At 57.7% G+C, this 60948-nt stretch overlaps 6 protein-coding genes across 6 annotated transcripts in view; 3 read left to right on the top strand and 3 right to left on the bottom strand.

The window, feature by feature from the left end:
• The first annotated feature begins 735 nt into the window (after nt 1-735).
• APOC1 (apolipoprotein C1) lies at nt 736-3501 on the top strand. Its single transcript, XM_067555327.1, has 4 exons — nt 736-822; nt 1525-1600; nt 2324-2474; nt 3281-3501. Exons 1-4 carry the CDS (start codon nt 739-741, stop codon nt 3354-3356), a joined length of 387 nt encoding a protein of 128 aa, XP_067411428.1. The 5' UTR covers nt 736-738; the 3' UTR covers nt 3357-3501.
• An 11524-nt stretch (nt 3502-15025) lies between these two features.
• Nucleotides 15026-20649, top strand: APOC2 (apolipoprotein C2). The gene is made up of 5 exons (XM_067555311.1): nt 15026-15052; nt 16415-16464; nt 17316-17381; nt 18459-18609; nt 20429-20649. The coding sequence occupies exons 3-5, from the start codon at nt 17321-17323 to the stop codon at nt 20517-20519; spliced, it is 303 nt and encodes a 100-aa protein (XP_067411412.1). The 5' UTR covers nt 15026-15052; nt 16415-16464; nt 17316-17320; the 3' UTR covers nt 20520-20649.
• A 1885-nt stretch (nt 20650-22534) lies between these two features.
• Nucleotides 22535-28141, top strand: LOC137157883 (trypsin II-P29-like). Its single transcript, XM_067555310.1, has 4 exons — nt 22535-25197; nt 25829-26082; nt 26267-26403; nt 27867-28141. The coding sequence occupies exons 2-4, from the start codon at nt 25938-25940 to the stop codon at nt 28014-28016; spliced, it is 432 nt and encodes a 143-aa protein (XP_067411411.1). The 5' UTR covers nt 22535-25197; nt 25829-25937; the 3' UTR covers nt 28017-28141.
• A 12145-nt stretch (nt 28142-40286) lies between these two features.
• LOC137157895 (serine protease 1-like) lies at nt 40287-43791 on the bottom strand. Its single transcript, XM_067555325.1, has 5 exons — nt 43758-43791; nt 41794-41950; nt 41410-41669; nt 40598-40734; nt 40287-40436 (listed from the first exon to the last, which is right to left on the bottom strand). Exons 1-5 carry the CDS (start codon nt 43789-43791, stop codon nt 40287-40289), a joined length of 738 nt encoding a protein of 245 aa, XP_067411426.1.
• A 4054-nt stretch (nt 43792-47845) lies between these two features.
• Nucleotides 47846-52237, bottom strand: LOC137157894 (C-X-C chemokine receptor type 3-2-like). The gene is made up of 2 exons (XM_067555324.1): nt 52160-52237; nt 47846-48907 (listed from the first exon to the last, which is right to left on the bottom strand). The coding sequence occupies exons 1-2, from the start codon at nt 52235-52237 to the stop codon at nt 47846-47848; spliced, it is 1140 nt and encodes a 379-aa protein (XP_067411425.1).
• A 4545-nt stretch (nt 52238-56782) lies between these two features.
• LOC137157893 (C-X-C chemokine receptor type 3-like) overlaps nt 56783-60948 on the bottom strand; it is a 6410-nt gene continuing 2244 nt past the window's right edge. The window contains exon 2 of the mRNA XM_067555323.1: nt 56783-57892. Coding sequence (XP_067411424.1) covers nt 56783-57892 — 1110 coding nt within the window. The remainder of the gene's footprint in view (nt 57893-60948) is intronic.

The raw sequence follows: 60948 nt of genomic DNA, 5'->3' as shown, positions 1-60948 counted from the left end.
GGTTCTTTGGGGGTCTGGCTCGTGTAATTGGCCTCTGTGGGGCTGGCGATCCCGGGGGCTGACACACTACCTGGCCCCAGTGTAAAGCCCCCTCCCAGCTAAATGAGTACTCCTTTCTGCGCGTACGTGCGGCACTGCCTGCCTCTGGGTAAAGGGGGCCCAATTCCTGGGCACTCGTCAGCTGGCACCCTGGGCGTGACCCCCTCCCTACTGCACCTGGGGGTAGCTGGGGTCTGCTCCCCGAACCAGGAGCTGGATGGGCACCCGGGCCTTTCTCTGCCCCAGGCTGATTGGTTGTTTGATCCAAGCCCCCATCCCACAGTCCCATCACCCCCGCTTCACCCCACCCCTGCCCTGCCTTTCCCTTCACCCCATCCTTTGCGTCCCATGTAGCTGAGCCCCTGCCACCCAAACCCAACCCTGGAACGAACATGCCATTCGCTGCCAGGCTACTGCTCAGGGGACTGGTGTGTCGCCCCCCGGATCCCTCTGGCAGAGACTGTCTGTGCAGCGCCTGGCACAATGGAGCCGGCCCTTGGTGGGGCCCTAGGTGGCCCCTGATTTGTAACACCCCCTGCCCCAGCCCAGCTGCGCCCTGCTGGGATTCCATTTCCTCGTGGCACAGACTAATAATTACAAGGCCTGGGAAGAGCCTGGATGGGAGGGGAGGGGCGGGGCGGGACGGGACGGGACAGGACGGGACCGGTCAGGTTACCCCCCACCAGGTGGAGGGGGCGGATGACGGAGGCAGGAGGCTTTATAGGGAGCCGGAGCAGCTGGCAGGCTGCAGCCCAGAGCAGAGATTGTTTCAATCCAGCTGTAGTGAGTTGGGCGGGGTGGGACTGCGGGGGATTTGGGGCTCAGTGGGGCTGGGCTGAGGTGTGCAGGCAGGGGGCTGGAGGGGGGCAAAGAGGAGAATGAGGGCTTTTGGACAGGACTGGGGGGGCTGGTGGGAAGAGGCAGGGGACCTGGAGGGGCGGGGAGGGGGCTCGCTGGGGGGCAGAAGGGGGCGATTTGAGCAGGATGCAGTTTGGGGCTGTACCTCCCTGAGTGAGCTCAGCCCTGCACCCACTTCCCTCTGGCATTAACGTGCCCCCCTGGAGGACGGGGGGGAGAGGGGTTTGTGGGGTGGGTGGGGGTGTCTGGTAGGGCATAGTAATGTGGGGGTGAGAGTAGGGAGAGGCAGTGGGGTCCATGTGGGGTTTGGGAGGTGTCTTGGGGGGGCACTGCAGGATCGGGAGAGGATGTGGGGCCCCGGGGGGGGCAGCGGGGTCCGTGTGGGGGTGTCCAGGGGGGGCACTGCAGGATCGGGGGAGGACGTGGGGCCCCAGGGGGGGCAGCGGGGTCCGTGTGGGGGTGTCCAGGGGGGGCACTGCAGGATCGGGGGAGGATGTGGGGTCTGTGTGGAGTCCAGGGGGTGTCTCAGCAGGGGGGGTGCCAGAGGTACTGGCTGGGTCCCTTCCCAGCTGGGGGGGTGCCTTTGGGCCCAGTCTCGGGTTCACCTCCTCCCCCTCCCCCGCACAGGGCCCCGCTGCCCCAGGGACCATGCGGCCCGCCGTGCCCCTCGCTCTGATCCTGCTGGCGCTGGCTGTCCTGGCAGGTAAGCTCCGACCCGGGACCCAGAGCTGGGGGAGGGGCAGGGTCAGGGGCAGGTGTGAGTGTGGGGGGGCAGGGGGGGTTGTGGGAGTCAGTGTGAGTGTGCGAGGGGAGGAGGAGGGCAGGGGAAGGGTATAGGTGTGAAAGGGGTAGGGGTGGTGGGGACAGGAGGGGGCAGGGGAGGGGTGGGGGAGGGTGTGTGAGAAGCGGGGTGGGGGGAGGGGGAGGGGGAGGGGCAGGGGGGGGGAGGTATGAGGGGGCAGGGGAGGACATCAGACCAGTCTGTCTCGTCCCTGCCTTGCCCCTCGCGGGCAGGCCTACTCTCGTGCAGCGCCCGGCGCCAAGGGACCACGGGAGGGACTAGAAATAACGAAGTGGCTCAGGGCCACGCGTGTTACGCCCGCAGCGTGCCGTGTGCCTGCAGGCGTGTGCAGTGTGTGGGAGGAGGTGTTTGTGCGTCTGCCTGGACGACGTGCCGGGTACGCATGAGGGTGCAATTCGACACGTGTGTGCGTAAAGACCACAAAAAGGAGCAGCGGGGGAGGGAGGGTCGATTTTCTCCATTTTACAGCTGGGGAAACTGAGGCCCGGTGAGACTCAGGGCTGGCTGAGGTTCGCGTGAAGACGTCTGTCAGTCAGTTGACGCCAGGCCACTGCTGCGGCTTTGGGGGCGGGGGGGGAGTCACGTCAGGGCGGCTGTCACTGGCCGGCGCCGTCTGCCTTTCAGACTCTGCTACTGCTGAAGTGACAGAGCCGACCCTGAGCCAGAAGTTTGAGTCTTTCCAGCACAAGCTGCAGGCCTTCGCCGACGGCATCGCCGAGAAAACCAAAGCCGCCTTCCACGACCTGCACCACAGCGAGTTCAGCGAAAAGACCCGGTGAGTGGCAGGGCCCTGCAGAAACCAGCGCCCCTGCCCCGGTGTCGGGGCCGGCTCACAGCGGTGGGGCCTGTGCCCTGTTGGGCTGGGAGACTAAAGTGGGGCACCAGGGCGGTGCAGGCAGGGCTGGGACAGGAGCGGGGCAGGTGCTGCTGGAGATGCCCTGGCCAGCTGTGCTGTGCGATGCCCCCTGCGCCGTTTCACAGGGCAGAGGAAATTATGAACAAGGTTGACATTTAAATGAGCATTGCTGAGCGTTACCGCCTCCCTGAGCCCCCCAGGCTCCCTGCAGCCTCCGGCAGGTGGCTGCACTGCTCACACTGGGACAGCTCCCCCCGCTCAGATGTGTGCAGCACCTAGCACCGGCCGGGGGGGCCCTGCGCTCAGTCGCTGCTGACAGCTGCACAGCCCAGCCTGTGGCATGATCCCATGGGAAGCACTGCAGGCTCCTGCTGGATGGAGGGTGCAGCCAAGAAACTCTCCTGATGTATGTCATGGTTGGGACTGAGCCAGCTCGCTGCCTCCCAGCTGCACAGGGCGGGAAACGCCCGTTCCTCAGCCATGTGTCAGAGCCCTCGAACTAACTGCAGTGGCCGGCCGGCTGCTGAGATTTCCCAGCGCGGCTGCTGGCCTCGGCCAGGCTGTGTCCCCAGAGGGGTGCTGGCTTGATGGCAGTGTTCGGCAGAGCAGGGCAGCTATGCGTGCACTGTTCACGAGGGCAAAGCCCAGAGCCCCTGTGCACCGGTGAGGCGGCGCAGGCTCTAACCCACGGGCTGAGGGTGCCTCTGCCTCCCCTTGTCTCACAGGAACTGGTTCTCCGAGCAGTTCCAGAAGCTGAAGGAGAAGCTCAATGAGAAGATTTCCAGGGAGAGAGCTGACTGAGCGGATTTTTTCTGCGTTGCTCACGGGCAGTTCCGGAGCTGCTGGTCCCCTGGCCGAGATCCTGCTGGGGAGGGGAAGCCAGGCTGGCCCCCAACGTCCTGTTTTCTCTCTTTTTTGTAGCCATGAATAAATGCTCATTGCCTTAGTGCTGGCTTTGTATCCGGGGGCGCTGCTCATTGCGCTTTAGGGGGGGCTTCAAAACTCTCAGCCTCACTTTGCTTTTTTCCATCCTGTTTTTCTCAGTGCCCCTTGCCTCCCCCTGCACCCACGCATGCCCCCTGGATCGCCTACATCATTCCCTGCTACACACCATTCCCACAGACTCTCACATCCGCTCCCCGGCCCTGAGCTGCCCGGCACTGAGTCCCAGGTGTGCAGTCAGGCTCTCCTGACAGCCCAGCCCCTGGGCTCCATTTCCTCCCATTTGTCACCTTGCGGGGCCTGGGCCCAGGCTTCCCACTGCCGCACACAGCAGAGGCTTTGCACCTTTCCTGCGTGTCTGTCACTGTTGCAATCTTGCATCTCCTGTGCTCCATAAACAGTGCTGGGCGGTGTAGCCTAGGTACCTGCACGTGGGTGGCGACACTTCTCCAGACTCCTCCAGACCGATTTGCCTCACTTATTCAAAAGAATAGTGTTGGGCAACTCGATCCAGGCCTCTGCACACGTTCACAGAGTTAGAGAGTAGCAGGGACAAACGGGATCTTTTACCCAGCAGAGAACGGCAGGACAAGAACTAGCCGCTGGGTGTCAAAGCCGGGTGCAAATGTTACTGGTGAAGGTGAGTACCGCAGAGACTCACAGGCTGGGAGGGACCGTGCCGGCCATCTAGTCCTGGCCCCTGAGTTCTGGGCAGGACCACGCATTATCCAGCCCGGCCCCGACTGTCTAACCAGCTCTTACAAATCGCCAATGACAGAGATTCCACAACCCCCCCAAGCACTTTACTCCAGTGCTGAACTGCCTTAGTTGACTAGCCTGATGAACCTTTGGCACACACTCCCCTGGGAAGTGGTGGATTCCCCATCAGCTTCAGACTGGGGCCTGGCTGGAAGATGCTTTAGTCAGTGCAAGCGACTGGGCTGAGTGCAGGGAACTGGGGTTTGTGTCTCTGGCCGGTGTTACGCAGCAAGGCAGCCTCCGTGAGCTAATGGGCCCTGCTGGGCTGCGTGGTTATTACTCTAGACAGCGGGTTATGGCTGGGCAGCCTGGCATTAGGTGGAAGTGGCTGGGGTGAGGGGAGAGTGTGTGTGTGGAGTGTGGGGGGGAGAGTGTGTGTGTGGAGGGGGAGAGTGTGCGTGTGCAGTGTGTGGAGGGGAGAGTGTGCGTGTGTGGAGGGGAGAGTGTGTGTGGGGGGGAGAGTGTGTGTGTGCAGTGTGGGGGGGAGTGTGTGTGTGTGGAGGGGAGAGTGTGTGTGTTTGAACCTCCCACATTGACATATTTCCCTTTAATACATAATGACTGACACAAAGCCAGAGCCTGGACACGAGGGGCCCTTTAGAGTCACCGCCAAAGACAGACCAGGATCCAGTGGCTGAGTGTTATGGTGAAACCATTTTGAACTGGAACTGAAGCCGAGCTTTGTAGCAGGCGGAGGAATTAGCCACTGGAACACCTTCCCTGGGGTGTCCCTTTACATCAAGATGGGCTGGGGCGGGGAGCCCTGGTCTACACGACAAGCTGAGGAGTGCCGTAGTTAAACTGAGCTAGCGCCCAGTGTAGAGGGTGCTGTGTCGACGGGGGCTTCTCCCGTCCCCGGGGATGGAGCACCTATGCCAATAGGAGCAGCTCTGCACTCCCGTTGGCATAGGTAGCATGGAAAATGCTAAGCGCTGCAGCGGTGCGGCTGCATGCCCTAAGTGTAGACAAGCCCCTAGAGATCCAGACCCAAATGCTGGTCTCCAGTCCCCTGCTGCATGCATTGACTGCAGGGAAGTGAGCTTGGGTTTGCCACAGCCTCAGGGAGGGTTCCCGCAGGCCCGTCTTACAAGGGACGTCCCCTAATCTTCATCTCTGTGCAAGGAGAGCAGGAGTTGCTGGGTGTTGCAGAAAGCAGCAAGAAACGCCCCAGCGAAGGGAGGTGAGTCCTGCTTAGTACTATTCTTAATAACGCTGCTGATGATAGTATTGGGAGGAGGGGCTGGGGAGGGTACTCAGAAAACAGCCCCTTACCACTCAAGAAAGGGTCATTGTGGATGGTTCTTTGAAAACATCCACTCGGTGAGCAGCAGCCATCAGAAAAGCTAGCAGGGCGCTGGGAACCATTAGGAAAGGGATAGAAAATGAGACCGAAAATATCGTATTGCCTCTGTAAATCCATGGGACGCCCCATCTGGAATCGTGCCTGCAGATCTGGTCGCCCCAGCTCAAACCAGATAGACTGGAACTGGAAAAGGTACAGAAAAGGCAACAGAACTGATGAGGGGCCTGGACCAGCTTCCGTATGAGGAGAGATTAGTAAAACGGGGCCTTTTCAACTTAGAAAAGAGACGAGTAGGGGGCTATGCCCGAGGGCTATAAAACCATGCCTGGTGAGAAAGTGAATAAGGAAGTTGTTAGAAATAACCAAACAGGTTGTCCCGGGCGCGGATTGGGGAGATGGAATCTTTATTGCCTGCTCCTTCCACCTCCAGGCCAGGGGGTTACTTTACAATCCTTTTATCCATAACGGTCTGTAACTGTAGCCATTTCCAGCAACTCCTCATAGACCCTTCCTTGGTTACACTGACACCTATAAAATGAATATTAACAACTACACGATGCATACAATTATACCCGCCCTGTGTGTTGTGTACAGGATTATTGCACAGAGCGCAGGCACATCACCTTGAAACCTACTAACATTCTTTGAAGTATACAATCTGCAGGGGAGGGAAAGAAGATAATGCTGTATTCCCACCAGAGGCCTTGAGCAGGAGGGGGAATAGTTATTTGTTAGCCTCATTCCTTGTGCAGGTGCCCAGGAAGGGAGGAGAAGAAGAGAGAGAACAGACGCTAGCTAAAATTCACACCAAGTAACAGAAACAAGGTTTGCCCTGCCATGACCCCGTTCCCTGTAGCTTAGGCCTGACCACTTGTCCAGCTTTGACTCTTTACTCTCCTACAGAAGTGTTATGTACTCCTCATAACACAAGAACTAGAGGTCACCCAATGAAATTAATAGGCAGCAAGTTTAAAACAAAAGGAAATAATTCTTCTCACAACGTACAAGCAACCTGTGGAACTCCTTGCCAGAGGCTGTTGTGAAGGCCAAGACTACAACAGGGTTCAAAAAAGAACTAGGTAAATTCCTGGAGGACAGGTCCATCCGTGGCTATCAACCAGGCTGAGCAGGGATGGCTGTTTGCCGGAAGCTGGGCATGGCTGACGGGACGGATCACTTGATGCCGTGGCTGTTCATTCCCTCTGAAGCACCTGACATTGGCCACTGTGGGCAGACAGGACGCAGGGCTGGATGGACCATTGCTCTGACCCAGTCTGGCTGTTCTTAATTTCTTACGGAAATACAATGTTGGCCCCTCGAAGCACGGGTTCCTGGGGCTGGCCAGACCATGCAGGTCTGAAGAGTGATCACGGCTCCTTTCTGAGGGTCGGCCCCTCCGTGCTGTAAATCACTGTTGCTGCTTTATGCCCTTGCCCCCTTGACACCAGCTGAAGAGCTGCCGTGTGACCCATGTGCATGTATTTAAATGGCGCCAGGAAAGCTGGCTGATAAGCTACCAGGAGCAAATATTGCACAGCTCTGAGCAAAGTGACCTTGGGAGCAGGAGCTGGGTCCCGCAGCCTGCCTCCTCATCCTTTGGACACTTAAATACACAACCCTTTGGACCCCCCGAGGTCGCCAGCCTGTCAGAGCAGCTGACCGAGGAGCTGCTGCGTGGAGTGCCTGGTCCTGTGCCGGTAGCTTTATTTTGGTTCCAGGTAGGAGGTTTACTGCGGTAGTTACATCAGTCCAACCCCTCGTGTGGATGCATCTGCCACAATAGAAAGGTGCCTTGCCTTGGCTTCTTCCACTTCCCAAAGGGAAACAGCTGTCCCAGTATAAAGCCCCTTTATGCTGACAGAGCTGCCTGCTCCCTGCTTTCAGCTACAGGCAGCGTTAAAAGGGTAGAGCTGCTGTGTGCAGACAAACTGGTTGTCAGCTCTTTGGGCCAGAGACGTCTGGCTTTGTACGGCAACGGGCTCCTGGCCCGACTGGCACGCCTGGGTGCGCGTTGCTGGCGGTGCAAAGACCTAGCAGTAAGTGGGCGTTGCTGTGCGGCTGCAGGAGGGTGCTGTGGGAGTGAGATTCGTGGGAGAGGGCACGCGTGTGCAGCATGGGAAGACGTGTGTGTGATGGGGTGAGAGCCCCGTGCATGCTGGTGGGCGGAACAGCGGAAAAGAGGGAGCCCAACCTAGGCACAATACTAATTCATAACTAATGAACCCCGAGCTGTGCTCTAGCACTTCTCCTCCGTAGGGCTCAGTGTGCTCAGGTGCTGCTCCTCACTGCTGAGGCTGTGCCACTGGCTCCAGTGGGCTGCTGACCCCCGAGAAAATGGCCCTGGCGCTGTTCTGAGGAGATGGAAGGAGGGCAGAAGAAGGAGCATTACGGAGGACCCAGAAGAGAGGCGGGGCACGGCTTGTCACCCTCTCTACACAATAACGCCAGCTCTGCACGTGGCCAGCGCACGCGGGGGAGCAGAGCCCCAGCTTTACACAGGTGCAGAGCAGGTCCCAAGAGCACCCCCTGTTCTCAGCAGGGTGGGTCGATGGGGGGAGTCCTTGTCATTCTCCAAAGCCCCCCTCCTGGGAAGAGAGCTGCTAATGATGCGGGGCAGCCAGAGAGGAAGGTAGAAAGATAGATGATGGGTGTGTATATGTATAGATAGATAGATAGATGGGGCGAGTGGGGACAGATCATTGGATGGATGGATGCATGATGGGAATGTGTAGGGATAGATAAGCAGATCGATGGCCGGATGATGAGGGTATGTGCGGATAGCTAAAAGGATTGAGGGATGGATGGGTGGACATATGGATGATGGGGATGTGTGGGGATAGATAAGCAGATCAATGAATGAATCAATGAATGGAGGCATGGATGGATGGATGGATGAATGGTGGGTGTGTGTGGGGATAGACAAGCAGATCAATGGATGGATGGAGAAATGGATGGATGATGAGGGTGTGTGGGGATAGATAGGCAGATGGATAGACGGATGAATGGACATATTATGGGGGGGCATGTGGGGACCAATAAGTGGCTCGACGGATGGCTGGATGATGGCGGTGATGATGGGATAGATAAATGTATCGATGGACAGATGGATGGATGTTGGGGTGTGTGGGGATAGATTAGTGGATCAATGGACGGATGGACAAATGGATGGATGATGGCGGTGTATGGGATAGATAAATGTATCGATGAACGGATGGATGGATATTGGTGGTGTGTGGGGATAGATTAGCGGACTGATGGACAGACGGATGGATGGATGTTGGGGGGTCTGTGGGGATAGATTAGTGGATCGATGGACAGACGGATGGATGGATGATTGGGGTGTGTGGGGATAGACAAGCGGATCAATGGATGTAATTGTATCAATGGACAGATGGATGGATGTTGGGGGCGGTGTGGGGATATATTAGCGGATCGATGGACAGACGGAGGGATGGATATTGAGGGTGTGTGGGGATAGATTAGCAGACCGATGGACAGACGGATGGATGGATGTTGGGGGGTGTGTGGGGATAGATTACTGGATCGATGGACAGACGGATGGATGGTGTTGAGGATGTGTGGGGACAGATTAGCAGATTAATGGATGGATATTGAGGGTGTGTGGGGATAGATTAGCGGACTGATGGACAGACGGATGGATGGATGTTGGGGGGTGTGTGGGGATAGATTAGCGGCTCAATGGACAGACGGAAGGCCCTCTGCCTTCCAATGACACCCGTCCCCCACCCCACTAAATACTGAAACTGATCCTCCCCCCGTGTGCGTGTTGCATGAGTTTTATTATCCCAGGGTTGGACGCTGGGGAGGACCTGGCTGGTGACAGGACACCACCTCTTCTGTAGCTCCCTCTGGCTCCGCGGGCTGTCAGCTCTTGCCTGGACTTTCCTGTCGGGCTGGGTCTGCCCAGGCTCTGCCTACAAGGCTCAGGGAGTTTCTGCACTTTAATCAGGGGTGTCATTACCATGCCTGCACTGGCTTCCCTAGAGCAGCTGGCCCAGCTAAGACGAGCCCCGAAGAAGCAGCCACGTGAGCAGAGACACGAGGCTGACCCCAGGGTCCCGGCTGTGCAGCCCATGCTGAGCCCGTGTCTGCGGCGTGACGAGGCGTGTAGCTATGCTAGTGCTCCTGCGGGCATGCCTTGCTGTGCTGCAGTCACACCACACGCTGCGGATCCAGCCAGCCAGCCGCAGAGACAGACAGACACAGACCCTGTACAGAGGAGAACAAAAGGTGTAAATTAGCGCCCACATGTGGCCAGCTGCTGCAGACGGGTCACATTTCATCTGGCCGTGTTTGCTAGTGAAGATGACGCACACAGCAGCAAGCCCTCCCCCTCGGCCCCGCCCCACCTGTCCCAGCTACACACGGGCTGCCGCCATCTTTAAATACCTCCCTCAGCCCAGACTGACACAGCGAGCGGGAAATGGGGGCTCTCTCACGTGTGTGTGGTGCACAGCAGACACCCACCCTGCCTCCTACACACCCGGGTCCCACTGAGCAGATCACCAGGGCCGAGGGGCATCGGCAGCGCTGCGAGCCGTGCCCTGCTGTTCCTGGCATCGCAGTGCAGCAAGCTCAGGGTACAGGACTCGGAGCCAGGGCTGAGCCTGTCCCTGCCCCTCCCGTGTGCCCCCTTCCCTCCTGTCTGCTGCGCTGGCATTAGCATCTGTTTCTGCCAGGGCTGTGCCCCACCCGCGGGCAGAAGCAGGTGATGCAGGGCGACGCCTGGAGCATCTCGAACATCCTCCACAAGCCGTGCAGGGATACGGGGCTCATCATGTCGAGAGGTTGCTGACGCCATCGCCTCCAGGGAGAGCTGGGGGACATTTGGTGGGTGCCCCACCTGCCCAGCCACACGCCTGCTTGGGGGAGGGACCAGGGCTCGGCCTGTGTGACAGGCAAGGCAAGGGCAAAGCAGCGTGTGTGTGTGTGAAAATGAAACCACCCACTCCCAGTAACCCCTGTAATATAGCCAAGAGACACGTTCAGTGTGTTTCCTTTGGAGACTCACTACCCCAGCCACAGAGTCTCTCCTCCACAGAGTGACGTTCCCTCTGCAATCTGGACGGGTGTATAGCTGTGTCACCCCAATCCGGGACACCGTCTTGCACTTGCCTCTGCTGTGTGAACCCCCGCTCCGGGGTCAGCCCACGCACAGCCTGAGCGGTCCCTGACTGAGGGAATGAGCGCTTCTGGCCAGCCCCTCATGGGATTATACAACAGAATGACCCCCCCGCCCGTTCCCAGATGCAACCCTAGGAACTGCTGTATAGGCGTGCGTGCTGGGTGTGCCTGGGGTGTCAAACATCCGGCCCACAAACCTTTTTATCCGGCCCGCGAACCTTTTTGATGGCCCGCGGCGCCAGCTTGCTGTGTTTCAAGCTGATGCTGGAGGGTAGCTCTGCCGCCGAAAGAGTGGAAGGCGCACGATTTCTCGGAGGACAGCAAGACACAGCGAGCTGCTGCTGAAAAAGAAGGAGCTGCGAGATATTGTGGCGGATGGGAACACTGCCGAAATACCGTTCCTCGCGACATTTCGCGGCGGAGGGTAGGACGTGGCGAGAATTCCACCGACGGGTAATTCAAATGTGGCCCGCCGGTGGAATTGAGTTTGCCACCCCTGATAAAGATCATGAAAATTCCCCGGGTGCACACCCGAATGAAATGTGCTGTGCACGCCTATGAAGTGCTGTTTGACAGAGTTCAGTGCTGCCCACTGGACGCTGCAGGCTTATGTCTGTCAATTTATCAGACATTGCTCCGCACCAGCTCTGCCACGCTAAGTGAGGTCTCTGCACACCCCAAACCACACGCACTGCTTTACATAAAACAAACCAGGATGCTTATTAAGTACAGAAAGCTTTTAAGTGATTATAAACCAAAGGACTAGAAATCAGATTTGATCCAGAAGAAATAAAAGCAAATTGCATTCTAAACTAAGTTTAACACGTCAATAACTCTGCAGTCTCAGACCATGCTCACCACAGGCTGGCGACCCCTCCTCAGCCAGGCCCTTCCCCTGTGGACTGTCTTTCAACTCCTTGCTTGGTGTTGTCTTGTAGATGGTTTGCAAGAGAGCTCCAGAGAGACCTTCACCATGTTTCTCTGCCCCCGGGGTCAGGCGACTGGCAGTGTCTGTCATGGTTTCCTCCACTTGGGTCAAACGTGCATCACCTTATCCGATGCTCAGGCCAGGCCATTGCTCCTGGAAGAGCTGGGCTGTTTTCTGCACGCCCTAGAGAGCTGTGAACTGCTGCTCTGCCTTTAGTGTTTGCCCAGATCGGCCCCAAGCCTTGGGAGACATGTTTGGGAATATTGCCTAGCAGAGCTTCGTAACCGCACATCTGACAAAAACAACACGCGTCCTGTAGCACTTTAAAGACTAACACATTTAATTTCTGCAGGCGTAAGCTTTCATGGGCTGTAACCCACTTCGTCAGATGCAAGGAACAGAAATCAGATAGCAGGTATAGATATACATAGCCAAGGGTAAGGAACAACAATGGGGAAGTAGTTGAGGCCTATTCACAACCACAGTGACAATTATTTCTTGCAATGAGATAACCATTCCAAGTCCCTATTTAGACCCAGCTGGGTCTAGAAATAATTGTCACTGTTCACACATTCTCACCTCCTAAGCAATGGTTGTGACTAGGCCTCAACTACGTCCCCATTGTTGTTTAACCTTGGCTGTGTATATATAAGGTGATGCACGTTTGACCCAAGTGGAGGAAACCATGACAGGCACTGCCTGACCCGGGGGCAGAGAAACATGGTGAAGGTCTCTCTGGAGCTCTCTTGCAAACTGTCTACAAGACAACACCAAGCAAGGAGTTGAAAGACCTGCTATCTGATTTCTATTCCTTGCATCTGACAAAGGGGGTTACAGCCCACGAAAGCTTACGCCTGCAGAAATTAAATTTTTTAGTCTTTAAAGTGCTACAGGACACTCGTTGTTTTTGCTGTACACAGACTAACACGGACTAACCCCTCTGGAACTTTTCACCATGGAAATACATCTGACAGTGCACCAAACATACTACCACAATAACGTTCAGTGTGCCATGCGCACTCCACAAACACCGTGCCTTAAACAATGCGCATTTACACTCTAAGGGTGAAGATGAATGATACACAATTACACCATTAGGGTGTGCAGGGGGGACACCGTGTCACATATGGCAATCTGGGGCTGCTCGGAGAGCAATGTGTTACCAGATTTGCCCTTCACCTTGGGGTACGCTCATTTATTAGGGTTACTTTCCTGGAAGGGGGTGTGTGATTCCAGGGGTGTGATTCTACTAATGCACTGCGTGTGTTACTTGTGTGTTCATAGGGCTACAAGCCCCCTCCCAATGGAGCTATCCTGCAGGACCTAAGGTTTTCAGGGCTGGGTTCCTCCAGCACCTGATTCAAATAAACCCCCCACAGATACACACACACATTTCAGATTAACCGAGTGCGTCTGAGTGGACTGGGCTATCAGCACTGTCAGCCGACCCCTTATGTGTCCCTGCACTCAGCAGGCTGGTGACACAGCACCTTCAGCAGCCACCCTTAGTTGCCCCTTTGCCACGCACCAGAATAGAGCGCACTTCCGAGCAGGCTGGGTCCAAACAGCACTTTTCATCTACTCCCCTCTATCTGCCCCTGGACTCAATCAGGCTGGGTCAAACAGCACTTGAGCTGCACCCTCATTTGCCCCTGGACCCCATAGGCTAGGCAGAGCAGCACTTCCTGGCTGTCCCCTTCATATGCCCCTTTACACCACAATTGTTCTAGCGGTAACCCCCTTGATGAGCAAACCCCATAGGATTTTTGGGCACTCCAGAGATCTTTGGCTTAGGTAAGAAAAGCGTTACTACAGAGCAAGATAGGGGCCAAGAACACAAAGGAGTAAATGCAGTTTGGAGAGAAAGAGAGAGAGAAAGTGGCAACCAGCTTGATTATTACAGTTATTGGATTGCTAGGTGTATAAAACTTATGATACTAATAGTAATACCATCCAAGGAGAGAAACACAATCAAACACTTACAATACTGCACAATCACAGGTGGGGTATTGGAGAAAGCTAGCCCAGGTTTGATTGCAAAAGTAGAAAGTTATACCTGGACTAAGAGAGAGAGAGAGAGAGAAAGAAAAGGGGTGTTGGGGGAAGAAGGTGGGGGGGTTGATTTCACCACTCCATGCAGCTCAGAGGCTCCCAGGAACAGGCTTAGGGTCTGGAGTGCTTTGAGTCTGGCAGAGCCCGCAGCACGATCCGTCAGGAAGAGAAGACAGGTTCCAGTGGAACTGATGCAGAGTTTGGATCCAAGCATCAGAACAGAGGTTTGAACTGTGATAGGGGATTTGTAGACACCAGGTTTGTTTATGGATAAACAATGTCTGGACAAAAGGAGCTGATCCTTCCTGGAAGGGGCGTCCTTCCTTCAGAGAGAGCTCACAATGCAACCAGGATTCAGTGTTTTGCATACCAATAACTAGAATGGTCTGATAACTGCGGAGCTGGGTGTGTACAGGTGTGAGTTCATTTACATCAGGAGCAGAGATCTCCCAACATGCCGTGCGTCCCTGCTTCACCAATCCCAGAGTTCGGTGCGGTCCCCGCTGTACCAATCCCAGAGTTCAGTGCATGTTCCATCTTCGAAGTAGATGAAGCTTCTGTTCTCCATTCATGTGCTAACTGAGATGCCTTGATGGGAGGGTTTCTGTTGTGTCTCCTGCCTTTTCATATTGAAATGCCTTTGGTTTCTGGTTCAAGCATGGGCTGGTTGCGGGGGAGGGGGCGGATAATTCAGGTGAGGCAGAGAGAGAGAGTTGGGGTTTTGCGCCCTGGTTCCCCAAGAACACGGAGCTGCCAGGTAACAAATGGTTACAAAATCCCAAGTGTGAAATACGTGAACATGACTCGTCGGGTTACAAAGAACCCTTGCACTTGCTCCAGAGGCAGCTGACTGGAAATGTAGGGACATACAGCTCATGGCGAGTGTGTGATACGCTGACATTGCTGGGGTCTCTTCTCTTGCAGCTGCCTGGCGGTAATTTCGTTGCCACCATTTGTGAGTTCATGGCCCACTACTACGAGACGTCTGTGAGCTGGATTGACTCAGGCTGAAAGACTAGCTTGAAGAGGGCGTCGGGGAAAACACAGGAGAAGCAGAATCCCTCCCTGGGCCAGTGGGAATAAAAGCATTGGCAGGACCCGCGAGAACAGCTGCTTCTTCACGCTGTGATCTGAGTGTTGTCAGTGTGCAGGGGGGCGGCGGGGGCGGACACAGGAAAACAGGGACTTGGGAATCCCGACTGGATGCAGCAGGAAACCTGCCCGTTATTTTCCAGGGCTCCAGGAGCAGTTTTCCACCCGCAGAGGCTTAGCTGGCAGAGGTGTGGTTTAAAAACAAGAAGCCTTCCCAGCACGTTTGCGGCATTTCAATCAGTTCTCAGAGGACGCGGGAGTCACTGGTGCAGCCAGGTCGGTCCAGAGTGCGAGAGCCAGGCTGGGGGAGGCAGCAGCTTTTATTGGACCAACTTCTGTTGGTGAAAGAGACACGCTTTGGAGCTTGCCCAGAGCGCTTACCTCAGGCCCCGTCTCTCGCAAGGACCTTCAGGGTCACACAGCCAGTCAGCAGCACAGCTGGGAAAGGAACCCAGGAGTCCTGGCTCCCAACCCCCCACTCTAGGCCACTAGACCCCACTCCCCTCCCAGAGCCAGGGATAATCATGGCCCATAACTCGAGCGGCTTTTCAGCCCAGCCGTGCACACAGGCAGCGTCTGCCCGTCCATTCCGTCCGTGCCAGGGACGTGCCTCAGTGGTGAGGGGTCTGCCCCACTCGGCAGGAGGCACCGGGGCCACCCCCACCAGGGCGGGCAGAGACCCAGAATCTGGCCTGGGTAACTCTCGGGCATTTTCTAGACCTTATTGGAGTTACCTGGAGCCTAGGCTGCCCCCTGCACCAGGGTGAATCCCCCCGGCAGCCATGGAGGCCCGGCTGGCGCAGCCCCTGTCTGAGCAGGGCTGGCTGTGGGGAGCTCTGGACTACGCTGCCCCGAGTGCAGAGTGCCCCCCAGGGGAGCGTAGGAACCTCTGGCTGCCACTGAGGAGCTGCGGGGCCTGGGGGTCTCTGACGTTCCACTGAGGGGCCTGGCAGTAGGGTCTGGGGGAGGATAGGCTGGGGGTGGGGACATAGGGGGATGGGTGGGGGAGGACAGGGTGAGGGGTGGGGGAGGTATGGGTGGGGGAAGGACAGACTGAGGGGTGGGGACATAGGGGGATGGGTGGGGGAAGCAGAGAGTTGGGGGGTAGGTCCCACAAGCTGCCTGCTGAGTGGGGGAGGTGTTCCTGCTCCTGGTGTCCATATAACCCAGCCTCAGTCCCTCCCCTGGGGGCACCGGGCTTTGCAGTCACTATCTGGTCGCAGCCCAGCCCTGGCTGTGTTTGCCTGGACTCTGACCTGGGGGCTGAGGTTGTGTCATCGATGGAGTCGCTGGTGGGCAGGGGAAGCGTTTTCCAAGCACGCTATAAATGAGCTGCCCCGAGCCTGGCGCCAGAGCGAGCAGCAGCTTCCAGCCACCGGTGAGTCCATCTGGCTGCCGGGCCCCAGCGTGCGAGGGTGCAGGGAGCGCACCGGGGCAGGCAGGCTGCCCGCTCTGGATCCCTGCACCCTGACCTGGAAGAGCCACGGGGGAGCAGCCGCCCCACGAGGCCGGGACCTTGGGGCCCGAGAAGGGTTTGCTAGGAACACGCACCCCGCGAGCTGTGCCTGGCCTCCCGGGCCTGTGAGCCCACGGTTCTCAGCCTCCTTGAGCAGCTGTGCATGTTTTCTTTGGTTGCAGGTTTCTGTGTCTTGCTCGAGTCTCAGGAGGGGCCACGCTCTCTGCAGCAGGTAGGTCCCTCGTCGCCCCAGGGCGGGAGCTAGATAAATTCAGCGAGCGGGACGGGGGAGCCTTTCCCAGGACAGGTGTGGGGTGGGGACTCTCCCCGTTTGTGCCTTGGCTCTGGCGTAACCAGGAGGACGCATGTGTGTCCCGGTGGATTTCGACTCGGGGGCTGGAGCCTGCGTGTGCACCCGCGGTCTGTGCTGTGCTGTGCTTCACACGGGCGCACAGTGCGTGCCAGGCTCCCAGCCCACGGCAGCAGGGCATCCAGCTGCTCTGCCAGTGTAAGCACAGGGCCGGGCAGGCAGCACAGGGCTCAGCTCCCAGCAAGATGCTGGCACCTGGGTCTCTCCGGGTCACTGCCCGCGGCCTGCAACAGCTTAGTCCCCAGAGGCTGCACTGCTGTGCTTTGGCTCCGTCTCGGCTCCGTGGAGCAGCCTCGGATTAAAGGCAATGGAACGCGATAGGCGGGAGGTGAGCCAGGAAATCCTGATTGCACAGTCTGCCTGGCGGGTGCTTGGCAGGGCGGGGAGATGGCTGGGCCATTCCTGGGGGACGTGAGTATCCAGAGCTGGGATAAGGCGAGGCGTAGCCACCCGCACTCCCAGAGCTAGGTGCTGAGGCCCCCAGGGTGTGCTACTGAGGGAGGCTGGAGGCCGGAGGCTGGGCCGGGCTGGCCGGATGTGACCCGGGTACTGCAGGACGCAGCCCGAGCTGGCTTTGCAGCCTGGCTGGGAGCCGCTCCTGATGTCCAGGGGCGTGCGCTCGGCCCCGGGGCAGTGAGCGAGGGCGGCTCCGCATCCACACACACGCAGTGCAGGGACAGAAAGAGGCACTGAGCCGAGGTTTCCTTTTCCAGCAAACATGGGCCGGATGGAGCTGCTCACGGTCGCAGCCTGCCTCGGCTTGCTGCTGCTCTGCGCCGGTAAGAGACGCTGCTTGCGATGATGTCTAGAGAGGCCCCTGGTTCAGAGCACATGGCTCCTCCGTCTCCATTTCCAGCTATGGGGCGGAGCCAAGCCCAGGGAAACCAGAGGATACAGCCCAATATTTGCCAAAGTGGCTGCTGATTTTGGGGCCTGGTTTTCCAAGCGGCTGAGCCCCTGGAGTTGGGGGGCTGCTCAGCCCTGCACCCCCTCTCCTGCTTTTCATCCACCTGTGTTCCCCAAATGGCTTTTCCACCAGAAGAGGAATTGCCAAGGAAACGTTGGGGTTTGGCCCCAGCCGGAGCGTGTTTTGGTTGCTGGCAGCTGAAAGCCAAACGACTACAACAAAAGCCAATTAACTCTCCGCCGGGCCGGCCCCAGAGTGAGCTGCAGGCCCTCGGGCTGTGGCCGGCGCTCGCTGCATTTCTCAGCTCTTCGCAGGAGCGACCCTGCCTCCAAATAAAAATGGCATGACCCCCTCCGGCTGTGGCGGCAGAGTTAAACCGAGAAGCGGGTCACACGTGTAGAACACAGCTGCTGCTGCTGCTGCTGAGCGTGCCCACTTGGAAGGTTTGGGGAAGGTTATTCTCTGCGCTAGCGCTGAAACACGCTGGCAGCGCAATGCCACACCCTAGACTGGTTAGAAGGTTTCCTTGCCCCAGAACCCCTCAGTTGCCTTTCGAGTGCCCTGCGGCGCTTGCAGCCCAGGCGTTGCTAAACAGCGTCTTAGACTCATTGGCTGCCGCGCACTCAGAGCTCGTGCTCAGCGTGTCACACGCACCAGAAGTGGGGAGAGGGGCGTTCACTGTCCCGCCGCAAACGGGCTGATTTCCCTCTGCATCAGCCCCTGTGCTGCAGGCGTTGCTGCATGAACAGCATCTTGTGCTCCGTGGGCATGCGGTGCACGGAAGGTGCCGGGATATTTGTGCCAGGTGCCTTGCACTTCGAGGGATCATGCGGATCCTGCTTTTCCAGTTTGTCCTCTGGCTTCCCAATCTCAAGTTAGCAGCAGCTGCCTCCTTGGGGGTGGCCCCTTTCTCCCAGAGAGACCTGAGCCCCTTGGTCTGTTCCTGCAGAAGCTGCCAGCTACCGGCTGCAGAAGCGAGAGGCTCAGGACTCGTTCTCCCAAGTCCAGGAGGTTGCCAAGAGTTACTGGGAGCGACTGAACTCGGCGGCCCAGGGCTGGCTGGACAGCATCAAATCCGTGGGAGTGGAGAAGAAAATCAAGTAAGGGGAGGCAGGCTGCACACAGAGATTCCCTTGGCAGGAAGCCTCCGGTGTTCCCAGGCCCCAGAGACTCCCCCAGAGGGAGGGAGGGAGGGGTATGGGAGGTGGTGCTGGTCTCTGGCTCGCCCTGGACTAGACAGAGGGTTTGCTTTGCCGCTGCCACACACAGACCCAGCCCTGCAGTGTCCCGTTGTTACCCAAATAACAAATATTACAGGATCTTATTAGGAGATAAGGCAACAAGCCACATTTATTGTGAACACAGAAACTTCTGTAGATAGTATCCAAGAAAAGAAAAGTAGCAACACTGGAATAACATTAATATTGTGCTCTACTTAGTGAAATAGCATTAATAATAATGTAAACACTAGGAAAACAGTATTAACATTATATCAATACTACAAATTAGAGAGACATGTTTCAATTGATGCTTTCATTCACATTCACACACACTGACAGGCACACACAGATAGAGACAGACAAACATACATAGGGATCTTCTAGATGTCATAGTTACCAGCTTCTTGGTGCTCATGATAGTCACTGGCCAGGTGACTAGAGCATGAGGATGAGGAGCAAGGTTCTGCCGATGCGCATCGGTACTCCTGGCTGGTGTGATGTTGTAGACCCGAACCTCCAGCCTTCATCTTCTTGACCCATTTTATAGGGAAAGGACCCCATGTAAGTCTGTGGGTTTTGCATTGTCATGCTGCAACTGCATTCTTGGTGTGATCCTCAATCACCCACATTGTTGCAAGCCTGATCAGATTTTGTCCTTTGAAATGGGCTGGCTCCAAAGTCATCAGGGTGGGCTCCTCTTCGGCCATTTGATCATCTTTGCTTCTTTCTTCTTCCCTCAAGCGTTTTAGGTGAGGCTGGTGTTTTCTTCATGTCTGTTTCGATATCCCTTACTCAGACCAATTGTTCAATCACTCTTTTTGTCTACACCCAACTCAATTGCTCAGCAATTCACACTTCAATCACTCAGGGCCAACTCCTAGCTGAAGAACTTGCATATTATTTTTAGAGCAAACCTTATTTCATTTTTGACAGTGTCTGTCACAATTAGATAGACACATTACATTGCAGTGTGGCTTTTGTACTTAGAATAGGATTTTTACAAATATATTGGAAGCAGGTAAAATTAACAGATAAACTGGCCAGTGGACATAGTACAGACATTTACAAACCATCTTAACATTATACCAAGTGCAGACAGACTTGAATTAACATTTCAAAGGGTAGAACAGCAAGAGTCAGTTTGAGGTTTTAGCTTTTGATTCAGACTGATGTGCCTTTTGGTAGGAAGAGGGGGGGTGTTTGTGGCTCTGTTCTTACATATATTTCAAAAACAAGATTTTGGCCAACACCGTGTGGGCGCACACAGCTGCAAAGCGCATGCACTGGTTGTGAGCTCACAGCCTGTGCCCGCCTGGGGCAGGCTCTGGGGCAGGGAGGGGACAGCTGAGCTCCCTTGTGCTTCCGGCAGCTTGAAGCTCTCCGGGGCCCAGCTCAGCCTGCTGCGGCTGCTCGCCATGGCCTGGGAAGCAGAGAGGGATGCTGTGCCTCCAGCGTGGCACAGGGCACATGGCACACGACCCTCTGCCCCGCTTGGCAGGGCATTGCCGGGGCTCTCCCCACCTGTCTGAAGCCCGGGCTCTATGCTGCCCAAGGCCCTATGGTGCACAGGAAGCAGGGCCCGTGAGTCAGCGATTCCCAGGGCTCTGGGGCTGGTGCCGGACAGTGCAGCCCATCGCTCAGGGACAGGCTCCGGCCCTGTCATGCGGCTTCTCCTCATCCGCTCCACTTTCCTTCCCAGGGACATCTATGAGAAAACCATGTTGGCTGCGGGCACCTACATGGGAGTCGCGTCGGACCAGTTTTACCATTGGTGGCGTGGGGAACAGTGACGCAGGCTGCCGTCCGCCCCTCGTTCCTGCAGCCACAGCCGGCACGGAGAGCGGGCGGGCTCCCGTGTGCTCCCGTGCGTGCGCGTGCTGACGCTGCTCTGCTTACGGCGTCAATAAAGCTAATCCCCTTGCCTGGCTCCATTCACCGCTGCGCGTGGGGCTCCGTGTCACACACCTTGGGTTGGGGCTCACGTAGGCTCTGGCTGTACCTGCACCTCCCGCCCACTGTCAGAGCGCTTTGCGAAGAGGGACGGGTTGATCTAGCCCACTGGGAGGTAGGTCCGTTTTATTACCCCGACTTCAGGTATTGGCAGGAAACCGAGGCACAGCGAGGGCAAAAACCTGAGAAGTAAGGTGCAGAGAGAGGAACAAAACCCAGAAGTCCTGACTCCCCACCGCATTCTCCACCAAGTTGAAAATAGAAGGCAGGAGTCCTGGCTCCCAGCCCCCCTGTTCTGACTCACTGGCCCCCCTCCCTCCAAGAGCTGGGGCTGGAAGAGAAAAGGCCCGAGTGCAAACTTCGGTTCTAGCTCCACGTTTCTCCCGGTTTGAGGCTAGCTGTCACTGGCCTTGAGCTGGGCCTGGCTGTACATTCAGGGCTCAGTGATCACTACAAACTGCAGATGCACAATAGGGTTGGGTGCCCACACGGGATCACGCGCACACAGAGCAGCCCGTGCTTTGCATCCCCGCCTATTCCCCAGGCTGGCAGAGAGTTGCTGCCCCTGCAGAATCTGGAGCGTTCGCGGGGGATGAACTGGAGGTGTTGATTTCACTGCTAGGACTCACACGTCCAGCCACACACACGTTGAGCTAGACACACAAACATACATATCCACAAAGCCTTGCACACCCAGAACCACACAGCCCCTCACACTGCTCACAAACACAAACACAGCCATATGCATTCACAACCCTCCCGCCCCGCCCAGCATACCTGCCCCGTCTTACACATCCATCTCAATACACACACAGAGCAACACAGGCATATCCAGACCCCGCCCCCGCCCCCACAAACACTTCTTTTGTATGTACGCCCCCCTTGTGAATGAGACGTGATGTTGGGTGATTCACAAAGGGATAAACAGGGGATTATTTAGGATCCCTGAAGGGGAAATGTAGGGTGAATTACAGGGGTAAGTAAAGGGACGATGTAGGGCAAAGATGGTTTGTTGGGGGGATGCATTGGGGCCAGCACGGTGCAGGTAGATTTCTGGTGGGGTGCAGTGGGAGGGGTCACTGGGGTGACACACAGGGGACTAGACAGGTAACGTTGGGTAATGCACCTCTAGTCACCCACCTGACTCTGTGAGTGACAGGTCTAATTATCCCGAGGGACGCATTAGGGTGGCACACAGCAGAGGAGGGAGAGCAGGGGAGGAGATTTAAGGGGAACAAATGGTGACCGGAGGGGAGGCTTTAGGTGTAACACGGGGTCTGGTAGTAAGATTGCGGGGAGCGGGGAGAGGGGGTTTCTGGAGATTTTGCAGCCCATTGAGCAAGAGTCCAGCAGGCCTGGCCCAGCCCAGCCCGGCCTTTATTCTGGGCACCTCCTCCCCAGCCATGGCCAGCAGGGCCTCAGTGGGGCAGGTTCAGCTCCCCACACGCAGGACAGCCGGAGCCACACGGCTGAGCGCCCCAGCTGCCGGGCAGGAGAGGTGCCTGGGCCGGGAGCTGCCCGGGGCTCTCAGCCTCCCCCATGCTGGCCGGTGGGGCGGGGGCCAGGGTCACAGGCAGACAGCTGGGCACTTCTCCCTGGTGGGCCGGGGAGCGGGGTGTGCGCACACACCTGCGCATGTGGCTGATACACTGCAGGGTGTGCGTGTGGCCAGCACCGTATCTGTGACTCAGCCATGTCCAGGGGGCAGGGGAGGCCGCTGTGGGCATGAACTGCCTCGGTACGTGACAGGCTGTGAATTCCCTTAGCAGAGGCAGCTGGGGCCTGGCTGACGTGGGACGTGCTGGACGCCCGTGCTCTGCACGCGTGCTGTTGTTTCAATTGCTTTAAGGATTCACTGCACTTTGTGCAACACGGCCCTCCCGGGAGCTGCCCTGCGCTTACTGCTGAGCCGGGGTTGTAGCTGCAGCCTTTGGCGTGCAGGCTCTGGGCTCCCTCAGCCCCGCAGCTGGTGGCGCTGTGCAACTGGAAGACACACGGCACTGGGAAGTGATACAGGGACTCTGTCTGTGACTCAGACGGGGAGGCATCCGGGGGCATCCACGGGAGAAGGGGTTGTACACACAGCAGGATCTGTGTCTGCAGCAGCTTCTGACGATGTATGTATGGATCCATCCTGTATACACAGCAGGAGGAGCGTGTGTCCGTCTACATATTACAGCTGGCCGGGAAATAGAAATTCTGTCCCAAACTAGGACAAAAAGTCTAAATCTTTCAGTTTTTCATGGAACAAACATTCTGAAATATTCCAGTTTGGAAAGCTGAAACGACCCTGTTCAAAGTGAAGGGGTAAATGGTAAAATGGTTCATTTCAATCAGGTTGAAAGGGGTTGTTTAGCTAACGTTAAATGTTGAAACGAAACAAAGAGGTGGAACCCCCAGGGAGAACATTCACTCCCTGATGGGGATCAGGAGTAACGGCCGTGGATTTCCTGCGCCTGAGCCCTCTGTCATTCACCCCAGTGTAGACCAGCTACTGTGACTGTGCCTTAAGGATTGCACTTGTACAGCACCTAGCACAAAGGGTTGCCAATGTAGGTGGAGTCTGCAGGTGCTTCCGCACTACGAAAGAATCACAAGGGTGCCCTGAAAATCAAAGCGTCTGACTGGCTCTCGTTGCACGAGGCAGAGCCCTGTGTGCCTTGCAGAGACATTTCCAGTGCTCACGGGCTAGGCCTCATTCGTGGGGATGCAGAAAGAACCAGGCTTCGCTCTGCGCTGGTGAATTCTCGGGTCTGTGCTCTTGTCCTTGAGCGTGTGTCCGTCCCAGGTCGGAGGAGGGCAGCTGAGGTCAGCCCTTTGGAGATGCCTTTAGCCACGCTTCATGTGCTAACAATGAAATGAAGGCGACCTGCCCCCAGGGTCACTCACTGGGAACCAAACACGGATCTGGGCTTTTCCTGCCAGCTGCTGTCAGTTACTTCCCCAGTCACAGAACAGAAAATGACACCTGCCCAGGTGCGATCAGAGCCAGAAGGCGCACGGGGTGGGCTGAGACGGGTGACCAGTGACCACTGGGCTCTGTAGAGTCAGACCAGGCACGACCAGACGCGAGGCTGTAACGAGAGGGGCCCAGACAGCGGCTTGTCTCTGCACCTGCCGGCTCAGAACAAGGCCCTCGAAGCTAATGCACCTTTCAGGCCAGTCTCGCTCGATGCTTCCATTGCCCCCATCAGCTCACAGGGCTTGTCTACACTCCAGGTTATGTCACTGTCACGCTGGGTGTGAATGAGCCACCCCCGAGCGACATCAGTTACACTCAGCTAAGCGCAGGTGTGGACAGCGCTCTGACATAGCTCCCAGCTCTCGGGGAGCTGCTTTATTACCTCTCAGCACTCTGGCGGGAAGCAGGTAACGCTAGCCCTGTGACAGATGGGGACCCCAGTGTAGCGAGAGTCAGTGACTCAGCTGAGATCACACGGGGAGTCTGGGGCGCAACCAGGGACCAACCCCAGGAGTGGGGCGAGCTCAGGAGACTTTTCAACATACACATTTTCTTTCCCATCTCAAAGTGGGATGAAAAGTCAAAATCTGAAACATTTTTGTGAACCAAAACTCTGAAATCATTTTTGATTGAGGTCACCTGGAACATTTGGTTTTGGTCATTTCAGACCGTTTTGTTTCAATTTTCCTTATATTCATTTCACTTTTGTAGTGAAAATGTACCAACACTTTGAGACAAAGGCAGTTGGACTCAAAACACTGAACCTGACTGGTTCTAGCAGCTTGTCATTTTTTTAACAACAACGTTTCAAGTTGCGTGTTCAAGCCACTGTGTCCCGAACAGGTTCTGGTTTGATCTCTTGGCATTTTCCAACAACAACAAAAGCTGAATTGGCAGATTCCTGCCAGCTGCACCCAGGAGCCCTGCGCCCCATCATTCCATGGAAGCCCCCTACTCTGAGCTCTTACGTGGGGATTTGAAACGCACGTGCCTGTTTATCGCTTCCAGCCCAGGGTAATGGTGGCGTTGCGCTGGGTGAATTTCACCCAAAGGGCATACGAGGCATGCCGTGTCCTGAGCTATTTCTGGCCCCGAGTCCCTCCCCAAGGGAATGCAGCAGGTGGAGTAGACAGTTATTTACCTGGGGAGACAGATTTGGTTTTGTTTCTAAATTCAGTCCCTAAACACTGTAGCTGCCAGATAAGGGGGGTGGCTCAGCTGGTATAAACCTGCCGGCGCCTCGTGCCCAGCTCACCCTGGCACCATGGAGCATTTCTGGATCACTCTTCTGCTGAGCACTGCAGGTAACTCCCGTCCGCACTGCCCTCTCCGTTCCCCTGTTCCAGTCCCCCGGGCTAATCCCTCCCGCCTGTGTGTCTTGCAGCAGCCTCGCAGCTCAGCAATGCCGATGACGATAAGATAATAGGGGGGTATGAGTGCCTACCCCACTCTCAGCCCTGGCAGGTCTATTTCACGTATGGCGCAGGTTCCCGCTGGTGCGGGGGGTCGCTCATCAACGAGTGGTGGATCCTCTCGGCAGCTCATTGCTACAAAACGTGAGTAGGACTGTGCGTCAGTAGAGCAGTTTGGGGGACTCAGCCCTGTCCTAGCACAAGGTGCCGGCCCCTTTGGGGATTAAGCAGGTCTTCAGTGGGACCCAGGCCATGTGGTTGTTATGTGGGGGCCTCGGTTGTGTTTCCCAAGCAACTGAACCATGGGACACACTGTGATGCAGTGGCCCAAAAGGCGAACACAGTTCTCGGGTGGCTTAGCAGGCCAGGCAGGAGGTTTGGCTGCTTGAGTTGGCATGGGCCAGGCCGCTGCTGGAGAGCTGTGTGCAAAGCGGGGCGCTGCTCTGTAGAAGGGGGTGGCCAAGCTGGGGAGAGTCCAGAGGAGGGCAACGAAAACGCTCAGAGGTTTAGAAACCCGACCGGGAGGAGCCGGAGACCAGTCGGGGCGCTTAGAAAGAGGCCACAGACGGTAGGACAGGAAGCAAGCAGCAGCAAGGGAGATCCAGCATGGCTGTGCAGAAACCCTGCTCATGCTCCGGGCAGTTGGGTGCCAGGCCAGGCTCCCAAGGGAGGCTATGGAATCCCCGGCACGGGAGGTTGGTCCTGCCTCAGCGCGGGGGACTGGCCTTGATTTCTCAGGCCTCTTCCCAGCCTGCGTTTCTCTGATTCTGCCCAGGACGCTGGTGGCCCACCTCGGGGAGCATGACACCACTGCAGACGAGGGCACTGAGCAGCACATCCGGGCGGCAAAGGCCATCCCGTTTCCCAAGTACAACCAGTACAACATGAACAATGACATCATGCTGGTGAAGCTGGCCCAGCCGGCCCAGTTCAGTGCCTACGTGCAGCCCGTCCCCATCTCTGACAAGTGCCCTGTGCCTGGGACCGAGTGCCTGGTCTCCGGCTGGGGGAACCTCCTCACGTCTGGGGGTAAGACACAGTGGGGCCAAACTCAGCTTGGGGAGCCTCTGCAAGGGGAGGGGGCCATCAGCATTACTCCTGATTTACACCAGCATGAGTGACAGGGGAATCAGGCCCCCCGGCCGGGTGTGGCCGTGCCACCCTTGGTCTGTAGCGCTGGATCCCCATTTCTCCCCATTCTCTCTTTCCCCAGTTCAGTACCCGGCTGCCCTGCAGTGTCTGGACGTGCCCATCCTGGCTGACTCTGTCTGCCGCGCCGTCTACCCAGGCCGCATCACCACCAACATGTTCTGCGCTGGCTACATAGAGGGGGGCAAAGACTCGTGTCAGGTATGGCAGGAGCGGCCGTGGGGTGTGTGGGGAGGGAGCCTGGCGTTCAGCTGGAAGAGGGTTCGGCGCGACGGCAGCGATGCTGTGCTCACTCTCTTGGCTGTGTCCCAGGGGTGCCCCGATGAGGGGCTCATCACACCATCGCTGTCGTTGTAGGTGCGCATCCACATTCCTGGGCGTTTCCTCTCAGTGCCCAGGAACGTGCGCGCGTGCGTGTATGTGTGTGTGTGATAGTGTGTGTGTGTGCATTTCACATGCGCATGGTTGATAGCGTTTTGTGTGTGCGCATGTGTGATAGTGTGTGTGTTTGCGCACCCGCATGTGTTTGTGTGGGGCCCCCCTTATCCAGACATCATCACATGTGTTTGTGTGTGTGCACACATGTGATAGTGTGTTTGTGTGTGCACACGTGTGATAGTGTGTGAGTGCACATGTGTGATAATCTGTGTGCGTGCACACGTGTGATTGTGTGTGCGCGTGTGATAGTGTGTTTGTGTGTGTGTGTGCATGTGTGTTTGTGTGTGCATGTGTGCACATGTGATAGTGTGTGTGTGCGTGCATGCACAGGTGTAATAGCGTGTGTGTGTGTGCATGCACATGTGATAGTGTGTTTGTGTATGTGCGTGACCATGTGTGATAGTGTGTGTGCGTGCATGCGATAGTGTGTGTGTGCGTGCGTGCGCAGGTGTGATAGTGAGTTTGTGTGTGTGTGTGCAAGTGTGATACTGTGTGTGCGCGAACATGTGATAGTGTGTGTGCGTGCGTGCACACGTATGATAAGTGTGTGTGTGTGTGTGTGTGCATGCACGTGATAGTGTGTGTGCGTGCCCATGCGTGATTGTGTGTGTGTGTGGTGTCGGTGGCAAGGGATTTGGACACATTAGTGTGCACAGAAGGTGGTGTGTGTGCTAGTATGCGGATGTCTATCATTAGTGTCTACAGAAGGGGTGTTCGTGCACACACGTGTGTGTGCATGGAGGTGTGTATGTGTTTGTGTATGCCTAGCGATGTGCATGTGTTAGTGTGTGCACGGCTCAGTTCTGCTGGTTCTGCAGAGGGAGTGGCTGTGACTGGCTGGGATTCCTGCGGAAGTGGGGGGAGACACCCCGCTAGGCATGTCAGATCTACACTGGCCAGGCAAAGGCCTGAAGTTCTGCCTCATGCAGGGCCCAGCGCAGGGCCCAGGCACCAGCGATCTCCCCCCAGCCCCTAACGGACTCAGCGCCTCGGCCCCTGGCGCAAGCTGACAGTCTGCGAAGCCGCTTTGACTTTGACGGGTCCTGTGATGTGCGCTGGCCCTTCCGTGGGGCTGGGATGTCCCAGTAAGGGCAGGTGGGGAGGAGAAGGATGGGGGGCCTGGCCGGGCAGCTCTGCCCTTGGTTACCAACCTCAGATGAGCCAGCCCGAGGCGTGCCCCTGAGTCGCTCTGGTGCCAGGCAGGGTCGGCTCTTTGTTCCCTGCAGGGAGACTCCGGCGGGCCAGTGGTCTGTGACGGGGAGCTGACGGGCGTGGTGTCCTGGGGCATCGGGTGTGCTGAGAAGAACCACCCCGGCGTCTACACCACAGTGTGCAACTACAAGGCCTGGATTGCGGAGGTCATTGCCAACAACTGACGAGCCCAGATACCGCCCCTGCAGACATCGGCGTTCAGACGCCCCCGCCCTGCTCCTCCTGCTGCCTGGACACACAGGACTGAAGCACCCAATGCAGATGTGAAATCCCAGATGCCTCAATAAAACTCCGGTGCCGCTCCCCGCTGCATTGTCCCCGGTCCTGCCCCTGCGCCGCACGTGTCCAATCCGCGGTCCTGCCTCCGTGCCGCACTGCGTCCCCTGCTGCTGGGCGTGGGATTAGTTGAATATTCGGGGGCAAGGGGCTGTCTCCGGGGACACCTGCTGCGCTAGGTGCTGCGCAGACAGAGCGAGCGACAGGCCCAGCCCAGAGGCACTGCCTGGCTGCACAGACAAAGCCGGGGTGATCCCCCCATTGGGAGCTGGGGCCTGAGCTGCAGGGACACGGTGCCTCGCCCGAGGTGATGCAGGAAATCAGCTGTGAACTGGACGCAGCACCTGCAGACCCAGCTGGTGCCTCCCTGCAGGCCTGACCTTCCCCCCGGGCTCTCGCGCCTCTGCTGCACTGTCTGGGACGGGGGCTGGGACTCCCGGGGAATGGCCGGGGGCTGGCGACCCAGAGCATGTCCCCGTGGGGAAGTCACTGGTGCTCTCAGCCGCGTCAATGGGACTTTGGCCAGGTTTTGCCAGGACTCCTGGGTTCTCTCCCCAGCCTCACCGAGGAGTCACCAACTCTTCTTCCAGTCACGGCTCTTCCTGCTGGGAGAAATGGGGCAGAAGCTTTTTCCAAACACCGATTGCTACTGGGGGGCTGGGGGCCGTAGCACCTGGGACAGGGACAGTCAGGCGGGCAGGTGTGTGGGGCCGTGGAGCCCCCTGGTGGAGGTGTGAAGTCCCACACCTCAGATCAGCAGCAGCTGTGAAAAGGGCCCCGGCTCCCGGCGGGGCGCTCCGAGCGCGGCAGGGCTGCCTGGTGCTCGTACAGCTGGGGCTGGCGCAACAAGGCCCTGCCGCAAAGCAGCTGATAATAAATGGCTCTGCAGCCAGGCGAGGCCTCCCATGAACACAGGGGCGCGTGGTTCCCAGCGGCCACGTGGACTATGGCCCCACAAGTAAGGCTGGGGGAGCCAGAGGAGCTGGGCAGCGGCGTCTGTACCTGAACGCAGGCTAGTGACGGCGGGGAGCGAGCGATGCCCTTGGCCCCAGATTCTGCCCCCTACGGGACCTCCGCCTTCTCCCTCTCCCCAGTCACATCTCATCCACTGCCAGCTCCAGCCACCCACCAGGCTCTCTGCCTCTTAGCCTGTCCGCACTGCAGCTGCCCCGCAATGCTCAGCTCCCCACCCCAGGGCTGCACGACCAGTGGCAGGGCTGGGGGAGCAGGCTGGGGGGCAGGGAGATTTGCTGGTACCAGAGCAGCTGGGCAGGTTGGGTTTCGTCCATGGCGAAGCTCCCAGCAGGTGGTTACCCTCCCTGCTCCTTGGCACGGGGCCCCCACTGGCACCTCTAGGGAACCCTGAGAACCCAGCCAGCTGCCACATGCCCTGCGCCCGCGGTGAGCCAGCTGCGGGGCCCTTCCTGTGCACTCTCAGGCAGGCCCCTCGGAGTCAGAGCCCGGCGCTCTGCCCTGGGGGCAGGGACAGGTTCATAGAATATTATAGTTGGAGAATCCTCAGAGGGGTCTAGTCCAGAGGGGGAGCTCAAAGCAGGACTAACCTCAGGAGATCATCCTAGCCAGGGCTGGGGGGAAGCCACAGCTGAATAAATAGCCAGTAAAGATGGAGATGCACCTCCCTAGTACCCATCGCAGTGCTTCACCAGCCTCCTGGGTCTTTTTCCTGTCCAACCTAGACCTCCCACGTGCACAGACGCTGCTGCCCTTGTTCTGTCATCTGCCAATGGGGCAGCCTGGCATCCTCCCTGGAACCCCGGTAGTTACCACTGCTCCTCACCCCCATTCTTCTCTCTGCAGACTGAACAAGCCCCAGTTCCCTCAGTCTCTCCGTCAGTCCCAGATTCAGCAGGGCCACAGGCCATGCCAAGCAAGGCCCAGGACCTGGGGTATTAGCAGGCGCGTAGGGAGCAGGGCCAGTAACTGCAGTAAACGGCGCGAGCCCTTGTTCACACAGCACGCGTGACATAGCCTGGTGCTGTCAGCTGGCTGCTCTGGAGCGAAGCGGGGAGCCAGGCTCCCAGCAATGGCCTCTGACCACTCCCAGGGGCGCAAAGCACCTCAGCAACTCGGGGTCAGTCTGACTTCAGTGGCTGGGAAGATCCGGGGACACAGGGTTAGGAAATCCGCGGGGAAGCCTGCAGGAGAGCAGGGTGAGAAGTTACCTGGGCGGCTTGTCAGCTGGGGTTTTCAGACTAGGCTGGACAAACACTTGTCAAGGAGATCCTGCCGGTGTGAGGGAGGGACTGGTGCACCTCGTGAGGTCGCTCCCCTGCAGCCCCACATGTCTGTGTGTAGCTCGAATCTCGCCTCTGTGCGACACATGAACCACACGAAGAGCTGCACGTTCAGCTGTGCACGCTCAGCAGTGACACAGGAAAGCAAATACACAAGCAACGACACAGCATGGCCTAGGGGTAGTGCAGATATCCACCCCCCCTTCCAACCACCGCTGCCATCCAATGCACCCCCCTTCCGCTCCGCTCCCCCCATCAGGCTCCCATTGCTGCAGGACCCAATCCATCCCAACAAACGAACCGACTGCTTTTTCCTCCTGCCCCGCCCCCCACTTCCAGTGGCAAAAAGAGAGAAAACGAGACGAGGGGGGAAAAGAAAGTGAAAATTCCGCTAAAAATTGTTGCCAAAAATTAAACCGAAAAGCAGGGCCCGTTTTCTGCTCCCTCAAACCCGCGTTGGCGAGATGAGGCAGATGGCGCTTGCTGCTGCGGCAGTAGCTCAGAAAGAAGATATTCGATGCAGGGGACGTCTGTCCCCCCCAGCCGCTGGGACGCCTGCTCTGCCTGCTGCAGCGCGCCTGTCCCCTGGCCCGCAGAGGAGATGGGCACAGACCAGTGGTGCTTCCTGCACAGCCACCAGCGCCGGTAGCTACGGCCAGGGAAGCTGAGCTGTAATTCACCGCCGCTGGGGCCACTCTGCCGGCGGCAGCTGGAGAATACGGAGGGCTCTGGTTCCTGGACCATGGCTGATATTACCAGGTAGGGCCGGTTGTGAACACACACAACCCCACGTATTGTACACACAAGAGACAGAGCCTGGCCGTAGGGCTTGCAGACTAAACAGCCGGCCGGCAAGTCGCTGTCCCGGCCCGGAGCCCGGTCTGTGCTGGAGGACAGCCGGCTCTCCACTGGCCCAGTGGCACGAGCTCCTGCATGAAAGGGAGCTGGGAGGAAACAACACGCCGTTCCCAGGGCCATGGTTTTGCCAGGACACGGGGCTGGCAGCGGCCTTGGCCCCGGCTCCTTAGCAAGCCCAAACCCAAGCACCAGGCGAATCGTCTCAGCCCCAGAACGTACCTGCAGCAGCAGAGCAGCCCAGGACACTGGGGCCAGGCTGACTGCTGGGGGACAGACCCTCACTTGCACTGGCTGGGGAATGGGGTCAGCCCCATGCGTGGAGAGCGCCCCCTACTGAGCTCCCACCACCTCAGCACCGCCGTGGGGCACTGGCAACAGCTCTGAATGTGAGAGGTGAGCCCCCCGCCCGCCCCCCGAGGTCCCCTCCATCACCCTGGGTTTTCCCTAAAGGCATCTGCTAAGAGAGGCCTGGAACGCCTGCTGCTGCCCCGCGCTTATGGGGCGTGTTGAGGGGCAGATGTTAGGAGAGTCAAGCTGGCTGTGAATGAGCACCGCAGCAACGTCCTATTTTAAGGCATTATTAATTGCCCAGTCAGTGGCTCTGGTGAAAGCATCACCGGCCAGCCACGTGGAGAAACCCCTGCAAGTGGCTTCCCGATGAACCTCCTGTAACAGCTCCCGCGAGAACACCTCAGGGCAGAGGCTTGGTCCGTCCTGTCCAGCAGGACAGTGGGGTGGTGCCGGCGTCGGTGGGGCGGCGCGGCAGTAAATACGTTGTACGCAGTGAGGCAGCTTTTGGGCTGGGTAGTGACGAGGGGCCAGGACATAATCCCAGTGAAATGAAGGCGACTCCAGCTAAGGGTTAGAATGACCCCGATGTCGTGTCGGCAGGGTGAGCAGCAGGGCCAGGCTGTGTGCATGGCAGGTGAGGGCTCACAGGCCTGGTCCTGTCGGGCTCTGACAGAGACTCTAGCCCTTCTGCGAACACACCAGGGCTCAGGGGAGATCTGCTACTGCAGGGCCGGGGGGATGCTTGCAGCATAAGGGCCGGGGGAGGCAGTTACTTCACCACAAGTTAATTTGGTGGCCGTGTTTCTGCCGCTCACACACAGGGACAGGCTCGCACACATCTGCTCTGCAAGAGGGAGGCACCCTGTCCTGGGGTTTGGCTGGGCCCAAAAGGATCACCCTGGTTTCTCCACCAAGATCTGCTCTCTGCTGCCCTGGATCCAATGTGCCGAGGCTGCTAACGACCTACGCTTTTTACTCGGGAGCCCGGACTCCCATCTCCAGCTGGGCCTGGCTGAGGGGCAGGATCTAGTGGGAATCATCTGGCACCTGCGCACAAAGAGAGCACCTGTTCCAGGCCCATGGAGAGGCCGTCCAGTGCCGGGAGCTGCAACAGCACCATAACCCCGCTGTGTCCGCACGTCGTTCCCGCTCGTGCCGTGCGCTGGCTCCTGACAATCACAGGCGCAGCTCATTCCTGATCATTAACACAGCAACTAGCCACTTCTAGCTTGTGAGGCCACAAGGGACCTCGGCCGCCCCCCAACAGCACGGGCCAGAGAATCTCTCCCAGCGATGCCTGCTGTCTAGGGAAATGTTCTCCCTCCTTGTGCCCCTTGGTAGCAAATGCTTCTCAGTGCCTGAGCCTGCAATCCAAGTACGCAGACCAGCAGGGTCCCACAGTCACCCCAGTGTGACAGCTCCCCCAGGACAGTGTCTGGACCCACTCGGGGGCAGCCAGTCCAGACTCTAGTGCTCGGAGTCTGCCCTCCTCCCCCGGGTCTCCCCACACCAGCGCAGCCGCCTCCTGACTCTGGCCTTGGAGGGTCCAGCCCCCCTGCTCCGCCTGCGCTCCCCCTGTGGGTCCCCTGGATGGGTCCTGGGGAACCCTACACACCCCCAAAGAGCCAGGCAGCCGCCTGCAGGCAGAGGCGATTCCCAGCCCGCAGGGGAGTCGGGGGTTTATTAGTGCTCAGGATCCCAGCGCAGACACACTTTGTTAGCAGCTTAACTAGAAGTTACGGCAGCAACCAACTGGGGGGTCTCGGAGCCCCCTCTCGGGCCCCATTCCCCTCGACTTCTCACGGCTGACTGCCTGTACTCCCAGCCACCAGACAGACCCCACTCTGCCCCCTCGCCCTCCCTCCAGTCCTTTGTCTCTTTCCCGGGCAAGATGTCCCAACCTGTCCTGGCTGGTTGGCCCAGGAGGGCAGAGGGGGGTGCCCGTGCTCTGAGGACTGTGGCTGGAGAAGGCCCAGCCGCCCTCTAGTGCCCTCTGCCAGGATCACACCCAGTACATTCTCCAGCGCTGAGAGCTGCGGGAGCGCGCACGGGCGGGTGAGGAACCCAGTGGCTCTGAGGGTTTGACTCAGGGCCTGCAGGTGCGGAGGGTCGTGCCCTTTCCAGACACAGGGTCGTCGGGTTCTTACTCGTGGTAAACGGGGACGTTCCAAGCCTGGGCCAGGAGGGCAAACGCCAGCGAGGGCTGATTTCTAAACCCTGCGGCACACGCAGCACACGCCTGAACCTCCCCGAGGCGCGCAGAGCTCCCCGCCCAGCGGCCGCAAGTGGCACGGAGCAGCATCCCAGCGCTCGGCTGTGTGGAGACGGGCGAGGGGGACAGTTCGCAGGCAGAGGGGCTGGGAGCTGAGTGGCAGTTTGAACAGGACACAGGTGCCAGCCTGGGGAGGTGAGCAGGTCTCAGCCATTTATAGCCCCAGGGCAAACACTGTCAAGAACTTCAGGGTGTTTGTGGTTTTCCTCTGGTCTTCGCTCTCGTGCTGAGCAGGCCGTACAGGCGGGCTCAGGAGGGGTGGGGACTGGGAGGACACGTTTCCGCATGACACAGGCAAAGCTGCGGTGGATGTTCAGAGCCTTTGATCGGCAGGTTTTCGAGAGGACTCAGCTCCCAACGTGCTGATCTGCCCCACGTTCCACAGCGAGACCATTGCGCACACCCAAATCCTGCCCACCCACGCCTCAGCACAGGGCAGCAAGGACATCCCATCGCTAGACTTGTTAGTCCATTCAAACGTACAGCACAGCGCAGCGCAGCGAACTCCTGGAATCCATGCCTGGCGCTAGTGGTTAGAGCAGGGGGCTGGGAGCCAGGACTCCTGGGTTCTATCTGGCGCTGGGAGGGCAGTGAGTCTAGTGGTTAGAGCAGGGGGGCTGGGAGCCAGGACTCCTGGGTTCTATCTGGCGCTGGGAGGGGGGTTGAGTCTAGTGGTTAGAGCAGGGGGGCTGGGAGCCAGGACTCCTGTGTTCTATCTGGCGCTGGGAGGGCAGTGGGGTCTAGTGGTTAGAGCAGGGGGGCTGAGAGCCAGGACTCCTGGGTTCTATCTGGCTCTGGGAGGGCAGTGGGGTCTAGTGGTTAGAGCAGGGGGGCTGAGAGCCAGGACTCCTGTATTCTATCTGGCGCTGGGAGGGCAGTGGGGTCTAGTGGTTAGAGCAGGGGGGCTGAGAGCCAGGACTCCTGTGTTCTATCTGGCGCTGGGAGGGCAGTGGGGTCTAGTGGTTAGAGCAGGGGGGCTGAGAGCCAGGACTCCTGTGTTCTATCTGGCGCTGGGAGGGCAGTGGGGTCTAGTGGTTAGAGCAGGGGGGCTGAGAGCCAGGACTCCTGTGTTCTATCTGGCGCTGGGAGGGCAGTGGGGTCTAGTGGTTAGAGCAGGGGGGCTGAGAGCCAGGACTCCTGTGTTCTATCTGGCGCTGGGAGGGCAGTGGGGTCTAGTGGTTAGAGCAGGGGGCTGGGCACCAGGACTCCTGGGTTCTATCTGGCGGTAGGAAGGGAGTGGTGTCTAGTGGTTAGAGCAGGGGGCTGGGAGCCAGGACTCCTGGGTTCTAACACTACCTACAGCTGCCATTCTGCATAGCAACAATGTGTGAGAGCCAGGCTGCCTCCCCAGAGCTCTGATTGGCTAGGTAGCTAGCCATACTCCTCCTGCTCAGCTCTGATTGGTGAGTGGGTGCACTGGGGCTGGGGCAGCTGGGATGTGCCATGTGGGTCATGTGGCCCCTTGCTTTGGGGAAACGCCGGGCTGGCCAGGGTGCAGGGGCAATAGGCCGGCTGCAGCAGAAGAGTGACCTGTTGGTGCAGCTGTCGTGGGGAAAAGCTTTTACACTCCGGCTATTTGTGCAGGAAGCAGAGCCCAAGAGACAATCAGTGACTTGTCCAGCGCCACAGGGTGAGTCAGCAGGACAGGTGCAGAGAGAAACTTTTGGTCCTGGCTCCCCTCCACCCCACCAGACCCAGCCTCCTTCCAGAGCCGGGGACAGAAGCCAGAACTCCTGGCTCACAGCACACACCCGTCCCTTACTTGAACTTACTAGACCTCCTCTTCCTTCCAGAGCCGGGGACAGAAGCCAGGCATCCTTATTCTCGAAGGGAATTACTTGTTTTAGGTCTGGCACTATGAAGGTTGCAGAGTGTAATGGCCGGGAATTCCCATGCATGCGAAACCCTTTTTTATTTGGTGTCAGCTACCCCTGTCGCCAGTCGGGAGGGAAGATCTGGGCGTTCTGTGTTTCCCGAGGCTGGGTGGGCCATGCTTGCCCCTCATGGGATGTGTGTGTGTGTGATTGCCCCTCTGCTCAGTTTTGGGTCTCCCTGGTTCAGAGCTGGGTCCTGTGTCAGGGAAGTTGCTGAGAGCTGATGGTTTGCTCTGTTGATAAATGCAAAGTAGCGCACACTGGAAAACATAATCCCAACCACACACACAAATGATAGGATCAAAATTAGCTGTTACTATCCAAGGAAGAAACCTTGGAGTCGCTGTGGATCGCTCTCCGAACACATCCACTCAATGGGCAGTGGCAGTCAAAAAGCTAAGAGTATGCTAGGAGCCATTAGGAAAGGGGTAGATAAGACAAAATATATCCAAATGCCACTGCGTGAAGCCATGGCAGGCCCACACCTCGAACGCTGCATGCTTGTCTGGTCGCCCCAGCTCAAGAAAGATCTATTAGAATTGGAAAAGATGCAAAAAACAGCAACAGAAATGATTCGAGTATGGCCCAGCTTCCTTATGAGGAGAGATTAAAAAGACTGGGACTTTTCAGCTTGGAAAAGAGACGACTAATGGGGGATATGATAGAGGTCTATAAAACCATGCCTGGTGTGGAGACAGTGAATATGGAGGTGTTATTTACTCCTTCGCATAACACAAGAACCAGGGTCAGCCAATTAAATTAACAGGCAGCAGGTTTAAAACAAACCAAAGGAAGTATTTCTTCACACAACACACAGACAACTGGTGGAACTTGTTACCAGGGGATGTTGTGAAGGCTAAAAGTATAACTGGGCTCAAAAAAGAAAGAGAGAAGTTCTTGGCAGATAGGTCCATCAATGGCTATTAACAGAGATGGGCAGGATGCGGCTCCATGCACTGCGTGGGACTGGCTGACAGGATGCATCACTTGCCAATGACCTGCTCTGTTCATTGCCTCTGAAGCATCTGGCATTGGCCAGAGTCGGACACAGGACGGACCCTTGGTCTGACCCAGTCTGGCTGTTCTTATGTTATTGTGTTCTCCCCACAGGGCTCCATCCACTCAGGTTTCTGAAGGGAATTTGCACCCAGGCACCCTGTGGGGAGAAGCATCAGTGGGGAGAGGCTGCGGGGATGGTAGGACAGTTTGCACCAAGCAATTGGTGATTGTTACCCATTTGCCTCCTGTCTGCTTGGGCTGGGACTGCAGGCCAAGCTCTGTCTGTCTTGGCATCCATCGGTATGTCTGCACTGCAGTGACAGACCCGGAGCACGGCGGCAACTGGCCCAGGGCACCAGACTCAGGCTCGTGGGGCTATCAAATTGCAGTGCGGACATTTGGGCTGCAGTCAGAGGAGGGCCTCAGAGCCCAGGCTCCAACCTGAGCATCTACACTGGCAGGACACAGGGCTAGCAGCAGGTCACCTGGCCCAGGCTGCCCCTCGGTTCTTCTTCCATTGCAGTGTAGACATGCCCCAGCGTCCTTCGCCTGGGCCTGATGTAGCCAGCGCTCTCCGAGAAGACTGTGCCCATTTGACACTTACAGCCGGAGACACCATGTGAGCAGGCTTGCAAGCTTCTGTACTTAGTAAGTCAGGGAGCGGGGACGTGGAGGAGGAAGAGGGTTAGCAATTTCTGACTCTGAATCTCATAGGGCTCCCTGCACTGGACCTGCCAGCTGTCCTTGTTCCCTTAGGCTCTGGCTCACCTTCCCCAGCCTGCCACTGACTCGCTAACCTGCTTCTTTGCTAAAACCCTGGGCTGCATTTGCTGCCTGAGTTAGGATAAGCGAGTTGGAAAGTCAGCCTTGGCCAGGAAAGGGCTGTGCTGTGAGTGCAGGTGATGGATTGTGTAATGAACTAACAACTGGTGTGTCACGCTGGCTGACTGCGGTGTATTCAGGAGCTCTGGTTACTCCCTTCTACACCAGTCTCGCATTGGGGGTGTCACACGGGCTGGCTTGAGTGGGGGGGCATTTACTACATTGTGTGACATGAATATGTCGAAATCAACGATTCAAGCGAGATACACCGTGTCAGGCACCGTTAGAAAGAATATATCGTGCTGAGTAAGATACTAATACTCGGGTTCATGTATTGTATGTACAAGGAAAGCTGTGGATGTTTGATATTTCTGTATGTCAATTTGGGCTGGCTGGGACACACCCCAGACAGAGAGGTGGCAAGACAATAGCCTGCTTGATGGCCCATTGAGACACTAACAGATGGGAGGGGCCCAAGCACACCTGAAGAGTCACCAGGATCGGCCCATGTGACTCTGGACTCCAGTTTGGTTCTTGTGACAGTCCACAGGCCACATGGCCCAGGACAGAGGGTTTATAAGATCAAACCACGGAATCCATTTTGTCTTTGTTCCTGTCCAGCTGCAGACACACACCGACCTCTGGATCAATTCATCCTGCAACTGAACCAAAGGACTCAGACCCATCCAGGTACTGGATGTGAACCAGAGGGAACTATACAAGCTGCAACTCCACATGTCTTCCAGAAACCTGATGTATATGGACTTTTAATCATTTGTATGTATCTGATTGCACTAGTCTTTTAACATTTCTCTCATGGTTTCTTTCTTTCTTTTTACAATAAATCTTTAGTTTAGTTACTGAAGGATTGGCTGGCAGCGTGGGATTTTAGGTAAGATCCAAACTTACATTGCTCTGGTGCTGTGGCTGACCATTTGGGGTCAGAGGCAGCCTTTGTAGTAAAGAGCGGAGAGTTTAAATAACTGGTCTCTTTACTGGCCCTAGTGCTGATTTGGGAGCCTGGAGCTGCAATGCAGTAAAGGGGCTGTGTGTATTTGTGGACTGGCTTCTGTGGGGATTCAGAAGTGCAGTTTGTGGCTGGTTGGGAAGTCTGACTTCAATGTCCCACCAGTGCTGCGGGAATCTGCTCTCCGTTTGCAGCCTGCCCTGACCGTGGCATTTTCAGGTGACTGCCCTGGGCATGGCCGGGTCACATGTTGCACTTCCACATCTGTGGTAAGCAGGAGAGAGAGGGCTGGATTTAGGGCTGCTGCTAGTGTGGAAGGCAGTGATCTTCATGTGTAACTTGGGGCAGGTTTTCACCCTGAAGTTCTTGACAGTGTTTGCCCTGGGGCTATAAATGGCTGAGACCTGCTCACCTCCCCAGGCTGGCACCTGTGTCCTGTTCAAACTGCCACTCAGCTCCCAGCCCCTCTGCCTGCGAACTGTCCCCCTCGCCCGTCTCCACACAGCCGAGCGCTGGGATGCTGCTCCGTGCCGCTCGCGGCCGCTGGGCGGGGAGCTCTGCGCGCCTCGGGGAGGTTCAGGCGTGTGCTGCGTGTGCCGCAGGGTTTAGAAATCAGCCCTCGCTGGCGTTTGCCCTCCTGGCCCAGGCTTGGAACGTCCCCGTTTACCACGAGTAAGAACCCGACGACCCTGTGTCTGGAAAGGGCACGACCCTCCGCACCTGCAGGCCCTGAGTCAAACCCTCAGAACCACTGGGTTCCTCACCCGCCCGTGCGCGCTCCCGCAGCTCTCAGCACTGGAGAATGTACTGGGTGTGATCCTGGCAGAGGGCACTAGAGGGCGGCTGGGCCTTCTCCAGCCACAGTCCTCAGAGCACGGGCACCCCCCTCTGCCCTCCTGGGCCGACCAGCCAGGACAGGTTGGGACATCTTGCCCGGGAAAGAGACAAAGGACTGGAGGGAGGGCGAGGGGGCAGAGTGGGGTCTGTCTGGTGGCTGGGAGTACAGGCAGTCAGCCGTGAGAAGTCGAGGGGAATGGGGCCCGAGAGGGGGCTCCGGGACCCCCCAGTTGGTTGCTGCCGTAACTTCTAGTTAAGCTGCTAACAAAGTGTGTCTGCGCTGGGATCCTGAGCACTAATAAACCCCCGACTCCCCTGCGGGCTGGGAATCGCCTCTGCCTGCAGGCGGCTGCCTGGCCCTTTGGGGGTGTGTAGGGTTCCCCAGGACCCATCCAGGGGACCCACAGGGGGAGCGCAGGCGGAGCAGGGGGGCTGGACCCTCCAAGGCCAGAGTCAGGAGGCGGCTGCGCTGGTGTGGGGAGACCCGGGGGGGGGGGGCAGACTCCGAGCACTAGAGTCTGGACTGGCTGCGCCCCGAGTGGGGCCAGACACTGTCCTGGGGGAGCTGTCACACTGGGGTGACTGTGGGACCCTGCTGGTCTGCGTACTTGGATTGCAGGCTCAGGCACTGAGAAGCATTTGCTACCAAGGGGCACAAGGAGGGAGAACATTTCCCTAGACAGCAGGCATCGCTGGGAGAGATTCTCTGGCCCGTGCTGTTGGGGGGCGGCCGAGGTCCCTTGTGGCCTCACAAGCTGGAAGTGGCTAGTTGCTGTGTTAATGATCAGGAATGAGCTGCGCCTGTGATTGTCAGGAGCCAGCGCACGGCACGAGCGGGAACGACGTGCGGACACAAGGGTTTATTGCCATCTCGGCACTTCTGCGCGTTACAGTGCTCTTGCACGGGATGGCTGCCCTCTTCCTGTCGTGTGGGCCTGGTGCAGTAGGGATGTTCCCAGACGTGGGGCCTTGTGGTGTCTGAACTAGTTGGCAGCCATGGTGCTCTCTATCCAGGGCAGCAGGGAGCAGACTTTGGTGTAGACGCCAGGTTGATCCTTCTGGGCACAGCCGACCCCCCAGGACACGATGCCCTGCAGCTCCCTGTTGCAGACCAGTGGCCCCCCAGAGTCTCCCTGTGTGTAAGTTGAGGGGAAAGAGATGCCAGCAAATTAACAGCCTGTTAAAGACTCCGATCTCCCCAGCCCCGTATGCTGCGAGCGCCCCCCAGACCCTGCGCTCATGGATCCCTCCTTCCCCCGGCTTCTCTGCCAGCCTGACATGCTGCTAGCCCCACCTGGCATGCATCCTTGCCTCCCTCCAGGTACCCAGCGCATAGCATGGTGCTGGTGATCATCCCGGGGTAGGAGCGCTCGCAGGCCTCGTCGCTGAGGATGGGGATGTCGACGCACTGCAGGTTGTAGGGACTGAACACTGAAAGGCAGAGGGAACCTGTCAGTGCCCAGCATCGCCTCCTCCCCCGCTGCAGCCCAGCGCTCCTGGCGGGATGCCATCGCGGTCCTGACCACTGATCGGGGGATCCCAGTGCACAAGTGGCATGTGCACTCCTGGGGCCTCTCCTGGCTCTGATAGGGGAGAAGGGCTGGTGGGTCGGAGCGGGGCTGGGATGGGACTCCTGTGCTTTGTCCACAGCTGGGGAGTGGCTCGGAGTTAGCCCCTTCTACGAAATGGGGTTGGCCCCTGCGGGGTGAGGGAAGGGGCACGTGTGAGGCTGTGGCTATGCCCACCGCCCTGTGTGCTCCCAGGTAGGGAGCGGTGCTGTGTGCTAATCCATGCGCCCGGCTCTCAGCCAGCCGCAGCAGACACAGATCTCAGCTGCGCCAGCTGGCCAGGTCCGGGCAGAGTCCGTGCGGTGCGGTGATGCACCAAGATGGGCTGAGCTCAGCACTAGGGTCATGGCCTGGGCTCCTGTGGGGTCTGGCAGGCCAGGCCAGCTTGTATAAAATCCCGGTTGCTGTCCACCCCCAGCACTGCCTCTCGGTGTCTGCTTGGACTCTGAGTTTTTTGGGCCCTGGCGTCAGCAGGCGACAATTAGACAGGGCGGCGGAGCAGCCAGGGAGCTGTGCAGGCAGAGAGGGCGGCACTCACCACCGTCGCTGAGGATATTGCCCCAGCCCGACACCACACAGGAAGTGCCGGCAGCTGGGCAGGCGGTCGGCAGTGCAACGGGCTGGACGTAGGCGTCGGTCTGGACGGGGTGGGCCAGCTTGATGAGCATGATGTCATGGTCGAGCGTCTGGTAGTCGTAGCTGGGATGCCACACGATGGTCTCGATGCGCATCAGGTGCTCGGTGTGCTCAAAGACCTGGATGTTGTGGTCTCCCAGGATCACCTGCATGGAGTCGGGGCTGGGAAAGCAATGGCAGCTCAGAGCCCCTCTGGGTAGCCCCCTTGCCCCAGCCTGCTCCCACCCTCCTGGTGCTGCACGGACGCCGCAGGGACATGCACACAGACGCCGAGTTCCCCACTTACTAGTACCAGCAGTGGGCTGCTGACACCACCCACTGGTCCGTGATGAGGGATCCGCCACAGAAATGGTAACCGACGTTAAGGGAGACCTGCCATGGCTGTGAATGGGGGCTGCACTCGTATCCCCCGACAATTCTGTCTACTCCCCGGGGGGCGGCAGCTGTGGGGAGAAAGCGTTAGCGGATTATGTGGGCGAAGGAGCTGTGCCTGCAGTGGGGCTGCCGAGCTACCGGTGGCCCATCACTGACCGTGGTTGCTGCTGTTATTGTGTTCAACCCTCAGGTGCAGATTTTGTAAGTGGGGACGTTACAGAGCCTAAAACTGGGGACAACAGTCCCAATGGGAACAACAGTCCCAATCCTGCAGTCGGACCCACGCAGACTTTCTCTCACGGCACTCCAGGTGGGTTGGATGTGAGACTCGGGACAGCTGCCATCTCTCCGTGGGTTTTTCTGTTTCCTTGCTGTGCTGGTAACGCACCACAAGAGCTTTGACTCATGTGGACAGAGGCCAGGAAATGAAACTGCTGAGCCTTGTTCCACTTGCCTGAGACAAGCGAAATGCAGAAGGCGACTAAATCCCACGCAGGCTGAACAGAGCAGAACTCGGGATTTTGCACTAATCTCAGCCTTGATCAGTGACACGGGGCCATCTTAGAAATAAATTAATTTTATCTTGAAAATGACCCTCCAACGTCATTTGGGGCAAACTCTCAGAGATAAAGGGCCTTGTCTGCAATCTGCAAGGGAGGGAACATGTGTTGTCAGGCATGTTAAACTTGCCAGCAGTGGCGCAGACTGAGCACATGCGAGTCCAGGATGCCCAGTTGGCTAGTGGGATTCACTGCTTAGGCCAACGCTTGGGCATATGTGGAACCTTTCTCGGGTGAGGCATCCCGTGGGGTTTGGGCACCGGGACTTGCTGGATTGGGGGTCTCGTTTTTGTAATGGTCATTTGAAATAGCGCAGTTGGCTTGGCAGCGCTCTCTGTCCTGTGTGGCAATGGGCCGCGGCTCTGGGCCTCTTTAGCTGCATGGATTGTTCATTGTATAGATAGCCGCTTGGCTGCCCTTTGGTTCGTTAGGAAATAGAGTCAAGAGACCAAACAACCAGCAGCAGTCAGGTTTATTGCCGAAAGCCAATAACACAGGAGAGGGCAAAGGCTTAATACACACTGGTCCCTGGCCCATCTCAGTCAGCGTGGCACACCACCTGTGCTCCAGAGTGACGCCCCAAAGCCACCTCTTCATACCCTGCCTGTTTACAAGGACAAGGCTCACCTGAAACTAGGTCTAACTCATCAGCTTTCTATTTTGTTTTCCTGGTACCAGGGCGTCCCCCTTAGCTCTGTGTTCTGAAAACTTGCATTCCACGGACCAAGCAGCGTGAAGGAACCTCCTGGCTCCAGTGAGGGTAGAGCAATCCTATGTCTTGTCCTTGTGCTTAGGGACATTCCAGGATAGGCTGTAAGAGCAACTCCCTCTCTGGTACTGTGGTAAAGCTTTCATCTGCCCCGGGTTCGACAGCTTCCATATTTGCTTAAGCCAAAACTTTCTTCAATAAATGCACGGTGTTACGGACACTTAGCTTTAGTAAGCAGGGCTCGACAGCAAGCGGAGGTTGCAGAACTACTCTTCTATTACTCTTACGTGCGTAACCCTGACTGATAGATACCTATGGGCAATGTGATCTCTATAGACTTTAGCCCATGATATATCAGTCAGTGCACGTCTGCGCTTCTGCTGGACAGAGGCAGGACATCGCACAGGATCTGTCCCGTCATGCATCGCTCATGGCTCGCATGGGTGCTGTGATGCCCCAGTGAACGAATGCCCTAGCTTCTGGGGAAACGACCGGTTGGTTTCATTCTATGCCTTAGCCGGAGCCTGGTTAATTTCACTCGTATTTTGCAGCCATGTCCCAGCCCCTGGTCACCACAATCTGCCTCGCTGGGTACAACATACTTACCTGCCACCCCAAGCAACGCCAGCACGATCCACATTGTTCTGCTTCTCCCCCGGCTGTGGGACAGGAGGCCCCAGCCCTGTGGTATTTATAGGGGCGCTGCTAGAGAGGGTTTAGCACTGATCTGCTTGCTGAGAATTTCTCCGTGGCAGCAGATGCCACTTTCCCACGAGCCCGTGACTCGGCAATCAACAACAGCTGCAGTGTGGCTGTGGCTGACTTGCCAGATTGACTTTTCTGGTACTAGGCACCTCCGTATGCAGCAGGAGAGCGGCACAGTGGTGGGTGTCTGCACGTCTAGGAAGTGGGATGGGAGCGCAGGCGCGGGGCTCTCCCTGCTCAGGCAGGGCTGATGCTCATGCCTGTCTGCAGTGCTAGGGGTGCTGGGCTGCAGTCAGTGGGCTGGGGTCTCATTGGGGGCGTGCTCCCTCACAGTCACTGCTGACTCATTGCCCTGGCCCAGTGGTAGGTGGTGCTGGGCGGCCGGGAGCAAGCTTTGATCTCAGTAAGGGGCACTCTCCCCGGCTGTCCGCGCTGGTCCCAAGACCCCATCGTGGCGCTGGGGCACGGTGCTGCTGGAGGTACCGTTTCTGAGCTCAGATGTGTTCTGTGGTTGCCATGGCTGTGAGCCCGGCTCCCTGGCCAATCCCAATCAGCTTTGAGAGGCGACTGGCGTGTGCAGCAGGAGGAAGTCATGAGACGGGCCATGCTGCCTGCCGGCTCCCTTCCTGCAGAAGCCCATGCCACAGCCGCTGCTAGCCCTGTGTGCGGGCAAGACCATGGCCCTGAGAGGCGACTTGCGGCACGCAGAGCGCCCCGGAAGGAAGCCGTAAGAACGGCGTGTTGTTTCCTCCCGGCTCCCTTTCCTGCAGGAGCTCGTGCCACTGGGCCAGTGGGGAGCCGGCTGTCCTCCGGCACAGACCGGGCTCCGGGCCGGGACAGCGACTTGCTGACTGCAGACAGGCTGCAGAGACGAGGGTCTGTCTCGTGTGTGTACAGCAGGTGGTGATGGGGCCCGACCCCGGCTGCTAACAGCCCTGCCATGGTCCAGATGCCATGGCAGAGCCGTCCCGGCCGGGAATTACAGCCCCGCCTTCAAACCAGTGATGCTGTTGGCGATGAGGGTCGTGCCGTGCCGTGCCAGCCCTCTGTGCCCCTCCGCCCCATGGGTTAAGGGACAGGAGCTGGGCTGCAGGGGGAGCAGGGCACTTGGCTCAGGTGGGCGTGGCGGGGGCAGAGCTCCCTATCCCAGGACTCCGTGTGTGCTGGAGGGATGGCGGTGGTGAGTGGGCTGGGGGAGGCACGTGTGTGTGCGTGTGCATGTGTGGAGGGGGTGTATCTGTGCAGGGGTGAGGCGGTGGCTGGGATGAGTAGATTGGGGGGGTCGGGGCGTGGGGAGGGATGGGGGAGTGGGGAAATGGAGGGTGGGCTGTGATGGCAGGGATGTCCATCAGCGCCGTCTATAGGCCAGGCTGCGTTGGTGCTGTCCTGCATTGCTGCCGCTGCTCTGGAATTTGCAGCTGGGGCAGGTGTCTGAACGACGGGCGGGGAGACCTGAGTCCATGCAGAGCTTTGGGCCTTTGGCCCGGCTGCAGGCGCTGCGGTGAGGCTGGGGACGGGCCCGTCCCTGGTTATAAAGCTAGCCACTGAGGAGGCATTATTCAGGCGTGGAGAGGTCTGCTTCGCGGCCTGGCTTTCCCACATGTGCTGATGGGCCGGTACAAGCCCCGCCGAGAACCCAGGTCCCGGGGCCTGGTTTACGGGGTTGGGCCCCAGCCGATCCCTGGGCCTGACTCTCAGAGGCGATTGCGGCTGAGGCGAGACGCGCCAGGCCCCCAGCTGGCGGGAGGGGCCGAGGGGCTGGATCTGTGACTGCCACCTTGTGAGCCGAGTGCCCTGCGGCCCTAGCTGCCAGGAGCTCCTGAAGCATCGCTGGGCGGGCGGCGGGCGGGCCCGGCTCCGTGGCGGCTGTGGGGAGAGGGCGACTGGAACGTGTTGCCGTTTCACATGGGTCCTGTGGATGATTGTGGGGTTTGTTGGTGCCTCTAAATCCCTCGTTTTTGGCTCATGGACTCTCTGGCTCCTTCCCGATCTCGGTTGCAATCCCCCGTCCCTCTCCCAGCCCCGGCTTTGGGGTGCTGCGGTCTCTCGCTCCGAGGCCCCTGTGCTGTGGGGTGCAGAGCTGCGCTGTGCTCCTGCGCGCCCCCCGTTAGCCGGCTGACCCCGGGCAAGCCCTGTCCCTGTCTCCCGCTCCCCTGGCAGGGGGGTTCCACACCCCCGGGATTCTCAGGCCCATTGTGACCACGTCCCCTAATGCAGTGAAGTGGGTCTCAGGCCAAGGCAGGTGTGTGAGTGCAAACGCAGCTGGGTCGCTCCCTGGGCACAGGGCAGCTGGCTGGGTTCTCAGGGTTATGTGGGACCTGCCGGAGGACAGGACAGTGCCAATGTTCACAGAGCTACTGGGAGTTTCTTCATCCAAGAATCTCAACCTACCTGGCCTCTCTGAAGTCAGCAAATCTCCCTGAGCCTGGCCTGTGCCCCAGCCCAACTACTGCTCTGCACCCCTGGGAGACGGAGGGCGGAGAGGCAGCAAGGGATGGGGGGAGGGGCAGTGGAGGGGGGCTAGGAGGCAGAGAGCCCGCAGGCTGGCTGGGGCGGGCTGTGGCTGAGATCTGGACTGGGCCAGGGAGAGTCCTCGTCTTGCTGCAGAGGGAAAGGCTGGAGCTCTGTGGGGCGCCCTCTAGGCATCACTCCCAGCGTAACTAACCAGGGCTCCAGTACAGACACGCCTGCAGCTGCAGGGCTCCCCCAGACTCGCTCGCTGGGTTGCACTCCCCTGGGCACTGGACAGTCTGAGAAGCAGATGCAGGACCAGCACAGCCTGGGGCCCAGTGCCCACGTATCCCTACGGGGCCTCGTGAACATGTGCTTTGCGGCAGGGCCAGGAAGCTCTTCCCCGGGTCAGGGCGCTGCTGTGCAGTGACGTGGCTGAGTCTGCATGTGGATACCCCCGGGCGGGCGCTGGGGCAGCAAGCACACGCTGTACTCGCAGGGAATGCGCCGGGGGCTGCCCGGCTAGCAGCGACCCCTGCGCGGGCAGCTGGCGATGCCCGGGCTCAGCTGCCAGGTGCAGGGCAGGAGGGGCTGGGGTCTCGCTGTCTCTGGCACTGACACACGTGACTGTGGACACTTAATGCGCAGGCCTCGCCTCTGCTTGCGGCTCCTTCCAGGAAACTCGGCTTGCAGGGCCCATTGCGGTCGTCCAGTCCAGCTCCCGCCATGGGTGCTGGGACTAGGCTGCTGGGCTCCAGCACAGTGAGTCTGTCTTCAGCGTGGTAGCAAGCCACGCTCTGCGCTGTGTGGGCCGGGGGTGCTGGCTGGAATTGGACTGATGGGGTGTGCGCGGCCGGTGTCATGCAGAGTCCCAGGGCTGCCCCTGGGCCGTACAGGAGCGTTGCAGCCAGGCCGCTTGGGGTCCTGCCGCATGGGCAGAGCTGCTGCCGCACTGTGTCCCAGGGCACGGCCACGTCTGGGTGTTCCCGTGCTCTGAGTTTCTAAGATTAGCCTGCCGCAGCCAGAGTTGCTGGGCCCCTGGCTTGGTGCCTGAGCTGTCCTCCCGGGGCAGGCTCTGGATGGCTCGTGTGTGCAGCTGACGCCGGAGCCGTCAGTGCGAGGACCTGGCCGATGGAATTGGTGTTCGGTGCCCGCTGGGTTTGGGCCCTTGGCAGCGGGTGCCAGTGCGGAGGCCAGGCAGACAGATGAGCCCGGGAGGATCGTTCTCAGTGGCTTTCACGGGCTCAGGCGAATGTGCAGCAGGGCAGGATGTTGCATCTTCAGCATTTTGTAACCAGCCGGGGGCTGTTGCAACACCAGTCGTCCTTCCTCGGACGGTGCCTGTCGCCCCTGGGCTGGTGGGGGGTGGGTGGGAACCACAGACAAAAGGGTGTCTCAGTGCAGGAGCCAGTTCTAGCGGTCCTGGGAGGGAGGGACGGGAGTCTGGCCGGGTGCAATGCATGGGGGTGCAGTGTCCTCCCCGGATAGGCTTCGTCCCAAGCAGCGTCTTGCAGCAGGCGCGCACTGTCCCCAGCCACTCACAGCATGGCTGAGTAGCCGTGCTCTGTGTCCCCCTCTGGGGTGCTGGGCACGGAGGTTCCCCCTCCACGGTGGCTCTGCTCCCGGGTGGAGAGGTTCTGTCCTAGGCTCTGGTGCCGGCGCTGGCCCCTCCAGCACAGCTTGGAGAGCTCCCTGCGGAACTTGACGCCCGCGAAGGCGTAGACCAGGGGGTTGAGGCAGCAGTGCAGCAGGCCCAGCCCCTCGGTCACCAGCAGCCCGAAGTCCAGCGCCTGCTCCAGGGCGCAGCGGCGGCTGACGTAGCCCAGGCGCTGCAGGCTGTCCAGCAGCAGGAGGGCGTGGAAGGGGGCCCAGCACAGCATGAAGAGAGCCAGCAGCAGCAGCACCAGCCGCAGCGAGCGGTGCCTGGCCAGCAGCTGGGCCCCGTGCAGCGTGCAGACAATGCGGCCGTAGCAGAAGAGCATCACCAGCAGTGGTAGCAGGAAGCCTAGGCAGAAGGAGGTGAGGCGCAGCCCCACCCGCCAGGCCTGGGCCTCTTGGGCCTCGAAGCCCTGGTGGCAGATGGAGGCGTGGGCCTGGGGCAGGAAGGCCACGGTGCGGAAGTGCAGCTCTGGGGCAGAGAGGGCCAGGCAGGCGGCCCAGAGCAGGGTGCAGGCCAGGTGGAGGTGCAGGGCTCGCAGGCGCCGGTACAGCTGCACGGCGTGCACGATGGCCAGGTAGCGGTCGATGCTGATGCCGGCCAGAAGCAGCATGCTGCTGTAGCTGTTGATTGTTGACAGCGCCCCCACCAGTTTGCAGAGCACCTCCCCGAACACCCAGCCGTGGGCGAACTGCGTGGCCCAGAAGGGCAGCCCCAGCACCAGCAATACGTCAGCCAGCGCCAGCTGGAAGAGATACCGGTCGGCCAGGTGCCAGGGGCATCGCCGCCCACCCAGCACCACCAGCACCAGCCCGTTCCCTGCCAGCCCCACCACGAAGACCAGGGCGAAGACTGGGGGGACGAAGTATTGTCCGAACTTGCCGACTGCGTCCTGCCGGCAAGGAGCCGTGTCCTCTCTGATGTCAGGGTAGCTGGGGTAGTCCTGGGAGGGAGAGAGACAGAGAGGAGCGGTTAGAGGGGATCCCAGAGAGAGACGCCAGTTTACCTGCCACCCATAGCCTTTCTGGGGGTGCCTGCGTGGCCATCAGGAGGGGGGATTCGACATGCTGGTTACGTGCCCTGAGCCGGGTGGGGTGGGACTCTCTGTAGAGCCGTTTAGTGTCTCTGGCGAGTGGTCTGAGGGCCAATGAGAATGATTTGAACCTCTGGCAGCGTTCATGATCAAACAGCACCAGGGTCTCCTTGTTCCCTTGGCTTCCCCCATCAGGCACCTCAGCATTTGGGGGCCGGGACTCGTGTACAGACCCCCGCACGACGGGGTCCCAGGCCCCGCAGGGTCCCTGTAGGAGCCACACTGGGTAAAAGTTCCAGAAGTTCCAGAGTGACTTCGGCTCCTAAATCCCATTTTCAAAAGAGATCTGGGGATTGAAAACCTTTGAAAATGGAGCTGGTGAAAGTTTTACCTTGGGTGCATGTGCTGCTGACACGGTGGCAGGCAAGAACCACCCAAGGGAACAGCTGCTCTTCCTTCATGCTGCTTCGAACGGGGAAGGAAACTTGGTGTGTTTCTAGTTGCTTGTTTGCACATGTTATCGCCCTGTTTAAACAGCCCTGGAGCTTGGCGCACTGCTTCTGGCTTCGCAGTGCACAGCTGTCGCCTTCTCAGCCCAGCTGCCAGCGGTGGCCACGAGCTCCCCCTGCCAATCGCTTTCTTTATCAGTCTCAAATGAGTGATGTACGGTCTCATTTGCTGATGGGCAGGAAAGCGCCTTCACTTCCTATGAAGCCCACCAGGGCAGGGTGTGAAGAAAGAATGTAAGTGGGCTCCAGCCCATCTGCACAATTTGCTTTGCCCCAAGGATCTAAGTCTGGTCTCCAGGGCCCTGCCCCATGGCACTGTCTGAGCTCCGAGGTGGATTTCATTAGCGCCTGTTACAGAAATGATACCTGGGGTCCCAGTGTTCTCTGCCAGGGACCCTGGCACATGCCCAAGGGGCAGCCCAGACTGGTGAGTAGCTGTGTCACTGCTGCCTTCTGACCTGGGGCCCTTCACACAGCTTTGCTGCTGCAGTTCCCGAACAGCCTCCAGGCGCCAGTCACGCCCAGCTAGGTCTGTGTGTGCTGCAGCCGCCAGCTGTCCTTTGCCTCTCACCAGGCCGGGTTATGCTGCAGTGACCCCAGCTCATTCCTACTCTTAGTTTTCTCTTCAGAAATATGTGTCCTGGCCTGCCAGCCCTCTCCTGGACACTTCAAGTATGTCAAGTCCATTATTTCTTTAAGAAAATAATATGCCAGCTTATTATTTCAAATAGTTTTTCAGACACTTCAATTGAAACCCACTGGATTAGATAAAACTGTCAAAGAAGTTTATTAAGTATAAAGAGGGAGACTTTAAGGGAATACAAGTAACGAGGCATAAAAGTCAGAAACAGGTACAAGAAAAATAAAGGTAAAATGCAACTAATGCCTAGCGTAACGAACTGTTCAATTCAAAGCCACGTTGTTCTCACCACATGTTCTCAACACTCTTACTGTCCAAAAGTCTCAGGCCAGGACCTCTTCTTCTGTTTAATGACTGCTTCCTTTGTCCTTTCTCATGCAGTGAATCGATGGACAGAGAGAGAGAGGGAGTAGGAGGGGTTTTGGGGTGTTTGCCCCCCTTTTTATAGGGTCAGCCCCCCCCCCCCTCTTGGAAAACATTTCCAGCTGAGATTCAGGAGAAAGTGTCCATATTTAAGGATATTCTCTGCTGGTTTTCTCACCTGTTTGAACTCCCCTTGTGCTTGATGACCCTAATACTTATATGCAAATTAAGCAGAGCACACGTTCCTTTGTTTGAGACAGACTTGTTTGCCAACCTCAGTTTGGAACATGTGTTAATACCATCACAGACTCATAGAAGATTAGAGTTGGAAGGGACCTCAGGAGGTATCTAGTCCCACCCCCTGCTCAAAGCAGGACTAACCTCAACTAAATCATCCCAGCCAGGGCTTTGTCAAGCTGCTGCTTAAAAATCTCTAAAGATGGAGATTCCACCACCTCCCTAGTAACCCATTCCAGTGCTTCACCACCCTCCTAGTGAAAAACATTTTCCTAATATCCAACCTAGACCAACCCCACTGCAACTTGAGACCATTGCTCCTGGTTCTGCCATCTACTACCACTGAGAACAGCCTAGCCCCATCCTCCCTGGAACCCCCTTTCAGGTAGTCGCAGGCTGCTATCAAATCCCCCCTCACTCTTCTCTTCTGCAGACTAAACAAGCCCAGTTTCCTCAGCCTCTCCCCATAAGTCCTGTGCTCCAGCCCCCTAATATTTTTTGTTGCCCTCCGCTGGACTCTCTCCAACTTGTCCACATCCTTTTTGTAGTGGGGGGCCCAAAACTGGACATAATACTCCAAATGCAGCCTCAAAGTGCCGAATAGAGGGGAATAATCACTGCCCTCCATCTGCTGGCAATGCTGCTACTAATGCAGCCCAATATGCTATTAACCTTCCTGGCAACTAGGGCACACTGCTGACTCCTATCCAGCTTCTTATCCACTGTTACTCCCAGGTCCTTTTCTGCAGAACTGCTGCCTAGCCCGTCGGTCCCAGTCTGTAGCTGTGCATGGGATTCTTCCGTCCTAAGTGCAGGACTCTGCACTTGTCCTTGTTGAACCTCAGCAGATTTCTTTTGGCTCAATCCTCCAATTTGTTTAGGTCACTCTGTATCTACCACTCTCCCCAGCTCAGTGTCATCTGCAAACTTGCTAAGGGTGCATCCACTCCATCCTCCCGATCATTAATGAAGATGTTGAACAAAACCGGCCCCAGGACCGATCCCTGGGGCTCTCCGCTTGTGACTGGCTGCCAGCTAGACATGGAGCCATTGATCACTACCTGTTGAGCCCGATGATCTAGCCTGCTTTCTATCCATCCTATTGTCCATTCATCCAACCCACACATCTGTAACTTGCTGATAAGAATACTGTGGGAGACCGTATCAAAAGCTTTGCTAAAGTCAAGGTATAACATCATACAGGGAAATCTTTTCATTTCACATCCAAGGTTGCCACACACATTTTGTCTGGACAATATTGACCAGCAAATTATGAGTCTTGAAATGGCGTCTTACAAGACATGCCTTGTACAAAGATCACACTAGCATGTAGGGCATGCACATGGGGCACATTGTGTCACAGACCCGCAGCCTATGACACATTTACAGACAGTAAAATGAGCTTCGGAAGACACTTACCTCGGAGTTGGTGGTGGGGCCCATGTTTCCAGTGGACTCGATTCTGCTGCTGCCCAGACCCTCCCTGATCATGAACTGAAACGAGGGGAGACCTGGAGCAAAAAGCAGAACTGGCCAGCTAGTAATAGAAAATCTTCCGGTGATGAAAGAATTGTTTGTGTGTCAAGAGAAGAAGTGACAGATAGGCAGAACCACGAGGCTGGGTGCAGACTAGGAGAACCCCCCTACTGCACAGCTGTTCCCCATGACCAGAGTCTGTGCGTCAAGTAAATGATCCAATCTCTGGTCCATCTGGTGAGGTCGATTGCCAGAGTCCTGGCTTCCCCCTCAGTGTCCTACTGAAGGGAACCTTTCCCCACCAGAGTGGAAGCAGGATGGCTGCTTGGAGAAGACGATTGTTTTGAGGACGGGGAGGGGGAACAGGAAAGCTTTAATTTGGGAGGCTGTGCTGGCGTGGGGATGGGGAAGGAAAGCTTTGGTCTGGGGAGTCTATGTTTGAGGGGCATAACCTGTTCTTCCCAAGAGGCAGGCCCCTCTGCAGCGTGATGCACTGCGGGAGACCTGCTGCTCCAGAAGCAATGGAAGCTCTGCTGGGATTCCTGATGGTGTGCGGCTCTGATGTGCTGTCAGCGGCTGTCCGTTTTCTTGTTTGAATGGGGCAGGGGCCTCCCTCGCAGGGCTGTGACGCTAGGGCATGGCCACACAGCTATCTTTAAGGCACATAAGGAAAGACTGGACCCGACTGATGATCGTTCATTAGCAAGGGCGCATGTCCCCAGATGGGATTTGTAGCTTGCTGCCGCTGGATTCCTGAACAGTCGGGGTCATGCCATTCACTATTGACTGGCTTTGCCTTGCCTCGGCCTGACTAGCGAGCTGCACTGATTCTGAAACTGATGCACTTTTGATTACAAGCAATCAGCCTGGGCACACCCTGTCTGTAAGCCCATCCCATGGAAGGTGGGTCTTACATCCGCGCAATTGGGCGCACCCCACTGCACCGGGCACTGTGTAGATGCTGAGATTGGGGGGAGGGGGAATTGACTGGTGAGACCCCAGGTGAGACTGGGGACACTATTGTGCCAGGCACTGTACAAATGCTGGTAGTGGAGAGGAGGGCATCGCACAGATTACTGTGCAGGCCCCAGACAAGATCAGGATCCCACTGTGCTGGGAGCTGCACAGACACAGAGTGAGACAGTCCCTGCCCCAAAGAGCCTGCAAAGGTTTGTGGCTGTGAATAATGTTACTCGTATGCACTGCTGGGTTTGGTGGGAGAGCCTGTTGGGGCTGCCACTTCCGCGTCGTAGTGAATATGTTGCGTTCAGCAAGAAGGTCCCTTGAGGATACTGCTAGCGAGTTGTCGGGGATATGCTGGGATAGGTGGGAAGGCCCCGTTGGGGATGCTGTTCATGGGTAATTGGGGCCATGTTGGGAGCAGTGGGAAAGCCCCATTGGGGACGTGGCGGGTTTGGTGGGGACATGGCTATTTGGGTGGGAAGGTCCCCTTGGGGACATGGCAGGTTGGTGGGAAGGTCCCGCTGGGGATGTGGCGGGTTTGGTGGGGACATGGCAGGTTGGTGGAAGGCCTCATTGGGGACGTGGCAGGTTGGTGGGAAGGTCCCGTTGGGGACATGGCAGGTTGGTGGGAAGGTCCCATTGAGGACGTAGCGGGTTGGTGGGAAGGTCCCGTTGAGGATGTGGTGGTTTTGGTGGGGACATGGCAGGTTGGTGGGAAGGTTCCGTTGGGGATGTGGCGGGTTTGGTGGGGATGTGGTGGGTTGGTGGGAAGGTCCCGTCGGGGACGTGGTGGGTTTGGTGGGAAGGTCCTGTTGGGGATATGGCGAGTTTGGTGGGAATGTCCCGTTGAGGACGTGGCGGGTTGGTGGGAAGGTCCCGTTGAGGACGTGGCGGGTTGGTGGGAAGGTCCCGTTGGGTATGTTGCGGGTTTGGTGGGGACGTGGCGGGTTTGGTGGGAAGGTCCCATTGGGGACATGGCGGGTTTGGTGGGGATGTGGTGGGTTGGTGGGAAGGTCCCGTCGCGGACGTGGTGGGTTTGGTGGGAAGGTCCTGTTGGGGATATGGCGGGTTTGGTGTGAAGGTCCCCTTGAGGACGTGGTGGGTTTGGTGGGGACGTGGCGGGTTGGTGGGAAGGCTGCGTTGGGGACGTGGCAGGTTGGGTGTGAAGGTCACGCTGCCCGGGCGTTTATTTTGACATGTTTAATGAATCTGTTAAAACTGCAATAAAAACCTGAGAAGAAACTGTAAAGCTGCTGCCGTTAACTAACAAAACGGCTGCTGTTCTAATGGGCCCCTTCCCCTGGGGCTGGCTGCAGCTTTGCGTCTCAGGGCGCTCCTGTCAGTGCTGTGCTGTGACGTGCAGACACATGCAGATGTGCTAAGGACTGAAACCTCTCCGGAGCGGCCAGTGGTTTCCTCTTTCTGCAGAGCAGTACGTGCGCCCAGGAGAGAATAAATAGCAACGGCTTGGGGGAACGGCACGGCCTGACACTGCCCAGAAGATGCAGCTGTACTGTCCAAGGCCTCTCTCTGCTCCCTGCCTGCCTTAGTGGGATTAACACCGGGGCTGATCCTGGCTCTCCCTGACTCCCTTCCAGAGCTAGCTGGGAACTGAGGAATATCTGGCCAGAGTTTGTGCTGGCTCCTGAGCAGGGGAAGAATTGGGGAGACAAGCTGCAACTCAGGGTCACTGCTCCTTCCACGACTGCCTTGGCTAAAGCTGCCCACCGTTGGCACCACAGCTCAGCATTGCTGGGAGTGCAGGCTGAGACAGTGCTCCGGGGGCTGCTCGTGTTAGCTGCTCTGATAGCTGGCCCTGTGCAGGATGCAGGGAGGTCTGCCAGCACAGATAGCGGCACAAGCTCTTGTTTCTAGTCTGGCAGCACACACAGGTGGAGGATGCAAACACCACTCTCTGCAATGACCCCCAGAATTTACCAGCACAAAGCGTAAATGGGAAACAGGGTTGCTCACCCCTTCCTGCCTGAATGCAGTGCAGCCCAGAGCTCTTTGCATTGTTCAGTCACGTTGGTTGGTAAACGTAGTTTAGGACACAAGTGATCTCGGCCTCAGCTGAGAATGGCAGTTCATTTTTATTAGGAATAAAATGCACAAGAAAATAGAAACTTCTGTGAAAGTCCAACACAAGAGTCCTATGAAATAACCTTTTCAGCAGGAGCAAATGCCACGAAGAGCTACAATAGGAAGTGATTCCCCTGGGAGGAGAGGGGAACCGCACTGGGCTTTGGATGCTGCTTCAACCCCGCCCTCTCCTTACGTTGCTAATGCGGGAGAAGCTTGCACAGAAGCTGGCAACAGTGGCCGCAAACTGCCCGTAAGAGCCGTCCCTGCTCAGCCCAGGAGAGGGCAGAAGGGTGTCGCCTGCAGGGCTCCTTCTCAGCATGAATCAGTGAAATACAATGAACAGTCAGAACCAGGAGCAAAGTCACCGTTGCCTGGGATAGGAGCCGATGTTGCCAGTCACAATATTGCTGCGGCTGCCCCTGGGCCAAGGGACGGAGAAGGGAAGGTGCAATGGTCTGACGTGTGCGCTGAATAACGCTCACCGTGGCTAGAGAACACGGGTGTCACGGATGGGATCAAGACGTTTCACTTGACTGTTAAGGCAGGAGGGCTCTGGCCAGGGGCGGAGCTGTCAGGGCGCCGGGGGCTGCACAAACCCAGAGGGCTCTGGCTCCCCCGGAACTCACCTTCTCCAGGAGCCAGGAGGGCGCTAACAAAGCAGGCGCTGTCACTCTGCCAGGCAGTGTGGGGATGTGGAGTGTGCGTACTGGGGGTGGTGTGAGTTGGGGGGAGCAGGGCCGGGGGATGTTTGGGTGTGAGTGTCTCAGGAAGGGCTGGGACTCGCAGAGCTGCTTGTACAGTGCCTAGCACAGTGTGGCCGTGATCAGAGCTAGGTGCTACAGCAACACAAATCACCCCAATCCTGGCTGAGGAGGGGTTGCAGCGAGCGAGGAGGGTGTCGGGGAGGGAACCCTGGGCTGAGAGTCAGGGACTCGGATCCATGTGCTGGGTTTCGGGGCAGCCGGGGAGGCTGCTTGCTGTCTGCAGCCTTGGCTTGGCCCCAGTGCGGGCCCTGACCCCGTCTCTCCCAGCCAGACTCTGTCCTCACGAGGAAACCCCCAGACTCTTGTTCTGATCTGAAGCCCCTGAAAGTGCAGCCTCGCTGCATTGACTGAAATGGCTCCGCACACGGCCCCTGGTAACTGGCGTAGGGGAAGGAACAGCCCAACGGCCTGCTGGGAAACCGCGGGTACAGCCTCTGGCAGCTGCACCTGCACTGCCTGGCAGAAATCTGTTACCGTTTCTTCCCAGCTCATCCCCAGCCCCTCACACCAGAGGCTGCGTCAGTGCAGGCGGCCGTGTCTGGCTCGACCCTAGCAACTGCTCTGGATGAAGGGGGGAGTCCCCACAGGGTGGAGGCGTGTGTCAGTGACCAGTGAGCTCCCAGCTTTCGTAGAACAGCTCCTGTCTCCATAGTAACCCTCACTGTGGGAGCAGTCGCCCCTCGCCACCCTGTCTCCCCTTCCCTGCCCCCTCGGGGAGCAGTTCCCCCCTTGCACCCGCAGCTCCCCACTACAGCCCTGCATAGGAGGCCTCAGTGGTCTCCGACCAGGTGGAGTCCTTGCGCTGGCTCGGTGTCGGGATGTGTCTGCGCAGGAACTCCCGGCTCACGCAGCCCACGTGGCCCAGCAGCTGCAGGAACTTGGTGCGGAACTTGCTGCCGACGAAGGCGTAGAGCAGGGGGTTGAGGCAGCAGTGCAGGTAGCCCAGGCTGGAAGTGATAGACAGGGCGATGTCCAGCCTCGCCTCCCGGTCGCAGTTCCGCTCCAGCACCTGCAGGTCGCCGAGCGTGTTTGCCAGGAGGGCCAGGTGGTAGGGCGTCCAGCACAGGAAGAAAACGCCCACCACCGCCAGGATGACCCGCATGGCCTTGTGCTTGTGGAAGCCCTGGGAGTGCAGCAGCGTGTGGGCAATGCAGGTGTAGCAGTACACCATGCCCGCCAGGGGCAGGAAGAAGCCCAGTATGTGGTAGCAGACGCGCAGGGCCGTTTTCCAGCGCTGGGATGTGCTGACGGAGAAGTTGTGGGAGCACAAAGTGATGTTGAGGCGATGGTCCGGCTTGACTTCCAGGAACAGGAAGTCTGGCGTGGTCAAGAGGATGCAGACAGCCCACACCACCAGGCAGCTGGCCACCATCAGACGCGACTTGCTCCTCTTGTACATGTGCACGGCATGGACGATGGAGAGGTACCGGTCGAAGCTGATGCACACCAGGAAGAAGATGCTGGAGTAGAAATTGATCTTGAAGATGGAGCCGACCACCTTGCAGGTGCCAGTGCGGAAGACCCAGCCGTGCACAGCCTGCACAGCCCAGAAGGGGAGCGTGACCACCAGCAGGACGTCGGCGAGCGCCAGGTTGAGGATGAACACATCGGTCCCGGCCAGGGACTTCTTGCACTGCAGCAGCACAGCTATCACCATGCAGTTCCCGCACAGCCCCAGCGGGAACAGCAGGCTGTAGAAAACTGGCTGGAAGACCCTGTCAAAGGCCTGGATGCTGTTGGAGGTGCAGGGTGGCTCAAAGCAGCAGGTATCGCTCCCATTGTAGTAGTCATTGGGGAAGCTGGTGTTGGCCCACAGGTCGTAGACATCATCTTCAGTGAGGGTAATTGGTGCGTTACCCTAGACAGCAAAGGGGACGTGAAATCAAAGGGTTAGTCTCACTCCGCACCCTGGGCTACTCGTTACTGGCTGGGGGTGTCTGGGGCTGCCTGCAGCAGCTCTCTTCTCTGCATGGTCTGCGAGGGGCAGGACCCCCGTGCACACTGGGCAAAAGTGAAATCCGCAGTGCTCCCGGTGTACAAGGCCCACTTAATGTTACCTGTGCAATGGGGGCTAACAGATCAGACGGTGGGCGGGGAGCAGGACCCCTGGGCTCTGTTCCCAGCCTGCCATTGACTTTCTGCTGGACTGTGGGCAAATCATCTCCCCTCTGTCTGTCTCTGCTTCCCCTAGTGCCCTTTCCCTGCCTTGCTGTCAAGCTTGTAAGCTCTTTGGAGTAGCAACCATCTCACTCTGTGCAGTGCCTGTCTGCCCCTGATCTCTGTCAGCGCCTCCAGATGCTAGCATGATGTTCCCCCGTCCGTGTCTCGGTGTGGGTGTGCCCCGTCCGTGTCTCGGTGTGGGTGTGCCCCGTCCGTGTCTTGGTGTGGGTGTGTCCTGTCTGTGTCTCAGTGTGTCAGGTCCATGTCCTGATGTGTCAGTGTGCCCCATCCGTGTCTGGTGTGTGGGTGTGCCCCGTCCGTGTCTCAGTGTGTCGGTGTGCCCCGTCCGTGTCTCGGTGTGGGTGTGCCCCCGTCCGTGTCTCGGTGTGTCAGTGTGCCCCGTCCGTGTCTCGGTGTGTCAGTGTGCCCCGTCTGTGTCTCGGTGTGGGTGTGCCCCGTCCGTGTCTCAGTGTGTCAGTGTGCCCTGTCCGTGTCTCAGTGTGGGTGTGCCCCATCCGTGTCTCAGTGTCGGCGTGCCCCGTCCGTGTCTCGGTGTGGGTGTGCCCCGTCTGTGTCTCAGTGCACTGTTTGGGGAATGAACTGTTCCCAAAGGAAATTCGCACTCAGTCCCAGCCGTGTCTCAGTGCCAGTGAGGTGTTAAAGGTACATGCTGGATGTAATGACATGTAGCACGTTGTTATAGTGTTTGTTATTTTTACAGGGCCACAGAACCCTTGGGGGGACGGACTCCTGCACTGTAATTCTAGCTGCGTAAGCAGTGTGGAAGCGGGTCAGAGTTGCTTGGGGGAGGGCTGTGGGAGGGTGACAGGGAGAGAGGCTTAAGGAGCTGTAGGCTTGGGGGGCCCGTCCTGCTTGCAGTGGGAGTTTAGCCAGTGGTGTTGCTGGGAGTTGGACGGGTCCCTTGAGACGGGAAAAGAGACTAGAGGCAGTCGGCATTTTTCTGATGGAACGTTTCTGTCAAAAAATGCAGTTTCATTGAAATCTAAGTGTGTCAACTGCCATGAGTGATTTTTTACAGGAAAAAGTCTATACATTTTGTTTTGACTTTTATATTAAAATATTACGTAGACATATAATATTTAACATTTTAATATAATACAAACCATGCTGATGGTTCCAAATAGAAATTTTTCCTAATTTTTGTTTCATAAGAAATTTTGAAATTTCAGCTTTTGGTTCAGATTCAGACTGCAAGTTTTTTCAAAAACTCACAAGGTTTTGCAAAATGGAAATTCTGGCTGCCAAAGCAACTGAGAAAGCTTCCCCCTGGAGCAGTGGAGGGCATAACCAATGCCATCAATTGAAGTCAGTTGTATGGCATGCACGCGCGTGTGCGCACGCCCACACCCACACCCCCCTCCACATGTACCCACGGGCAGTGGGGGGCATAATCTGCCCTGTTGCCTCGTGTTTGCTTTTCTTTTCTTTAGAAACCAAGAATGGTGAACATCCAGCTGTTCCTAGTGAGAGCAGGACAGAATTATCCCCCATTGCCCCATCTCCTGCTGACACCTGAGGAGAGTTCCCGCTCTCCCCACCATAGGTGAGAGCCAGGGAATTCTTCCCCCACCAGCTGCTCCCTTTCCCCTCCCCTCGGTGGGAACTACTGGGTGCAGAGTACTTTGGAAAATCTGGCCCAGATGTTTGTTTTATCTCTGGCTGGTGATGTGAAAGCCAGCATCGTGTGCTCGTCCCTAGGAGGAATGAAGGGTGCATTGACTTTGATGGCCCAGCCAGCGATGTCTGCGCTTTCTCTTACAGCTAGTCTCAGTCTGAGGGAAGCCAAACGATTGTTAATGATGGGAACAGTTCCTGGGTGCAGGCGGCTGTGGAGGCTTGCATCCCGCTGAGCAGTGGCCAGACTATCCACCTGCACCTCTCCTGCGCGCTGTTTTAACTGACCTTTGCATCCCAGCACTGTACACTCGATTCCGCTAGGAATTGCCCTGCTCTCTGAGAGGCGAGACAATGTCAGGAACACAGAGCTCTGCATAAAGTCATAGACTCATAGAATCATAGAAGATTAGAGTTGGAAGGGACCTCAGGAGGTCATCTAGTCCCACCCGCTGCTCAAAGCAGGACCAACCTCAGCTAAATCATCCCAGCCAGGGCTTTGTCAAATGCTGCTTAAAAACCACTAAAAATGGAGATTCCACTATCTCCCTAGGTAACCCATTCCAGTGCTTCACCACCCTCCTAGTGAAAAACATTTCCCTAATATCCAACCTAGACCTCCCCAGCTGCAACTTGAGACCGTTGCTCCTTGTTCTGTCACCTGCCACCATGAGAACAGCCTAGCTCCAGCCTCCCTGCAACCCCCTTTCAGGTATCGTAGGCTGCTATCAAATCTCCCCTCACTCTTCTCTTCTGCAGACTAAACAAACCTAGTTCTCTCAGCCTCTCCCCTTAAGTCTTGTGCTCCAACCCACTAATCATTTTGGTTGCCCTCCGCTGGACTCTCTCCAACTTGTCCACATCCTTGTTGTAGTGGGGGGCCCAAAACTGGATACAATACTCGAAATGCTGCCTCACTAATGCTGAATAGAGGGGAATAATCACTGCCCTCCATCTGCTGGCAATGCTCCTACTAATGCAGCCCAATATGCTATTAGCCTTCTTGGCAACCAGGGCACACTGCTGACTCATATCCAGCTTCTCATCCACTGTAACCCCCAGGTCCTTTTCTGCAGAACTGCTGCCTAGCCCGTCGGTCCCAGTGCATGGGATTCTTCT

This window comes from Emydura macquarii, unplaced genomic scaffold, assembly GCF_026122565.2.
Source record: "Emydura macquarii macquarii isolate MOO-44397 ecotype Brisbane River unplaced genomic scaffold, CSIRO-AGI_Emac_v2 contig_1626, whole genome shotgun sequence".
Taxonomy (NCBI): Eukaryota; Metazoa; Chordata; order Testudines; family Chelidae; genus Emydura; species Emydura macquarii.
Note: the sequence above shows the minus strand (reverse complement) of the source record. Positions and strands in the feature narration are given on the sequence as shown.

Excerpts from the sequence above, each read along its gene's own strand:
- APOC1 (XM_067555327.1), top strand. The coding sequence starts at position 739 with ATGACGGAGGCAGGAGGCTTTATAGGGAGCCGGAGCAGCTGGCAGGCT. Across the intron at positions 1,601-2,323 it reads GGCGCTGGCTGTCCTGGCAG|ACTCTGCTACTGCTGAAGTG; the intron begins GTAAGCTCCGAC and ends TCTGCCTTTCAG. Across the intron at positions 2,475-3,280 it reads GAGTTCAGCGAAAAGACCCG|GAACTGGTTCTCCGAGCAGT; the intron begins GTGAGTGGCAGG and ends CTTGTCTCACAG.
- LOC137157895 (XM_067555325.1), bottom strand. The coding sequence starts at position 43,791 with ATGTGGATCGTGCTGGCGTTGCTTGGGGTGGCAG. Across the intron at positions 40,735-41,409 it reads CAATATCCTCAGCGACGGTG|TGTTCAGTCCCTACAACCTG; the intron begins GTGAGTGCCGCC and ends TCTGCCTTTCAG. Across the intron at positions 40,437-40,597 it reads GAGGCAAGGATGCATGCCAG|GGAGACTCTGGGGGGCCACT; the intron begins GTGGGGCTAGCA and ends ACTTACACACAG.
- APOC2 (XM_067555311.1), top strand. The coding sequence starts at position 17,321 with ATGGGCCGGATGGAGCTGCTCACGGTCGCAGCCTGCCTCGGCTTGCTG. Across the intron at positions 17,382-18,458 it reads CTTGCTGCTGCTCTGCGCCG|AAGCTGCCAGCTACCGGCTG; the intron begins GTAAGAGACGCT and ends CTGTTCCTGCAG. Across the intron at positions 18,610-20,428 it reads GGAGTGGAGAAGAAAATCAA|GGACATCTATGAGAAAACCA; the intron begins GTAAGGGGAGGC and ends TTTCCTTCCCAG.
- LOC137157883 (XM_067555310.1), top strand. The coding sequence starts at position 25,938 with ATGAACAATGACATCATGCTGGTGAAGCTGGCCCAGCCGGCCCAGTTC. Across the intron at positions 26,083-26,266 it reads GAACCTCCTCACGTCTGGGG|TTCAGTACCCGGCTGCCCTG; the intron begins GTAAGACACAGT and ends CTCTTTCCCCAG. Across the intron at positions 26,404-27,866 it reads GGGGCAAAGACTCGTGTCAG|GGAGACTCCGGCGGGCCAGT; the intron begins GTATGGCAGGAG and ends TGTTCCCTGCAG.
- LOC137157894 (XM_067555324.1), bottom strand. The coding sequence starts at position 52,237 with ATGATCAGGGAGGGTCTGGGCAGCAGCAGAATCGAGTCCACTGGAAAC. Across the intron at positions 48,908-52,159 it reads CCACCAACTCCGAGGTAAGT|GACTACCCCAGCTACCCTGA; the intron begins GTCTTCCGAAGC and ends TCTCCCTCCCAG.